The sequence below is a fragment of the Saccopteryx bilineata genome, chromosome 3, assembly GCF_036850765.1.
Source record: "Saccopteryx bilineata isolate mSacBil1 chromosome 3, mSacBil1_pri_phased_curated, whole genome shotgun sequence".
In the NCBI taxonomy this organism is placed as follows: Eukaryota; Metazoa; Chordata; class Mammalia; order Chiroptera; family Emballonuridae; genus Saccopteryx; species Saccopteryx bilineata.
The window spans coordinates 27040000-27112088 of NC_089492.1; the positions used below are offsets into that span (position 1 = coordinate 27040000).

The following is a 72089-nucleotide window of genomic DNA, read 5'->3' on the forward strand; positions in this document are numbered from 1 at the left end:
GTCCCCCGCATGCCAGGCCGACACTCTACCGCTGAGCCAACCGGCCAGGGCAAGGCATGCATTATTTACAGCGACTTGAAGAAAAAAGAACAATCAACCTCAAAAGAGGCAGCAGAAGATATGTTTAAGGCAAGTTACGGCTGGTTCGAAATTTTAAAGAGATCTGGCATCCACTCGGTGGTGAGGCAAGGTAAAGCTGCAGTGCTGACGTTAAGGCAGCTGAGGAGTACATCACACATTTTGCTGCGCTTATCGCAAAGGAAGGCTACATCCCCCAACAAGTGTTCAACTGTGACGAAACAGGATTGTTTTGGGAAAAAATGCCCCGGAGGACTTTCATCACCGCAGAGAAGCTGCCAGGCCATAAACCCATGAAGGACCGTCTGACCCTTGCTCTGTGTGCAAATACTAGTGGTGACTGTAAAGTAAAGCCACTGCTAGTGTATCATTCCGAAAATCCTTGAGCCTTTAAGACTCACAAGATTCTTAAAAACTGCAGGTTATGTGGCGTGCCAATGCTAGGGCATGGGTTATGCGGCAGTTTTTTATTGAATGGGTAAATCTCGTCTTTGGTCCTGCAGTGAAGAAGTATTTTCAAGAAAATAAACTCCCAATGAAAGCATTACTAATCCTTGAAAATGCTCCAGCCCACCTACCTGGTCTTGAAGATGACATTCTCGAGTTCAAATCGTGAGAGTCCTCTATCTCCCACCCAACATGACTTCAATCTTGCAACCTATGGATCAGCAGGTCATTTCCAACTTTAAAAAGCTTTACACAAAGCACTTGTTCCACCACTGCTTTGAGGTGACTGAGAATACAAATCTAAACCTTAGAGAGTTTTGGAAAGATCACTACATCGTGTTATGTTTAGGCATTATTGACTTGGCATGGCAAGAGCTTACAAGAACCTTGAACTCGGCATGGAAAAAGTTATGGCCTGATGTTGTTGTAGACAGGGACTTCGAAGGATTCGAACCAGAGACCGAGACCGACACCGAGATAGAAGCGTTGGAGTAGATTGTGTCCCTTGGGAAGTCAATGGGTCTGGAGGTAGATGAGGGTGACATAAATGAGCTCATTGAGGAACATGAAGAGGAACTCTCAACTGAGGAGTTGAAGGAGCTACAGATGATGCAACATACGGAGCTTCCGCAAGAGATTAGTAGTGAGGAGGAGGTAGAGTCGAAGGAAGTGATTTCTACAAGTGAAATTAAAGACGTGCTGGCAATGTGGGAGAAGCTTTCAAGTTTCACTGAAAAGAAACACCCAGAAAAAGTTTCAACTGGTCGTGCTTCAGCACTTTTTAATGATACTTGTCACATTCCTGTAACATTTTAAAAGGCAGGCAAAAGCAAACCTCTTGGGATAGATTTTTATTCAAAAGTCCTACAAGTGAAAGTGCTGAAAGTGCAGTCAAAAAGGCAAAAGCAGGTGATAATTAAATGAAAAATATGTATTAAGCTTAGGTTAAGTTTCAAGTTAAGAAAGTGCATTTTTTTTAAATTAAATTTTTGTGGTTTCATTTTAAGTAAAGTGCAGTTCTACTTTTGTTTAAAGTTAAAAAATGCAGTTTTAGTTTACATTTAGTGTTAAGTGCAGTTTTTTCTTCTACGTGTCTACAGTACCTGCATCCCTTCCTCCCTCCTTCGTCCTCCGCCATTCACCTCCGTTAGCCGCACTCGTCTGTCTCCAAGGTAAGAATACAGTATTAAAATACCGTTTTTGTTTTTTTTTTGCCTGACCTGTGGTGGCGCAGTGGATAAAGCATCGACCTGGAAATGCTGAGGTCGCTGGTTTGAAACCCTGGGCTTGCCTGGTCAAGGCACATATGGGAGTTGATGCTTCCTGCTCCTCCCCCCTTCTCTCTCTCTGTCTCTCCTCTCTCTCCCTCTCCCTCTCCTGTCTAAAATGAATAAATAAATAATTTAAAAAATTTAAATTAAAAAAACACCGTTTTTTGCCTGACCAGGCGGTGGCGCAGTGGATAGAGCGTCGGACTGGGATGTGGAAGGACCCAGGTTTGAGACCCCTAGGTCGCCAGCTTGAGCGTGGGCTCATCTGGTTTGAGCAAGGCTCGACAGCTTGAGCCCAAGGTCGCTGGCTCAAGCAAGGGGTTACTCAGTGTGCTGAAGGCCTGCAGTCAAGGCACACATGAGAAAGCAATCAATGAACAACTAAGGTGTCGCAACGTGCAAAGAAAAACTAATGATCGATGTTTCTCATCTCTCCGTTCCTGTCTGTCTGTCCCTATCTATCCCTCTCTCTGTGTCTCTGTAAAAACAAAACAAAATTTTCTTTTATTTCATATATTTTGTTATGCATTGATAAAGTATACATGTGTTTCTTAATTAAAAACATGTCTTTTTTCATAATTTAGGATGGTTTGGGGATGTTTCACAGGGCTGGAACAGATTAAATCTATTTCAGTTATTTTAAATGGGAGAAATTTGATATACAAGTTGACTGACTTACGAGCTCAGTTACAGAATGAATTAAACTCGTATCTCAAGGTACAACTGTATTTCGAAGGAATGACGATGCGGGAAGAATGCCATAGTAGAGCAATTTAAGAAATGGGAGAGGAAGAACTGATAGGAGTTTAGGCAACTAAAGATATTTGGCTGTTAGAGAGAGCAAGAGAAATGGGATAGTAGCTAGAGGGGGTTTTTGGAAATGAGAGAACAGATTTAAAAATTGTAGTGTTAATTGGAAAAGTCTAGCTGAAGTAAGACAGGAGATAATGAAGAAAAGAAACAGTTTAAGAATAAATGTAAAGAAATGAGAAGATAGGACGATTTGAGAAAGGCAGGATGCTCTGGGGTAGAAGGAAATATGGCAAATTCATGAAGCTCAAGTATATATATACAAAAAAAAATAAGGGGAGAGTGGTGGGAAATTGCTCAGAAAAGGGTGGGGCTACAAAAAAATAAGGGGAGAGTGGTGGGAAATTGCTCAGAAAAGGGTGGGGCTACTTTCCTCTACTGTAAGAGGAAAAGAGGTAAAGGGGGTACAAGAATATCTGATACTGGGTAGATGCTTATCTCGTCAATTCCCCTTCTCTGAGAAACAGTAAGAAAGCTATATAAATTACTTTGCTATGGCTGCCTTAACAAAGTACACAGAGAACTGGGTGTCTTAAACAACAGAAATTTATTTCATCACAGTTCTTGAGGCCCGAAGTCCAAATCAAGGTGTCAGCAGGGTTGGTTTCTTCTGAGGAGCTGGTCTTTGACTTGTGGATGAACATCTTCTCTTTGCCTTCTTAAAAAGATCAATCAGATTGGATTAGGGCCAAACCATATGACCTACTTTTACCTCAGTTGTCTCTTTAAAGAGTCTATCTACAAATGGAGTCACATTCTGAAGTATCCAGGGTTAGGGCTTCAACATGAATAAGGAAAACACAATTCAACCTATAACCAAGAGTAAAAAGGGAGACAGCACCCACAGAGATTCAAAGTGAAAGGTTTAAAATGGTTCTAAAGAGTCTTAAATAGTTCCAAATTAACTATAAATGAAGCAACATTTTAAATGGGCACTTAATTTCAATTTAGTTCAAAATAAAATTTTGGCTTAAAATTTCACTAAAATAAAGTTTTATAAAATATAAATTATATTCCCAGTTCTGCTAATAAGCAATGTCCCTTAAATATATGTGGCTCTATCTTTGTTATTCTAAAATGGAAACATATATCAAAGAACAGATACCGTATTTCCCCATGTATAAGATGTTCCCATGTGTAAGATGCAACTTAATTTTGGGACCCAAAATTTGAAAAAAATGTATTATATAAAGTTATTGAACTCAAGTTTTATTCATCATAAAATTGATACAAATCCTCATCACTGTTAAAACTCCCATCCATCAGCTTGTCCTCCTCTATGTCTAATGACAAATCAATGTCTTCAACAATGAGCACAAAAACAAGTGTGAAAAAGCGGGAAATGCAAGTAAAAAATTTACAACCACTATACAAAAGGCACCCAGCTTTTAGACCCCTAAAATTTTGAGGGGGAAAAGTGCATCTTACACATGGGGAAATACGGTACATACCTCAGAGTATACTAGAAAGAAAACTAACTTGAGAGCCTGACATCCTGGTCTTATTCCTTGCTCTCTCAGCTTAATTTCTCTGAAATTGAATTCCTCATCTTAAAATGGAATACAACTAAATGATCTTTTTTGTCCCTTCTAAAGTCCTATAGTTCTATGAAATGAAGTAAAATGAAGTTGCTTTGAGAATAAATGTATTGTGGCATTAGGAAAAAATACATTATTTAAAATATTTGCCAATAAAAGTTGTATGCTTCCAGCATACTAAAATATTGGTCTTCCATTTCTACTTTTTTTTCTACATCCCTCTCTACTCCCAAGTCAATATTATCCTTATGGTTAAAGCTGTTTAATATGCCCTTTTCTCACGTCTGTTGGCTTAAGTACTTGATGCTGAGTTGCAACAAGATATTACTTCTTTTGTTATATATATAATTATCTACTTAACTTTAAGTGATTATATTCTGAAATAGCTTTCCTAGTATGTCTAAAGTAAGAGTGTTCATGTTTAAAAAAGTTAAGTGGTAGACAAATTAGTCAGAAACATGTATAGTTAAAATAACAGAAATCAAGTTTATTTTTCTCATGTAGTAAGTACAGAAGTTGGCAACTGCTCATGTAGGTTCAAGTGTTCAAAAAATGCCATCAGGGGTCTGGGATCACCCTAATCTTTCTAAGGACACGTCTTTGAAATATAGCTTTTAATTCTCATATTTGCCATTTCATGGCTGTAGGTGACTATTATACCTCTAGGCATGTTGTTGGACAGAAGGAGGAGAAAGAGGCAAAAAGCTTCATCTCACAAAGCTTTGATTTCTTTAATTTGAAAGGAAGGCCCTTCCCAACATTCTTCTGTTCATTTCATTAACCTTAACTAGTTCATATGCCCACACTTCTAGATATCTCGATTGTCTAATATGGTGGCCATGAGTCACATTCAACTATTTAAATTTCAATAAAGTTAAATTAAAAATTCAATTTCTCAGTTACCCTGGCCATTTTTCAAGAGCTCAAGAGCCACACATACAGCTAATGTGCATCATTCTAGACCAGGGGTCTCAAACTCAACTCAGCATGTGGGCCGCAGAGCAAGATCACAGCCGTTCGGCAGGCCGCACTAGGTCTACAAAAGGCAACTGTTACGCAACACTTTTCTCACTGCAGTTGAAAACAAAAAAAAAATCAGTACAACAAGCACAATCGTACATGCAGTTTGCTCAGTGTCACAAAACGACCAGAAACTGTAGTTCGCATCACAACTGCTGTTAACTAAGCTAATATCTAGCTAGGATGCTAGAGAAATGAAAAATACAAGTAGGCCCCTAGGCTTACTTAATTTTATCCAAAATATTTTGAACTTCGTGGATTAGTCTGCGGGCCGCACAAAATTGTTCGGCGGGCCGCGAGTTTGAGACCCCTGTTCTAGACAGTACAAATACAGAATAGTTCCTCACCACAAGAAGTCCTGCCTCTCATATTACAGACCATAAAAAAATGAGGAACCGGGATCTCTGCTCTTATCAGAACAAAATAAGATACTATTTATAAGGAAGAAGTGGAGGTAATATTTGGGCAGGAAACTGCCACAATAGCATTGTCAGTACATTTAAATATTTATTAACTGACTGACTGAATTCTAGAGAGAGAGGAGGAGGAAGAGAGAATGAGAGAAACACTGATTTGTTGTTCAACTTAATTATGCACTCACTGATTGACTCTTGTATGTGCTCTGATCATTGATCGAACCTGCAACCTTGGTGCATTGAGACAACACTCTAACCAACTGAGCAACCCAGCCAGGACCTGATTATTAAATAGTACATTTAAATTAAAAGTCTACAAATTATTACATATTAATGATATCTTAATAAAAATTTTGGGCAAGAAGGTATTAAAATTAGAAAAAATAAAGTGAAACTAAGGCTGATAGTTATGAGGCACTATATTACACAAATATAATTGCTAAAGCAAACACTATTCTAGTGACTGATGGGAGAAGAAGGTTAAAGAGAAGAAAGGTAGTAGAATAGTATTTGGGCACTATTTTCTTTGTACCAAACAAATTTGAATTGGCTAATTATGCTGAAAATGCAGTTACTAAATTCATGGGCAAAAAGAGTACATCTGGTGATAACAAAGATTAGTTGAGAAGAATTACCTTCATATGAGTAGGTATTTAATATTTGTTCATTACTAATGGCAGAATAAAATGAAAAGGACTGCATCATGAAAGAATCAGAATATGTAGGAAGAATAACAGAATAACTCGAAAGGTTAAAATGCTGATATTGGCAGGTTTTATTCCTAAAGACCTTTAGGTTGTCAATTCCTCCGTGATCCCTATTGGCCCAAATTCAGCAGTGACTTGTGAACAGGAGTTTCTGTATAATATTAGTATAAATAAATAAGACTATGCATATATAATATGTATTATATGTAGCATATATAAATTAAAAACTAATACCATCAATGAATATTTTCTTAAATGAACAATTGTTTATCCTAAAAATTTATTTTGTCTAAACAAACTGTTTAACTATCAAAGTTCTTTCTAGTCTACTGAAACATGCAGAATACTGTTGAGAATAGTGTAATGGTAGATTATTATGAAAAGAAAAAAGGGAAGAAATTCCAATTATTATTAAGGAGGTAATAAGATATGAGGACTGTAAAAATTTTTCTTCTAAAGATAGTTTATTTATTTTTTCCTAAAGTAAAAATTACTCAGCCATGGAAATCCCTTTAATTCCTGTTCTCCAGAACTCCAAATATTCTTTTTATGTAATTTAAAGGTTAAATAAATATAACTTTCATAAAGGTTAAATTTGCATTAGCATATATGATCCTTAAAGCATTTTATAGGTAACAATCTAACCATGTTCTATGGCAAAACAAATTTTACAAAGAGATATTGCTGAATTTTAGAGAATGACATACGTTAGCATGATTTAGCAGAGTAATGTTATAGTACATAAAACCATAGCCTACTGAAACACAAAGCAAAAGCCAACCTGACACTAAAAGAGAACAAAAATAATTTGCCAGTATTTTGCTCTGTCAGTTATATATGCTATGTATTTCGATCGCAGATAGGAGTTAACTAGAAATTGAGTTCTAAAACAATATCTTCACTACTTAAGTATAACAAAAAGAATATGATCTTCATATGCAAGTTTAATAATTCATGGTTTATTTAACAAGGCTATTTCTATATCAGATGATGATTTAAAAACTGTGATATTAAGAGAATAATATACAATCAGTGAGACTCTTCTTAAATTTTCTTCCATAAACTTTCCCCATCTTTCTGCTTAACAATAAAAGACATTTTTAGGTTTATATAAACACATTCTTTACAATTGCCTTAACAGAAAATTAGTATATAAATAGCACTGGGCATTCAGTTAATAAGTCACAGGCTAATAAGTTCAATTGTGCAGTTGTGAAATGTAATGTGAAAGAGTTTTTGAAACCTTAAGACTGGGTAATCTGCAGTGTTTCCAACATGTCTTCGACTGCCTTAAGAGAGTATTTGGTTTCCTTCTTACTTCGACCTGCAAACTAATTTTTAAAAATGCAATTAGGCTCAATTTCAGTGGTAGATTCAATATCACAACCTTACCTTCACATTGCTAAGGAGTAAACATTATTTTATCACTAGCATGAAATCAAATGTTTTCAAACAAAGGTAAAATATAAATGTAAAGTACTTTCTAAAGTACTTTACATTTTAAAGTACTTTACATTTTAAAATGTACTTGTACATTTTAAAGTACAAGATACCTCTAAAATTATTTCAAGTTGATCCTATTTAAATTTTTCCAGATTTATTAGTTGACTGGGTAATATCATGCTTCTCCAGCAAAGACCTGTCAAATAAAACTTTGTTACATAGTACAATGATGTGAACATACTTTATAATATATATTTCTAGTTTAAGTTGTAATTTACTATAAATGTATATAAAAACAAACTGGAATTGGAGTTTACATTGAAAATAAAAGATAACATATTAAATACTATCTTTATATACTTAAACCAAATTCATGACAGATTAAGTTCAATATAGTGCACATAATCAGTGGGGAAACACTGTTGAATATGCCATGCTGATTTCAAAATGTTTTCTAACTATACCCACCATTTATCTGTTTAACACTCCAGATATACAAGATAAGTAAATGATCCTTATGGGGCTAGGTTTACTATATCTATATTACTTATTTTCCCCATGGTTAAAGAATTAACATTTACAACACATAGTATTTTCAATTAATATTTAAGCACTCAATACATTTTCATGTGACTGATCTTTCCTTCAAATATCAATGCTGTCTTAAGTACTTAGTACTTGATTTATGATGTGTTCCTTCTCTTTTGTAATTAACTTAATTTGGCAAACTTCTCATGACCTGTTGAGAAATATTAAGTGATCAAGCACAGGTAACATCATAGAAGCAATAGGTTTTAGGAATTGGTAACCTGCCTCTGACCTCTCTGGCTGCAGCTTAACATTATAGTTCCCTTACTTCCTAAACTATTAGCTTCTGTGGCTGAAGCTCATTTGACAGAGTAACTAAAGGGGATGTCTAGAGGAAATGCCAGGAAAACAGAAAAATCTCGTAAGAATCAAGATCCCTTTAACTTTCTTAAGACACTACTAAAGAATTCAAATGTTAAACATACAGACATACAGGTCATAATCACAAAATATGATAACAGCAATACCACATTTAAAACTTTGCTTTTTCATAATTCAATTTGGTGAATCAAGGATGTGGTGTGTGCTTATTGCTCCCATTATCCAGTTGATAAACTCACTTTCACAAGGACTCACCAAGAACAGAAAGCCTTTTCTTTTACAACTGGCTATCCAAAGTAAACAGGAATGGTCCTAATCAGACACTTAAAGGTCTTATTCTAAGGAAAAGCTTTGATGGGTTGGGGGAGGGGTACAAAACACGATATCACACAGTAACAAGTTACATAGCACAAAAAATAAAAATAAAATAAAAATTCCTGTAGTGCTGAAGTCATAACAAGTATTTTAAAATACAGCATTATTCTTGTTTTATACTTAAACAAAGTAAAATAGTAAATATGAATCTGTGATTTTCTTAAAAATTAGCTAATAAAAAATATCACCTAGGTTTGTGTATCAATACTATTGACGAGTGCTACTTAGAATGAACCAAATAAACTTATTTGTCAAAACAAATAAAAAGAAAGTTGGAAATATAAATCAATCACTTCAAATTTTTCTTGACATGCAATTATTTTGTCTATTCCAGAATTATATGGCAATTTAACTGATTAAGCCAGAATCCTATTTTTCCCCTCAAATCATGATTTAATTTTCTATTTCCCAAAAGGATAGTAACAAAATCACCTCCACAATTATAAGTAACATATGAATCACTAGCACAGATAAATTTAACAGTATACCAAAGAAGCATTTATCTGGAAAATTATTGTGTATAGGTTCACATTAAAGTTTTTCATGAGCATTAATCAAACCTGCCTTCCTCTACTGAACATGCTAAACCAATTACCTAATTGAAGAGTAAGCAGTAGCCATATTCTGTTTCATTATTAAGTAGAAACAAAGAAAGAAAAGCAGTTCTTAAAATCTCATTTTCTCTAATTTATAAATGCCTAGAAAAATATTACAATAAGGAATATTTTTCTTTATTGTTTATACGCCTAGACATGAGTCATGAAGTTCTCATGATATCAGAGATTTACTTACTAAAATGTCAATCTCTGAAAATTATACTTTTCCACATTAATCACAAAGTCAGCATTTTTGTTTTTATAGTTAGATTTTGCTTAAGTAAAATTCTTCTTTCATAATTCCCTGTTGGAATTATAGTAATAAAAATTTGATTACCAAATAATAAAAATTTTATTATAAAATTCAAAGGTCAATGATTATCCATTGGGGTAAGTCAGGCTAAAATTTACCTTTACACAACTGGTGGAAAATAACATGGGTATACAAAATAATAGGATAAATAAAATGGAACACTGGATGGATAAATCTCGGAAACATTCCACTGTGTGAAAGAAGCCAGGCACAAAAGAGTACATATCCTATGATCTCATTTATATAAAGTCCTAGAACAGGCAAAGCTAATTTATAGTGATAAAAATCAAATCAGTGCTTATCTGCAGTGTGGAGTGGGCTGACTGCAGAGTTGCAGAAGGGAGCTTTCTGGAGTGATGAAGATACATTCTGTATATCTTATATGAGGTGGTGCTGAGAGGGGAGTATATATATTTGTCTAACTTAACTGCACATCTAAAATGTGTGCATGTTATTTTATGTAAATTATACCCCAACCAAGTGGATAAAAAGGCAAAACAAACATAAGCAGAAGCATGGGGTTATGGAGTTAAACAATCGTGTAATAAATTGCCAAATATCCCACCCATCTTTTTCTTCCCATTGAGAAGTAAAGTACTGCACCCCTGATCAAGGTTGACCATGTGATTTACTTTGCTCAGTGGAGGACTAGCAACATCTGACACACACGGAAGCCTGCAAAGCCTTTGCACACTGGACTTTCCTGTTTGCTGCTCTTGGAACCTTGGGACCACCATGTGAGTAAATATAGGTTAGACTGCCTAATGAGGGGCGCAGGCCCAGCACTCCCAGCAGATAGAGCCACGTTTTAGTTTTTTAAGTGAGGCTATCAACCACTAGCATAAGGAAGAAATGTAAATAAGCCGAACTGAGACTAGCAGAATTACTCAACTGAGCCCAAGCCAAACAGCTTACCTACAGAATGATAAGCAAATTAGTCATCATTATAAACCATCAAGTTAACAGAGGGTGAAAGATACAAATATTTATGAAATCGGATTCACAGAAAGAGAACCTGAGCCTCTGTAGAAAAAAACACAGAACATGTAAGCTTCAAAAGCAACAAGAAATTTTATTTAAAACCTGTTACTGGTGTCTAGAGGCAGAAATAAATTGTGCACAATGGGTGATTCTTAGTTGAGGAGAATTGGAAGTTGTTTTATAGAAACCTGACATGACCGACTAAGTGATGTGTTAACTTCCAAGATTACAGAAACTGGCAAAAACTAATTGTACTACCCTGCTGTACAGAGTCAAGAAAAACCAAATCATACCTTCAATAAAGATGCACAAACCATCTGAGAATTACGGAATTTATACATAAACCATCTGAGAATTACAGTTTATAGTGCAAAACTCAAAGAGTGAAGAGTGTAAGTGAGGCTCTCAGAGCTCTTTCTAAAAAACACTAAGACCTTACAAAATAAGTCTGTGAAAAATATGCATCTAGTAAGATACCATACAAAATTTTCAATAAGAATGGCAGGGAGGGAAAATATAACTGAAGAGTACAGCTTAGATCTTTCAGTGGCTTGAGTTACTGAAATGATGGAGTTGTGGCTAGTGGTCAAGCGCATCTCATAAGGTAGGGAAGGGCATGCTTCCCTGCTTCTGTTACTGAAGAAACAGGAAAAATGGGGGGAAAACCCAAAATGAACAACAAAAAAAAACTATGAATTTAGTTATTATTAAGAACTTTAGGTCTGAAATGAAAAGAGGCAAGTGAGAGCAGAATATTAATTGTTTACATGAGAAAATATTAAAAAAGGAGTTAGAAACTATAGTTACTGATTTAGATACTTGATACTGGACACCTCTTTAAGAGGCAGTATACTGTGGCCATTAAGAACACCAACCAGAGTCAGATCTGCCTACATTTGAAAGCAGCTCTGTCACTTCGGGAAAGTTATTTAATCTTTCCATGTTTTACTTCCCTCATTTGTAAAACAGGAAAAGTACCTGTTTTACAACAAAGTTCCTATAAATGTTTACTACTGAAACTGTTATGGTTGTATAATACTATAAATCAATGAACATAACAGGCATAATCAAATGAACTTATAACATGTGATTAGCAAAAATAATGTAATGTGTATTATTGTGATTTGGTAAAAATTACGTATTAACTCCTTCGATCCTCTAAGACTTCTATTATACCCATCCTGAAGATGAAAAGCAAGGCCCAGAGACGATATATAATTAATCCAAGGTTGCGTAGCTAATAAATGTCGGAGCCAAACTCTGAAGCAAACAACAGGGATCTATAAGCTCTGTTCTTCTCTAAACTACTACATGGTATGGGCTTCCATGGAACAGGACCCATGACAGAATGAGGAGATGGACAGAAATACTCTGGGTAGCTCAAAGGGGGGAGACTGTCTCCTATTTCTCATCACACATATAAGTATCAGTTCCAAATAGTGTCTGGATCTAAATGTGAAAAGCAGAAGGAAAAAAAGACTCTAAAGATATAACAATGAGTAATAAAAAATTTCTTAAACAGAACATAAAATGCATAAACCATAAGGAAAGATAAGTTTAAACATATTTAACCTCAGAACTTCTGTTCATCAAAGTCAATTGCAAGTAAAAGCAAATAAGGAGTTGAAGAAATTTGCTACACATATAATAAAGCTATGCATAATCAGAAAACTAAAAAACAAAAAAAAGTCATAAACCAATGAAAAAGATAAGGCTTCAAATGGTCAAAACACATGAAATAACTGTTGAACCTTACTAGTTGCCAAGCAGATGTAAAATAAAACCACAAGATACCACACACACACAACAAAAGTGCTATAATTACAAAAATTGACAGAATCAAGTGTTAGTAAAGGTGTGGAACTGTAAGAACTCTCTAATACTGCTGGTGAGAGTATAAATAACTGATTTGGAAAACAAGCTTATCTAGTAAAGTTAAATATACAGATGTCCCATTATCTAGTATTTCCACTCAAAACTATACCATCAGAAATATGTGTATGTACACCAAAAGACCTGTGAAACAATATTCACTCTGTTATCAGAAAGCCCGAAACAGAAAATAATCCAAATGCTTATCAACTGACTAAATAAACGTATGTTCATATAGACTATCGTACAATGAAAATGAATAAACTACAGACATAAAGGATAAATCTGTTAAACATAATAGTGATGATGGCTAGGCAAATAAAAATATACTGTGTAATTCCATAAAGTTCCAAAAGGCCAAAAGCTATGGGACTACTAATCAGTACTCTTGAGGGGGGCAGGAGTAGAAAATAAGAGGCACCATGAGAGCTTTGGAGTACTGTAATGTTTCCACTTACTGATCTGGATACATTATCTTGTACAGTTCATTGAAAAGTACTTTTTGATGGGTTTCTCTTTACTATTATGTTATAATTTAATAAAAATTGATTTTAAAAATACAGTCATCCCATGTCAAAAACACACTCTCTAAGGAACTAGTTGCTTCTCAAAAATGTCTTAAAAACAATGTAGTCTGCATACCATTCAAGACACCAGTCTTATCTTTAAGCTCTCTCTAAGCCTACTCTGTATGAATCCATTAGAGATTTGAGCTATTTCAAATTGCATTTGAAGAAGCACAATGTACCTAATATTTATAAGTATTAAGATTTATATGTCAACAAAACTAACATTCTCTATTATATACATATAATGAAAATACACAAAGTTACCTGAAATGATATGATCATGGGGGCACTGAGTCTCTTAACCTTCCCAACCTCCTCCAAAGGGGAGTGCAAAAACAAACAGCACCAAAACCAAAATTAAAATAACAGAAAACAAAACCAAAGACAACTTCTAAAAAACTACACTGCAGGTAATCTTCCAAAACCCTAGAACGTGGTTGTATCAACAATAGCAGGATCTACAAAAAATCACCAGCTGTGTGGTTGGAGCAACAGGAATTAAAAGAGGACCATCTAGGACTCTACAAGCCACAAAAAGAAACTCAAGTGTACACTGATGAATCTGCGAATGACCTGCAAAACCAGGACAGTCTCAAAGGCTCTAAATCAAAGAGATGTGCAAAACCTGCATTCAAACATAACATTAAACAAGTCTAACCTTCACCAACTGCAAAATATCTGAAGTATCTAGCAAATACCCCCTTCCAAAAGGAACCAAAGCAAACAAACAAACAAAATACAAAAACAAAACAAAAAAAACCCCTCACACTGAACAAAACTACAGGAAACGGAAACCACATGAGGAGGATGGAAACCTGGGGGTAGCAGGAGAGATGACTCAGATAAGGGAGGGGAAGGAAGGTAGTGATACCCAGAGGGAGCAACTCCCAGAAGAAAACACAACAAAACAAATAACAAAACTCAACAGTTAAAGCTGAGAGCAACAGCTCCAAACTCAAGATCTATGTAGAACTCTAGCAGTTGAACAGACAACTGAAGCCTGTAAATCTTTCTGAACCAGACCTAGTTCTAACAGACAATATACAGAGAGGTCATATTTGAGTTACATTAACAAAGAGGAAGCTACAGGGAAGTCAAGTTGGACAAGTTATGTGGTTCTATCTCTGATTCCCTTACTCCAAAAAAACCTTCTCCTAATAGCCCAAGAAAATTATCTCAGTGAAACATGGGAAACAAGAAAAATAATATGAACTAACTCCATAAAAATTAACAGAAGAAAAAAAAAAAAATGGCAGATAAAAAATTTAAAGAAAATGAATGATGAAGTGAGAAAGGAAAGGTAATAAACTTATCATTGGAAACCTGAAAAAGAAAACTTAAGCAATCAAACAAAAAGGTATAATATTTAAAAGTATAATTTTAAAAGCAAATTTCTCAAATTAAAAGAGAGCTGACTCCACATAGCCGATAGTATATTTGAGAAAATTAGCCTCAAAAGTAATCAGCAAAACATACTATAGTATTTTTAAAATAAATTAATATTCCTTAGGACAACCATACAAAAAGTCCCAGTCACTTATAAGGGGAATAAAATCAGGATGGCATCAAACTTCTTGACAGCAATATTTTATCCTAAAAAACAACGGAACAATGTTTAAGAGACTTAGTAATGTAAGCCAAAGATTTTATAAAAAGCCAAATCATCCTTCAAATATAGAATATGGACAGATAAGTTAAAAACATGCAAGATATAAGATGTTTTTCCACGAGGCCTTCCTGAAGACTCCCTTAGGGACAAGCTTCAAATCAGAACATGCAAGCAGAGCACATAAACTCTGTTACAGTCTGCTTAGCTTACTTTGAGGCTTTTCTTCTTCCTTTTTCATTATTTGAGATCCCTGGTTAGTAATACACTCACATACCCAATTTATTCCAAAATGCATCCTGCAATTTGTTTATCCTTTCTGGATTTTCAGAATTACCTTTTAGTTCCCAAATGCAGAGCTACTGAGATTTCTAGATTGTAAGGCTAATTATGGGATCATAATAGTAACAGACTCCTCTTGACAAAAAGAAAAGTGATCCAAGTTAATTCTACACAGTTAAAACACATTTGATAAAGGCCCAAAGGCATAATAATCCAAAGACAGGCATATGGCTTTGTAGTCTGTAGAAACAGAAACAGTAACTAAGAAATACAATACATGACCAGGTCTAGATTATAACATAAAATGATCAGTACTAACCTGATAAGCTCTGTTTATTTGGCTAGCTGCCCAACTAGCATATTTCATGTTGTCCTTTTTTGTTTTAGCACTCGCTTTTGGATTAGAAGCAATATGACTTGCTGACTAAAAACAAAAAGAGAAACATCAAAAACAAAATGCCTTTTTTCTAGCAAGATAATTAAAAATGTAAGGTCACAGTTGCTTGAAATAACTTTTTTAAAAATTGTACCAAAACAATTTCTAAAATAAAAATAAAGTGAACAAAATTATGTTTAAAAATCACAACATATATTAAAATACTGAATATTGAATATTAAAATAAGTAATGGAAAAAGAAAGGATATCTTAAATAATATCTAAAATTATTTATTGTCTACTATAGTTCTTAAAAGTAAAATTCATTTCTTTCCGGAAAATTATGTCATTCGTTTCTTCCTGCCTTCATCTCTGCAATTACTTCTTTTCACTGAGCCCCAAAGTCTTTGAAAGACTTTCATCCAAAGTCCATGAAAAGACTAGGATAAATTCAAGTTTCAAGGAACTGGTCTATTACTAAAAAGTATATTTTTAAGGATTCTGAGTGTTGAGAGGGGTTCATTTTATATATATATATATTAAAGCTCAGCAAATTCTTCCTACCCCAAAGCTCTTGTTAATTCACTTTTCTAAGCCTTTTATTTGGAATACAGAAATAGGAATTTTTAATTACACGCTCCCCACAACTTCCAAACTGTTTTTTCTATACCATAAAAATGTTTTAATTTGACATTAGAGACTTTATTTCTAATGCATCTTTTACTGCCATAGTTTAAAAATATACAATTTTAATTTAAGGTAAGAAATATAACAATTGTGGGCAAAATCCCAAGAATGTCAAAATAATTAAGAAACAGATAGTATGGAAAAAAAAAAGAAATAGTACATATCTTTGTTACTATTTCATTTTATAAGGGAAGATTTTATTTCTAATACAATAAAAAACATTTTACAATGAAATTTCAAATAGATAGGATGTATGACCATTCCAAAATAAAATAGCCTTATAGCCTATTACTCATAATTAACTAAAATTCATATGCTTATAAAAAAAAAGGAGAAACTATTGGACAGGATAGTTAATGGATTTTAAATGACAGATTTGGTAAAATAACATTAAACATGCATCTTAACTCACCATGTAAAGTCCAAACAAAGCTCTCATATTTCTGTTGTTCAGTTTCAATGCCTGTGCAAAATACTTTCTTGAAAGTTCAAGGTTTTCAAGTCCACCTTGGGTATATTTAACCTGTAAAAATTGTAGCATGCTGAAACTTGTTTATTTTACTGCTTTGAAATATAGCATGTTTCATCATACCATAGGCATTAGTAACTGAAACTGCTGTTCTGTAAACAAATGCAAGATATTTAAAAGATTTCACTTTAAATTTGTTTAAGGTAATCTAAATTTTAAAGCATAACCTCCACCCAAAAACTATTCTATTATCAATCCTTTAAAATAAAGTCCTCCCATGTTTTCTTTGAATATATGTACCCTGATTTATTGATATCACCCCATTAACATTAATAAAAATTTATTTAAAATAAATGAAGTCCTTCTAACTTTATAGGATTAAATTAGACTGGAATCCTTAATAGTTAGCAAATAAGATAAATACTTACTACTTTCCAAAATACTAACCTTGATATGAATTTGCTACAATATAAATTTAAAAATCATAACCACTATAAATGTCTTAGAAACCATTAAGTGGTGACAACTGTGGCATAATTCATAATTAGAAAAGAAGATAGCATACAAATAAAAAATACAAGAATTTCACTGTTTTAAATAGTGCTTTTAACTGAGAAATCAGTATTTCCATTATAGTATTAAAAATTTAAACTTTTACTCCCACATGTCAATTTTCATCAGATGTTTTAAATATTTATATACTTGCCTAACATTAAGGACATAATCTTAGTTCCAGAGTAATACCCAAACCAACAAAAATAAAATCACAATTGTTGGTTTTGAAAACACTTACTTCAGCATACTGCTGACAGTATAAGTGGTTGTGTGGATTAGTCATCATGAGCTCCTCTAAACAAAAGGCTGCTTTAGCGTAGCTGAAAAATACCAAGAGGAGAAATTAATTTTAAGTTATAAATTTTATATTAGTTATGTTTTAAAATAATTCTAAAACAATTTTAGTGATGTTAGACATTTTATACCCTAATAGCTTAATTAATAAATGACTTATCCTCAATTCATAAATACAAATATTTAGTTTTTTAATGAAATAAATAAACAGAGGCTTAAGTCCTAAAGCAGTCCATGAACAATCAATATATTGTATATATTATACTTTTTAAAACTGGGTCACTGCAATGATATCCAAACATTATTAACAATGTAAGCTTCAAGATCTTGAATCAGGTTAGATATAAAATAACTTCTAGAATTCTACAAATCATTTAATAAAATAATCAACTAGCTAAAGTATAAGAAAATAAACATTTTATTAAATACTCTCTATTCACTAAAAATACTTTACAAACATAAATTTACCAACATATTCTATTACAAAGACTTTTCATGACTTAAGTTTATCATCAAGTACAAAATCATAATAAAGTTGTAAATTTCTAAACCCATGAAAAGTAGATCAAGTTAATGGCACTGATATACACTCTACTGTTATTTAATCATGTGGAAGAAACAAAAATCTTGCTGAAAACCTAAGAAAAGAACCGCTGCAAAGGGCTCTGGAAAAACTGTTTTAGACCATGTGACTATAATACCCATTAATATATTTTATATGTTTAAAGTCATATGAATATCCTCACTTTTTACAGGAAGTCATAAAGAATATGGGTGTCCTCAGATTTCTTCCCAGTGAGAAGATGAGAACAGCCATCAGAAAAAGGCTTCCTACAGTCAGTTTTGGCATTTGTTACCTATATACAAAGGAAAGGTATCTACCTGTCTTTATACTAATGTCAATATACTTACTTTTCAAAATAAATATGTTGCAATTTAACACGTGACTGGTAAGTTTTTATCACATGCTCATTATGTATTATTTAAAGTAGACGCAGACAGTAAATTGAAACAGGGTGTGCCACTCCAGTCTATGCTCTTAACCACTATGCAAACTGTCTATAAGCACTACACACCACAATGAAAAATTGTGGTGGTGATGAAGGTTTCAATGGTAACATAAAAACCAGTACGACAATCAAATCCAAAGGGACTGAGGAACCAAAACACCCTGCAGCTTACACCCAAATCACAGTATTTTAGATTTATGAAGGTTCCTATAGATAGACTCTTATCAAAGATCATGCAGCTAATTTAGCCTTTTCATTTCTTTATCCAAAACCTGGTTCTTGACATATGATTGGTATATAACAAATGACAGAATAAATGTCTAGAACAAAATTACTGACATAGTATTTATTTATCTAGCTGATATTTACTTATCATTCTGTAAGACAAGAAGAAAGTGGACTCTAAACATGTAACGTCACCAAAAAGATAGTTGTCCCCTTCTAAATGTTTCCTTTACTCAATAAAGTTTTTGAAGTTCTTCTGTTCCTCATAAAAATGAATGTATTTGTCCCTAGAATGCTTTATCAACATTTGATTTTTCCTTATAACATTTTAATAATTCCATTTGTTATAAAATTTCACAGTAAGGCTGGACCTACAAAAAGAAACTGTCATAATTAACTTATATATACTACAAGCTGGTGCTTACTGATAAAAGATCTAGTTTTAACTACAAATCAAGTAAAAAACTTAAGTGATTTTGTTTTTAAAATGTATTTTTGTTTATAATATATATTGATAATGCTAACATAAATTATAACTGTTTTATATTTAAAACAAGTATCTCAATATGGTCAATTGGTTTAACACATACCATGTGAACAACTAAATAATAAATCAGGAGCAAACTTAAAGGTAATTTAAAGATATAAAAAAATACAGGGCAGAATTCTATATGCTCTTTTCTCTCTATAAAAGCACTGAATAGACTTATATGAACATTTTACTGTGGAAATTTAGAGTAGAATTTTCTATATCTAGACTAGCAATGATACCTGTGACCCTATAATATTTAAAATAGCTTATAAACTATTCATATGCAGAAATGTCAAAATGTTAAATACATCTAGCAATTCCTAAAATGCTACATTTTTGCCACTGTCTCTTTAAAAATGTGCTAAGCTACATTCCACAATAATTTACCACTTCTACAAAAAAAAAAAAACAACAACTCCTACCTGCTACAAAGACTTGCCCAAACAAGTAAAAATAAATTAAGTGAACAGATTCTGGCCTTCATTTCAAAAAATCTAAAAGATATTTATTTCTACATCCTCTAAATCTGAATATTCTTTCTAAGTGTTCAATTGAAAATAATAAATGGTCATTTTGTAAATGATCAGCTTTATTTAAGACCAAAAAGTTTTATGATACAAGATAAAAAAGAAATTCAAACACAATTATCATTTCTTCTAAAAAGAAATTTTTCAGGTGCTTTTCTGTCTTTGTGTATTTTAATTTCTTAGAATTTTTTCAGTTTATTTCTCTTAAGTGTACATTAACTCTCAATAACTTTAGAGAATCAAAACAAAGCAAAACTGAATACAACCATTATAAAGAGAAACAAATAATAAATTTAATGATAGCTTAAAAATAAAGTATAACCTCTTTAAGAACTAAATAAAAAAATATTATAAACACTCAGAACTAGGTGATACATTTATATATAGTTCTTAGAGGACAGAAAACATGAAAGCAATATAAATGGAAATATCTGACCATCTAAAAATAAAATGTGTCTGTATGTTTAAAAAATGACTATGAAAAGACATATAACAAGGATATACTTCTAAAAGAACAAAGGTTCCAATAACTTATATAAAGAACTCTTCAAGAATTTTTTAAAACGTGTAACCAATTTTCACCTACTAAAATTTGCAAAGATTAAAAAGAATGATAGCACCTGTGTCGTTAAAGGGACACTAATTATTGCTCTTGTGAGAGTGAACATTAGGAATGATTTATCAAAATCCCTAAAAATGTGCATATCACTTCATCAAGTAGTTCTACTTCTAAAATTTAGTCCAAAGAAATAATTAAAATAATAAGTACAGCATTATAGTGAGAATAAAAAACAACCTTTATATTCCCCTAGAATATAAATTAAGAAAACTAGGTTACATTAATAAGATGAAATAATATAAAGCCATGGAAATCACACTGTGAATAATTTATTGTGATAAAAATTTTTGACAAAATATAACTAAATGAAAAGCATTAGGCTACAAAAGATAATTCTATTTTAGGTTTTAGTTTGTGTCAAGAGGCATTAAAAGTAAAATATAAACTACAGTTAACTTAGGATGATGCAATTACACATACATTTTGTCTTCATCTTTATTCTTTCTGGGGTTTTCCAAATTTTCTGTATTAGGTATTTAATTTAAAAAAATTTCCTTGATGATATGAAATATTTTTAAATGGTTTTAATCACAGATCTTCAAAAAGCATAAAAACATTTTAAATAACTGTCATCTGTTTTACAGACAAAATAAAACTTGTTTTTGCATTCTAAAAATTCAGTACATGTTATTTAAATTATATACTGCATATTTTATAAATATTGACTTATAAACTATGAAAATGACATTATCACCATTTAATAAAAATATACTACCACTCTTACATACATAAAAGAATCCTGAGTATGTTTACACACATGAACACATAGCTTACACGTATCTTACTGAATATGATTTGGGAAATAATTTCATACAGGAAAACAAAGAGAATCTGATAGTCAAATGTGGTAGAGAACTGAAGACTGCTTCCCAGAATATAGTACATATTCATTATAAATGATGGCTATAATTTTAATTTTAGCTCTCACTTGTATTAGAACTGTGCAGTTAACTATCTTAATTCTCCATTTCACATTACATATATAGCTCTGGGCAAAGACAAGAGACAAGTGTCTTCATTCTATTTTATTTCCTGTGTCAGCTACTTGTAGTACGAGAATGAGATTATTCATGTATAGCAAGAATATGTGCATGAGAATGTGATTCTATTCTCTCTATACGATGGAAAGAAACAATGTGATATACTTCAGATTTAGAAGAACTAAAAGAAAAAAAAAGTCCTACTTCTAGATGGAGGTTAGCGTTAATGCTGTGATATTAGAAAACTTGCACTAAGACTGGGCTAATCCGCTCACACTGGGATTTCCTCCTGTCACTGCAGCAATAAAAAAGCTAACAAAAACATTAAATATCCAATAAGCCAGTTCCTACAGCATTCAACATTCTTGATTATTCTTGTTTTTTACCCAGGCAACAGAATGCTTCTACTTTGGAAAAGCTGATTCTCTTAGTACTAAGACTAATAAATGCATACAATTGACAGAATTTTTAAACGGCAGGGAGTATAATACTCTTTGTATTCAAAGAACAATTTAAAATCTAAAAATTCACAATTTTGACTCACTAAAAATAACCTTAGCTCAGCAAATACTGGCCTTTCTAATTCCAAAAAATGCCTTATGTATTTGAAAAAAAAACAAAACTTATTTCCCAAACAAAAATAATTTAGTAAAACATATACGACCTATTAAAGCAATTGACATATTATAACCAAACACATCGTTGATATGTTATTTTTTTCATTTAATTATTTTGTTCATTTAAAATGACATGACTCATACCTTCTCACCTTTTTGCCAATCCTTCGGAAACCACTAAACCTTCTCAACTTACATTAGTGATGAAAACTGTGCTCCTAACAAAATTTTATATGTGCTTAACAACTTACTCATGTTCATTGATATAAAGTTCTGCAAGTTCATGCCAGGCTTCTTGGTCTCCAACAAATCTGGTGAGAGATAAAGGGAAAAAAAGTAAGTGTGTAGAAATGTGGTAAATAAACAGCATGGAGGCAAAAAGGAAAATCAAATGCAAATTCCATTTTAATTAAAAAAGATTTATCGGAATAACAAAACACAATCCTCTTGTAAGACACTCACTGTTCCAGATATTCATTCAGTTCCCGAATGGCCTCCACATTTTTTCCCTGGGCTTTTCGAATGGCAATCTTACGCTTTCTTGCAGCCTATGGGTTGACATTAATAAAGGATTAGGCACTCATGATTCTCGGGGTTTTTGTAAAGAAGGTAATTTGACTGTGCAAATTATTATCTCAATGCCAGTGAAACTCCATTGTAGAACTTCTGCTTAGTGGGAGTTTATAAACATACCCCATGACATCCCACCAGGGAATTCAAACATTCCTCTAACAATCACATACGCTTTACTTTTGATGTACACAATGTATGCATCATTTCATTCAAATAAATAACCATCCAGATTCTGATAATTACAAGCCAGCAGGGAATCCTAATCTTTATCCAGCCTAAAATCCTTTACTCTCGTCTCATTCACAAGATCTGTATCTTAAGAGACAGAGGGATAGTGGAGATTAGAAAATAAATCTCACCATGGCCATTTGAATGTCATCATACAAATATGGTTTCTGACAACTTTTTCCACAATTTTAAGACAACAATCTGCCTAGGAGTTGTTCAAATGATCAATATAGGTCCTATAAGACATATTTTAAAATTAACAAAACATTTAAACTTGCATTTAAATTTTTTTAAATAAATGTAAAAATCAATGACATTTATAAATTCATCAAATATGCCAAAATAATGAAAATATGAGAAAGATACATCAAATTTAAAAAAATAAAGATATCAAGGGAACTGTGGCAACATGGAATAGATCGTAACATAGGCTGTAGCAGAGTGGAAGAGGTGGAAAATCAAAGCAGAGGGTCCCAGAGGTGATACCTACACTGAAATAGGGCCAGTAGACATTAAGAAAACAGAGAAAATTGTGTTGAGGACACTGCTTATTGGGAGGAAGACTGAAGCAAGATATCTTTCAAATAATGTCACTATGTAAAACAATGAAAGTACCATAATATATGTAAAATTTAGAAAGTCTCAAGAATTCATAAGGAAAGTAGAATAAAAGTTCCAAAAGTAACTCAATTCTAAAGTCTTTAGGAAAAATATTAGATTTCAAATGAAAACCTTATTCGAAGTTTTTCTAAAAACAGGTGAGAAATAAATTAACATGTAATTATAAAACTGTTATTTTCTGGACATATAACAACTAATTTCACCAACATCATTTGAAACATATTTAATTGTTTATTCCTTTCATTTTTCATGACACGACTTCTTCTAAAGACAGTATGGTAGAGCACAGGGTCTGGGTTTCAAAAGAAACCCTGAATTCCAAGTATGACCACTTACCAGCTCTCTAACCAAGGGCAAAATATTTAACGCCCACAAGCCTCAGGAAAACCACCAATCTTCTAGGTATCAATATAAAGCAACTACATAATATTCAGAATATAATGGTATTAAATGAATTCTATCTTCCTTCTTTTTACCTGTGTGTTTAATAATTGTGTTTTAAGCCTTGACAAAAGCTCTCCCTATGAAATCTTTAAGGCACAGGCTTGGTTAGTTTGATATTGATGTCTTGCCCCAAACCTTACAGGGTTTGCACTAGCTGAGATGAGATAGAGAAACTTGTTAAAAATATGCATTTAAGTATCAAAAATCAGACAAAAAAATCAAAGTATAAACATGAATAGCAACGATACTTCTATAATCATAGTAAGAGTAGGGTATGAACACTGCAGTGGTCACCATTATGCACAATATAAGGTTTGTGAAGAAGGGTGTACTAAAACACCTAATGTTGTTTACCTCATTTTCTCAATGATTTGACAACAGAACCATTCCTCTAATGCTGAACACACAACAATAGGTTTAGGTCAGCAGCATTCTGCAGAATACAGTTTATATAGTACTACCATCAGGGTTCAAAGAAACTTAATACTTTAATGCCTTTTTAAAAACAATTCTTTTATAAATGATGGAAAATAGAAATTTAAACTTAAATGCATCAAAAGGTAACACTAAAAGTAAGATCTAAAATTTGATTCCCATCTTAGATCCTCCTATAAAACTTATTGAAAAAAACTGAAAATTGCAAATTAAATAATGTTTCTATTATTTTGAATTATGTATATCTGTAGATAGAATGTCATAATTTTTAATGCAAAACAAATTCAGTATTAAATTTGCAATAGCCTATTTGAAAAATGTTTTCCACTTAACAAACACTTCACTGAAGTATAAGAAAAGATTTTAAATACAAGATTCTAATATTCAAACTGGGAAACATGCCCCAAAGTTTCTACTATCTGAGTAGCACAGTGCTTAGTCATGGAAAACCTGGCCTTCAGCAGTACGTCTCCTAAGATTTGGAAGATCAAAACAAACTTCTAAGTCATAATTAAAGTCAGACTTCCTAATGAAACTACAGGGCAGCGTAAAAAACACCTACATGGCAATTACTACCACACAGGCAATAATAATATATTAAGTCACATACTACCCAGCCCTTTCCAGGTTTTGAGAAAAATAATTCCATGTTCTGACACAAGAACCAATCTCTATTTAGCATGATCATTTAAATGAACATTAAACGGGAATTCCATTTCTGGTAGAGATGAACAGGGACCAGATTTACCCTCTTGCCTAAAACAACCTAAGAGCTGGACTAAATATAAAAAACCATTTTTAAACTACACGGTAACAGATAGGACAAGATAGATTCCTGAGAGGCAGGAAACAAATGAGGTGAGTCCTCTTTTTATGGCCATGGCTTGCTGCCTTGAGAGTTTCAAGGGTGCTTGCTGTGCAGAGAGAAGAGAAAACTAGGTTGAGCCCAACAGATAAGTTCAGGAGAAAAGCTGAGCGTCTGGAAAGATAAGAGGCTGGCGTTCATAGGACAGAGCAATGGAGGGAAAATACAGAATAAGGACTCTGGAGGTTCCCCTTGAGGAGTACTCAGCTTTGTATTGATCAGTGCATGTGTATGGGGAAGCTACCCAAGCTAAAGAAAGAACCGGTAGAAAGGTTTAGGAGGAAAAGTGCTCAGAGCTCACACAGGCTGGATACAGTGCCCTTTTCTAACAGTCAAATTGGAAAGTGCTATGATTCCTGGGGTACTAAAGAGAGTACCCAGAGGATGCAATGGGGATTAGTATAAACACTGATTTGTTACAGTCTAGCGAAGGCACCAAAGGATCAAAGTGTTGGCAAGTAACTTAACTGTATCCCACAAGAAAGCTCAATAATATTTTTTTTAATTTATTTTTATTCATTCATTTAGAGAGGAGAGAAAGAGAAAGAGAGAGAGGAGAGACAGAGAGAGAAGGGGGGAGGAGCTGGAAGCATCAACTCCCATATGTGCCTTGACCAGGCAAGCCCAGGGTTTCGAACCGGCGACCTCAGCATTTCCAGGTTGACGCTTTATCCACTGCGCCACCACAGGTCAGGCAGAAAGCTCAATAATATTTATAGGAAACAAAATGAAAAGAGGCAAAGGAATGACGGTTTTGTTCACTCTCTTGATTGTGGTAACTGTTTCTCAGGTGTATTACAAATGTCTAAACTTTTCAAATTGTATACCAAGTATGTGCAGTCACTTCTACATCATTTACATGGCAAACGGTTTAAAAATAGCATTAATTCGACTAAATGTTAAGTAGAGTTTTAAACACCAATTTTCAACTGTATTTCTTTGTAACACTATTTTTTTCTTGTAAAATATGTCCCTGTTCTGAATTTTTCTAAACTTCTAGTTTGAATCTATCTTTGCAAAAGTCAGTTTACATCTTAAAAATGAAAAACGTTATACATTTTTAAGTGATTTTAACAATGGAGTTAGAATTTTTATTATAAAAATATAAAACTTCAAAAAGTATTTATGGCCATGAATAAATCTTAATCAAATCTGCTACTTGCCTTGTGTAACATTATATACAAGGGGGCTAACTAGCAATTTTTTCCTGAAAGGCAAGTCACATCTTAAAAAAAATAGGTCACCTTAGCAGAGACACTAGCTTAAAAAGGATTAAAGGAGCCTGACCAGCCTGACCGGGCCATGGTGCAGTGGATAGAACATCGGACTGGGATGCGGAGGACCAGGTTCGAGACCCCGAGGTCACTAGCTTGAGCGCGGGCTCATCTGGTTTGAGTAAAGCTCACCAGCTTGGACCCTGCTGGCTCGAGCAAGGGGTTACTTGGTCTCCACGGTCAAGGCACATATGAAAAAGCAATCAATGACCAACTAAGGTGTCGCAACGAAAAACTGATGACCGATGCTTCTCATCTCTCTCCATTCCTGTCTGTCTGTCCTTATCTGTCCCTCTCTCTGACTCACTCTGTTTAAATAAATAAATAAATAATAAAAAAAAGAAAAAGGAGCCTGACCGGGCAGTGGTGCAGTGGATAGAGTGACAGACTGGGATGTGGAGGACTCAGGTTCAAGACCCCGAGGTCGCCAGCTTGAGCACAGGCTCATCTGGTTTGAGCAAGGATCACCAGCCTGAGCCCAAGGTTACTGGCTCAAGCAAGGGGTCACTTGGTCTGCTGTAGCCCCCCACCCTCATCAAGGCACATGACAAATCAATCAATGAACAACTAAGGAACTGCAACGAAGAATTGATGTTTCTCATCTCTCTCCCTTCCTGTCTGTCTGTCCCTATCTGTCCCTCTCTCTGACTCTGTCTCCCCCACAAGAAGAAAAAAAGGATTAAAGGATTAAGGCCTTCCAGCAAAATACAGTCTAGAACTCCTGCTGCTCCAGATGTTGGAACCCAAAGGCCAACAGAGGGAAAGCAGATTTCGGGTTCTCCTTAGACTAATAATGCCCATAACCCTGGGAAATGTGGCATTCTAAAAGCATCTTCGTCCTTGACATAAAGGTAATTACATCCAATTCCAAAAACAAGATTTTAAATATTTGATATAGCAAAACAGACTTCACAATTCAAAGCAAAAACCTCACCTTTCTGAAAAATAAAATTCACCTAAAGAGATAATTATTATATTTTCTTTTTGAAAGGCATTCATTCAATAGGTATTCATTGAAGGCCTACCATGTGCTACAGGCATTGTTCCATTCAATGAACATAATTTTTTCTCTCAAGGAGCTTTCAAAGGATAAAAACTCTACCGTTATTTTAAAAGCAAGTTAACAAAAAACTGACTGCTATTTGGGTAATCTAAGAGAAAAAAAGCTCACAGTGAGCCCAGTTCAATATTCAACTTTGACAGGCAGGTGAGAAAAATTTTCACACTTGAGAGTTACTCTTCTAAAATAACATTCACATCTAAGTTTTAATTATGTGTATACTTTTATTAGAAAATATACTTCATCCATTCCCGTCCCCTCCAGTTCCACTTGTCCTAGGTTTGGATCCCTAAAACCTCTGGTCTGAGACAGAACAACCTCCAAATTACTTATTTCACCTTCTTCAAACCATCTCCTACAGAACTGACAAAGTTCTATCTAAAACTACCTGCAGGCATTTATTTCCCTAATCAAAATTTGACTTTACATTTTCCATTTTCTAATAATAAAAAGTAAAATTCTGAAGTGTAATAATATACCAGGTTGTTCACAAATGTAGACCTTCTTGTTGCATCTCTAGTTACTCTATAAAATAAACCAACTCAGAGGTATAAACTATTGTTACTTTTTAAAAATGTTTTTATTTTATTGATTTCAGTGAGAGAGAGAAAGAGAGAGACAGGAACATCAAGCTGTTCGTGTGTGTGCCCTGACTGGGAATCAACCAGCAACCTCAGAGCTTCAGGACGAACCACTAAGCAACTGAGCTACCCGGCCAGGACTAAAATATTGGTCTTCAGACGTAAATGAGTGAGGCAGACAGGGAGGTTAACCAGACAGAACGCCAGAACCATGCCCTTTCTTCAACCAGAACAGAAAAACGTTTTTTCATTTGAAACAGGTGTTAAAGGAGACAGTTCAGAAAAAAAGAAAAGTAAATGTCTTTTTAACCATATTGAAAGACATTCAACATCATTCACAATGCAAATTATAACAAGACAACATTTTAACCAATCAAACCAGGAAAGATTAAAAACAAAAATACGCTACGTGGGAGGATACAGGGAAAGCAGTACTTTCATATACAACAGAAAAGAGCATAGGCAACTAAAATAACCTTTGTGGTGGGAAATTCGGTAACATCTATGAAAACTTAAAATGTATGGAACCTCCTGACTCAGCTATTTCATTCTAGGAACATACCCTACAAATGACAACTACTGCAACACTACTTCTGGGAGGAAGATACCAGAATCAACCTAAGGGATCACCAAAGGGGACTTAAACTGTTTTTCATCAAGAGACTATACAACAATGCAATGTAATACTATGCAGCGACTCAAAGGATGATGTAAAAGTTGTGCTGACATGGCATGATCTTTAAAATATACTGCTAGATGAAGTATGTCACCATTTGCATTTTTAACAATTCTCCCTGTCCAAAGGGATATACACATGTACATGCATATTAGTACGTGTATGAGAAGAAGAAAAAACTCTGGAAAAATGCATAAGAAATTATGAACAATTTTAAATAAGTGAAAGAAGACTTGAGATCAAGAATGGAAGGGAAGACTTACCAGTTTTCACTATACAATGTTTTGCATTGTTTCTAATTTTTAACATGGGGGAATTACTTTTTCAAAAGAATATTTCAAAACTTTTTAATAGATGGGAGAAAGGTATTCCACTCTTCAGCATTCTCACAAAGGAAAAATTTTTTAATTTCCATTCCAATCACTTTATTCTTTCTTTCCTAAGTAGTCCTTATGCTTTAATAATGTTAAAACTTATTCATGTCACTCATGAGATACTATAGCTTTGTCTCAAGCCACACATATTTCAAGGACTACAAGGCTCGAAAATCATGCAGCTAGTCTTCAAACAATCAGGATTTACTATTTCAAAGTCCATAAACCCATTCATTATATCATGCTACCTCCCTAAAAGTAAAGACAAGGATGGTGTCTAATTCATCCTTCTATTCCCAACACAAAGCACAATGCAAGCACTCAACAAATGTTTTTTAAAAGAATAATGAATGCAGATGAAAGGATGGAGAGCTCTTGAAAGCTTGAATGAACAGCCTCATTTCTATACTGGATATATAGGAACATAGGTGCATAACACCAGTAAAAGAACCATATAACCACTTAGTGCAAAAACTATAGTGTAAGAGCTTGAATTTTAACTATAGATGAAAACAAAACCGGACTTTCTCACCTCTGAGATAACAGGGTTGCTTTGGAAAAAGAAACTGTGATGTCTTCTAAATAATTATTCAACTATTTAATATAAGTAAAGTCTTTCCCTACTATATTTTATTAGTTCTAGGCCTTATATGGTTTACCTCCCTCAATGTCTACCTCAGTACTTTTGCAGTTAATAGAAACAGTGTCTTTAATCTTAGTAACCCCACCACTATGGGGGCTCATGAAACATACTCAATAAACATTTACAGCAGGAGAGAAAAACAGGGGATATTAGATAAATATAATGCTCACAAAAACTAGGGGATATTTCAAAATGAAGATGAAGCTATAAAATATCCCCTAAATTTTGTGAGCAGTATATTTTATAAAAGCAAAATACATTTACCAGAGCTGAATTTAGCCACCTTGCTCTTAAACGTTTACCTAACAACTGAGGGGTTTAGTTACTACCACTTCATATGTAGTCTACAAGGGGTGCCATTTGGATTTCCCTTTTGGCCAGTCTTAAAGTCGTAAAACATAGAAAGCACCACAAAGACAAAACAATGTGTAGCTATATATTATTTTAGATCTTAAAAAGTTTATTAAAAATATGATCAACTTAAACTGACAAAAGTAAAATGTTTGACTTTTAATTCCAAGAAAATAAATTACAAGCTATTAATTTTTAACTTAGTACGAGAAAAATATATGAAACTCATACTTTTCTCAGACATCTGATTTCATTTTTTCAATATATAGGGTGGGTTTGCAGTTGTGAATATATGAAACAGATTATTCTAATATTATTTATTAATTATTGCATTATGTATTAGTATTACAACTACTTTTGCCCTACCCTGTATGGTTGGGTAAAAAAATACCTTCAAAACTGTGGTAGTCTTTCTTATATTTGAAATAAGTACATTACAAAATCTTAAAAAAAAACAAGACCAGTGTTTTATAAAAAGAATTTTTATTTCTTTATTACTGATTTGAGAGAAAGGAGAGAGAGAGAGAAAGAGGGGAAGGTACAGAAAGCATCAACTCGTGGTCCTGGCCAGTTGGCTCAGCGGTAAAGCATCGGCCCAGCGTGTGGAAGTCCGGGTTCGATTCCCAGCCAGGGCACACAGGAGAAATATCGTCCATCTGCTTCTCCACCCCTCCCCCTCTCCTTCCTCTCTATCTCTCTCTTCCCCTCCCGCAGCCAAGGCTCCACTGGAGCAAAGTTAGCCTGGGTGCTGAGGATGGCTCCATGGTCTCTGCCTCAGGTGCTAGAATGGCTCCAATTGCAATGGAGCAATGCCCCAGATGGGCAGAGCATCACCCCCTAGTGGGCATGCCAGGTGGATCCTGGTCAGCGCATGAAGAAGTCTGTCTGTCTGCTGCTCCCTCGCTTCTCATTTCAGAAAAATACAAAAAAAAAAAAAAAGAAAGCATCAACTTGTAGTAGTTGCTTCCTGTATGTGCCTTGACCCTGCAGACCCAAGGTTTTGAACCGGGGACCTTAGCATTCCAGGTTGACACTATCCACTGTGCCACCACAGGTCAGGCTATAAAAAATTATTTTACTAAGACAGATGGCAAGCTACTAGGATAGTTAAGAAAGAATCTTCACAAAATAATAAATCCTTGCCATTCAAATATCTACTAAAAAATAAAATCTGGAAAGTTTCCCTGGAGTGGAATAATATTAAAAACATAAAAATACAAAACATTTCAAAATATATACTGTGTCAAATCACCACATGTGTACCTTAAACTTACATAATGTTACTAGTCAATTATATCTGAAAAAAACTCTACCTTTTAAGCAATATACGAAACTACTACTATACAGTATCAAAAGGGGCAAGCAGAGATCAGAGATTTATGACCGATGAATGCCTGGTTAATGCTATCTAGAAACTGCACACTTCAATATTAAATCATTTCCCAACATAGCATAAATAATTTATTTAAAATGAATCAAATTACTGATATTTAATTATTAAACATTTCTGCATCTTATAATCTATAATTATATATTATGACATTTTTAAATATGCATTTTTAATGAAATACTGCTAAGAGAAAACCATGTCTTTGCATTATGTGTTAATGTAAGAATTTTTCCTTTTATAAAAGGACAATCCAAATTCAAACTGGTTTTTGTTTAAAAATTCTAAGAAGATTTTTCTTTTAGCAGGTATATGTATACATGGACATAATAACATAAAACATTTAAAATGCTTGATATGCTATCTAAAGTCTCTCTTTAATTTTTAATTTAATAAAAGGTAAATCTGAGGGAAGCCATTATATCAATAGTAAACTATCAATAAAATGTTCTCAACAGTAAAGTAATTATTTTTCACTGGAGTATTTTTAAAACAAATGATATCTGGAAAAAATATTCTGTCCAATAAAGTGATACAAAATTTGTTCAAAATCAGAATAAATTATATTTATGTTTCTTTCAATATATTTATAAATGATATATTCATTCTTATGCAAGTATAAGGCAGAAAAATGAAATCCAAAACAAAACACCTTTATTAATTCCATATACTAATTACTGAGATTGAGATGACTTCTTTCATTTTTCATAGACATAAATATTTTATAAACTTGAACAAAATATTACAAAAACACTGAGCTCTGCTGGGCTTTTATGCAAGTACATACAATTATTTCTTCCTAAATTTCAACTATATAGTTTCTTTCTACTAAGAAAGCTGCTCATTAAGTCAAATTTTTCTAAAGATTTTTAAACCTATGTTTTTAAAATGGTTCATCATAAACTATTTAAAATACAAAGATAAAACAACATGGTTCAACATATTTTCATATTTTTCCATTATTTCCAAAATGAATTAAATTTGCCTTTTGAAATAAACAAGGTGATCTTCAAAATAATCAGCTAACTTACAGTGTTAGTTGGATCTTCATGTAGAATTCGATCATATAGCTGTATTGCATCATCATATCTATTTAAAAAGGAAAAGCAAATAAAAAATCATGACCTTAAAATTTAGTGTCAAATAGTAAATATGAAAAACGATTAAACTGCCAGCACTTTGAATGTATTTACAACTGCTATCCAAAGGACTTCCAATATTCATATAACAGGAAAAGTTTGTTAACAGTGTCATTTTTATTTTTTATAGAAAAAAGGTAACATAAAATATATATAGAAAAACTTACTTCAAAAACACACAGAAACATTTTGGCCTAAATACAAAGATAAAAAACTAGCCTCACAAAGAGATACCTCTGTGGTCTAGTTATATCTAGGAATCACAGCCAATAAAAAGAAAAAGTTTCATTTTAACAAATACATTTACAAAGAAATGATCTATGTATTAATTCTCCTTTAATGAACATTTATAATAGCTTTTCTTAGTTGAGCTGATTCAGCTCATTAAGCGCCTATTAAGTACGCATACAATAATACTCTTTGCTGGGTTACAACTCAAGGGAAACAGCAAATTTATCAAACAAAAGGTAATCAAATATGACAGCACATTAACTAAGAAGCCAAAATTAACATTATAGAAAACCAAAGTAGGGATACATTAGAAATCACGTAAAGAACTTAACTATAGCCTGACCTGTGATAGTGCAGCGGATAAACGACCACCTGGAATTCTGAAGGTGCCACTTGGAAGCCCCCAGTTTGCCCAGTCGAGGCAGTTCAAGAAGCAACTACAAGTTGATGCCTCCCCCGTGTCCCCAACCCCCACCACCCACCATCTTTCTCTCTCTCCTATGTCTAAAATCAATAAATAAAATCTTTAAAAAAAAGATTAAAAAAAGAACTTAACTATATATCTTATATATAATAATCTTGACTGGGATGCAAGGAAATAGCTGAGTAATTCTGAAATTCCTTCTAACAATATGCAGAACCCCCAACTCCCTTCCAATCAGTCTCTCCACTTATGAATACAGATATTTAGAACAATGTTTAAAAACTTTTACCGCAGTGTTGCTAAAACCAGGAATAACAGATACAGTCTTAGGATCTCTTCAAAGTTGCCTACAAGACATTTTTCATTTTATATGTTTCTCTTAATGATATTCCTTTAAAGTTATCTCTTAATGACAGATAAGAATACTCAATATCATCATGTAACCCATCTTTTGACTATACACTAACCCCCAAATTTTAATACCCAAGCCTGTGTTTGTAATTATGATCACACCAATAGGTAAGAGTACTTCAACTATAGCAGACACTAAAATAAATAATAAAATGAGACAATTTATAAATGTGTACATACCATGTGAAGGGCAAACCACATCCTTCCACACTGAGTCAATCAAGACTCAGCAGTACTTCAAATAAAAAAGTTAGTTTGGATATCAAATACATGATAACATGACAGGTATGCTAGCCTCATAAGAGAATCTACAACTGAATGAGGAAACAAGATAAAATAATTAAATAATAATACGAAAAAAGTATACAAAGAAGAGCAAAATTAATGCTACAGAGCAGAATTCTCACAGGACAGTACATGAGAATCACCTGGGAATCTTTTCCAACTATAATACCTCTGGAAAGATATTAAAAAATGATACAAAGAAAGATACGAAACCATACATAGTTTTTTGCATTAATTTTGATTTCGAAAAAGAGCTTTGCATTTAAATATGATCTATTTTGATTACTGTATTTTCTTGTGCCCCTTATAAGTGCCTCCCTTTCCTCTCCCCAGGCCTGCCTGACCTGCAATGCAGTGTGTCTTAGGGAACGGGAGGGTTGGCGAGCCTGGGAAATCCGTGACACACGAGGGGATGAGAAGCTGACCTGTGATGTCAGCTCCTTTCTCTATGAGGCAGGAGGTAAATGCATCAGCTAAGGGTGGGGAGGACAGGTCTCCGGAGGGGGAAGACAGCATGGCTGGTGAAGAGACTGGGGAGGGAGAAGGTCCAGGACAAATGAAGGACAGTCACAGCATGGAGTGCCCTGCCCACAGCGAGATACTGCCGTGCGCAGTGTGCTGCCTGCCCGGTGTGTCACTCGCTCCTGCAGCAGCCTGGCAGGAGCTGTAGGGGCAGAGAAGACAGGAGGGACTGAGGGAGGGGCTACTGGGAGGGAAGGACAGGACCCGAGGAGGGCAAGGGTCCAGATGATTCCTCCCGAGACAGGGAGAGGGTCGGAAGAAAGGTTGGGTAGGATGAGAGGGTAGGGGGCGGGCAGGGTGGGCGGAGGAGTCTAGAAACATATACAGAGCTTGTGGTTGAAGAATGAGCCATATGTTGTTTTTATACTTGTACAAAAACTATACACATAAAACACTAATACCTAGTTTGTATTTGAACATATTTAAGTTAAACTATACCATAATTTAAAAAATCATTTATGTAAAACAAAAAGGAAAAGAAAAAATAATTTATGTAAAAAGTGAATATTGTGTGTCAACTTGACTGGCCGCTGCGTACCCAGATTAAACCTTATTTCTGGGCATGTCTGAAGGTGTTTCAGGATGAGGTTAGCATTTGAATCCATAACTCAGTAAAACAGACTGTCCAACGTGGGTGGGCACCATCTGATCCCTTAAGGGCCTGATTAGAACAAAAGTGGAGAAAGGAAGAAGTCAACCCATTTTACTGCCTCACTTCTGAGCTGGGGCTTCTCACTTCTGAGCTGGGGCTTCTCATCTCATCTTCCCCTATCCTCAGACTGAGATGTATACCACTGGCTCCCTCGGTTCTCAGTCTGCAGACTGGGACTCAGACTGAATTACAGCACAAGCTTAACTGTGTCTCTAGCTTGCAGACAGCAGATCCTGGAACTTCAAAGCCTCTAAAATTGTAAGCCAATTCCTCACAATAAATATTCATTTTCATTTGTGTGTGTGAAAATATATATATATATATATATATATATATATATATATAATATATGGTCTGTGTGTGTGCATAAGTACATATATGTCAGTATGTGTGTGCACAGGTATGTGTGTGTGTGTATATATATATTTGATTCTTTATATTTGATTCTTTATCAAATATACTTGATTCTTTATCTCTAGAGAATCCTAATACATTGAAGGTCCACAAAAATTTACCTTTAGTCAATAGTGTTCTCATACCTACCTCTCTTTTTATCTGCAGAGACTTTTTCCCCCCAAGTGAGAAGCTGCGGGGAGGCAGAGAGACAGACTCCCGCATGCGCCTGACCAGGATCCACCCAGCATGCCCACTGGGGGTGATGCTCGGCCCCTCTGGGGCATTGCTCCGCTGCAACTGGAGCCATTCTAGTGCCTGAGGTAGAGGCCATGGAGCCATCCTCAGTGCCTGGGCCTACTTTGCTCCAATGAAGCCTTGGCTGCGGGAGGGGAAGAGAGAGATAGAGAGGAAGGAGAGGGGGAAGGGTGGAAAGGCAGATGGGTGCTTCTCCTGTGTGACCTGGCTGGGAACTGAACCCTGGACTTCCACAAGCCGAGCGATGCTCTACCACTGAGCCAACAGGCCAGGGCCTATCTGCAGAGATTTTTAAAGAAAAACCTGTATTACACCACCCCAACAGACTGATTTCAGTAAAGTGGAAACCAAGCAACTACATATTTTTTTAAATTGCACAGATTCTAATTTACACAATCATGACTGAGTATCTATGATTAGTGATCCTATTTGATGAAGACAACATATACAGTATAATAGCCACTCCTTTAGATAAAAATATTAAAACTTTACTAAATAAAATGGTGATTTAAGTTCCAAAGAATAAGGCTTAATAAAAATTAAACTTTCGCCTGACCAGGTGGTGATGCAGTGGATAGAGCATCGGACAGGGACACATAGAACCAAGGTTTGAAATCCCAAGGTAGCCCGTTTGAGTACAGGCTCATCCGGCTTGAGCACAGGCTCATCTGGCTTGAGTGTGGGCTCACCAGCTTGAATTCAGGGTTGTTAGTTTGAGCATGTGACCACAGACATGACCCGATGGTCGCTGGCTTGAGCCCAAGGTCGCTGGCTTGAACAAGGAGTCACTTGCTCTGCTGTAGTCCCCCAGTCAAGGCACATATGAGAAAGCAATCAATGAACAACTAAAATGCCACAGCAAAGAACTGATGGTTCTTATCTCTTTCCCTCCTGTCTGTCCCTATCTAGCCTCTGTCTCTCTACAAAAAAAGTTTAAAAAAGAAAAAAATTAAACTTTACTGGGTATCTTAAATTAATACTTGAATTAATACTTAAAAATAAATTATTGCTACTATATCAATATTTTGTATGGTTGGAAAAGGGTAGAGGAATTGTATATATCAAAATGTATGCTTTCGAAACTAGCACCTCTCAAATCCTTACAACATAATTTTAAAAATCATTTCCCTTGAACTGTGGAATGTGGTTTGCTATTCATGTATTTTAGGAATGATCTAGAAATTCATACTACTTGAAATAAAACAAAAAGTAATATAGAGTAGAACACAGATTCAGGAGCAATCCTTTCAGATTTTATCTACTCCGTCCTCTGATTCAAAATTAGTTTCTGCTAACCTAAATTATCTATGCTCTTTGCTTACTTGCAGAGAGGATCCAAAGAGATTAAAATGTACACACACACAAACATATAAGCCCAGGAGTGAAGAGTTTGAGAAAAAGTATATCAATAAATCTGGTTTAAAAAAGCTACTACAATTGAAGTACAATTTAACTGTCTTAACCTGAACCACCAAGCTAAAAAGGTGAGAAGTAATAAACTAATTCCAAAGTTCTTATGTAAATTCAAAGAACTCAGAATAGACAAAATAATCTTGGGGAAAAAAAGAAAAAAGATCAAGGACTTACAATGCCCAATTTCAGAACTTAGTACAAAGCCATAACAACAATACAGTGTAGAATCAATATGGTGTAGCATATGATAAACTATATAGATTAATGAAATAGAATGAAAAGCCTGGAAATCAACCCTCATATTTTCACTTAATTGATTTGCAACAAGGGTGCCTAGACAAATTGTGCTGAGACAATTGAATATTCACATGAAGAAGAATGATGATAGGTACTTACCCCATACCATAAAAAATATTAAATCAAAATGGGTCAAAGACATAAATATATAAACTAAAACTACAAAATTCTTAGAAGAAAAATTAGGTATCATCTTTGTGACCTTGGATTAGACAATGGTTTCTAGATATGACACCAACAGCAAAAGAAAGAAAAAGAAAACAAACAGGACTTCATAAAATATCAAAACATTTGTAATCAAGGACATCATTAAGCCAGTGATTTTCAAATGGTGTGTCACAAGAATTTTTCAAACATGCAATACCTGACTAGTTAGTGGCACTGACCTCTTTTCCTTTAGGTTGTCAAAAAATGTCAACAGTCAATACAACAATATTTGTCTGGTGTGAATAATCAAAATTATACCTATATTTTTGCCAGTGCCCCTGACTAGTCAGATATTGCAGGTTTCAAAAATTCTTGTGACACACCAGTTGAAAAGCACTGCATTACACTAATAATGATTTATCAGAAAGAGAAATCAAGAGAACAACCCTAGTTACAACTTCATCAAAAAGAATAAAATATTTAAGAATAAATTTAACCAAAGAGGAAAAAGCCGTGCACACTGAAAACTATGACATTGATGAATAAAAACATTGAAGACACAAATAAATTAAAAGACTTCTGTGCTCATGAATTGAAAGAACTAGTGTTAGTACAAATGCTGATACTACCCAAAGCAATTTACAGTCAGTGCAAACCTAATAAAAGTTCCATTGGTACTTTTAACAGAAATAGAACAAATTCCAAACTATGTGTGGAAGCACACAACCCTGAACAGCCAAAGCAATCTCAAGAAAAAAGGACAAAGCTGGAGGTATCTCATTCTTCCTAATTAGCAAACTATGATATGTTATGAAGTCATAGTAATAAAAACAGTACAATACTGGCATAAAGAGACACAAAGATCAATGTAACAGAATAGAGACTTCAGAAATAAACCCACACATGTATGGTTAATTAATTTACAACAAATGCACTAAGAGTATACAATGGAGGAAAAATACTCTCTTTAAGAAAGTGTTAAAAACTGGACAGCCACATGTAAATGAAACTGGACCACTACCTTACACCATACACAAAAATCAACTCAAAATGGATTCAAGACCTGAATATAACACCTGAAACCATAAAAATTCCTAGAAAAAAACATAGGGGGTAAACTGATATTGGTCTTAGTGGTGATTTTTTGTATTTGACACCAACAGCAAAGGTAGCATAAGAAAAACTAAACAAGTGAAAGTATATCACACAAAAAAACTGCTGTACAGCAAAGGAAACATCAACAAAATAAAGAGGCAACCTATGGAACAGAATAAAATAGAAATCATATACCTAAACAGGGGTTAATCTCCAAAAGATATAAAGAATTCATATAAATCAATAGTAAAAAAAAAGAACAATACAAGTATAAAATGGGCAGAGACTCTGATAAATATCTTTTCAAGACATACAAATGGTCAACAGGTTCATGAGAAGATACTCAACATCATTGATCATTAGAAAAATGTAAATCAGAACCACAATCAATGAGATATCAGCTCACACCTGTTAGAATGGCAAGTACCAAAAAGACAAGGCATAAGTGTTGGCAAGAACGTGAAGAAAAGAAAACACTTGTTCACTGTTCATGGCATATAAGTTGGTATAATGACTATGAAAAATCAATATGGAGTTTCCTTAAAAAGTTAAAAACAGAACCACCATTTAATCTCACAGTTCCACTTCTGGGTATGTACCTGAAGGAAATAAAAGCACTATCTTAAAAAGATATATGCACCCTAACATTCATGAAATTTATAACAGCCAAGACAAAGAACAACCTAAGTGTCCATCAAATGATGAATGAGGTTGTGACACATATACAATGTAATATTATTCACCAATAAAAATGACGGAAATTCTGCCATTCGTGACAACCTGAATGGACCTTGAAGAGATTATGCTAATTATAGTAAGTCAGACAGAAAGACAAGTACCGTATGATTTCACTTATATGTGGAATCGAAAAGACCCTAAACTCATAGATACAGAAAACTGAGGTGGTTGCCCAAATGGGCATAAGAAATCGGTGAAGATGTTCAAAGGTACTAACTTTCAGTTACAAAATACATAAGTAAGTCCTGGCGCTGTAATGTACAGCACAGTTACTATAGTTAACAAAACTGCGTGGTGCATATAAAGTTCCTAAGAGAATAGATCTTAAAAGTTCTCATCACAAGAAAAATTTATGACAATGGGTGGTAACAGATGTTAACTAAGTTACTATAATCATTTCATGATACATATATCACATCATTATGTTGTACACCTGAAACTAATATAATACATTGTTATGTGTCAATTATACCTCAATAAAATAGTAATAATAAATAACCTTTAGTGTCTATGAAGGTCCTACATATATATCATTACTAATTGCCAAAACAATCCTGAGAAGGTAATATTCTTGCTTTACAGAGGAATAAGGCTGAAAACCCTAAGGTTAAGTAATTTGCTTGGTAAATGGCTAATAATTCTTGGAACCAGGACTTTGAAATCAATTCTTATTCTAAAGTATAATCTCATTTCATCAGACCAGAGATGGTAAGTGGATTACAATTTTATGTCAAATCCTATTTACTGAGAAGTAAAGGCCAGGATTTATGCTGAAAAGTACCTTGACATTACTCTGAATCTCAGGAGCAAGAAATCTTACACAATCAATGATGATGCCATAAGTATAGAACAGAAAGGTAGGCCCATGCTTGACATTTTAAAACAGGATCACATGGCTTACAAGATTCAGTTACCTTTCCATAGCTTCAAATCTCATGCCCGTTAGTCGCTTGACTCTGTGACTGCCAGGGAACTGTCTTCTCAACTCCTGTAGACAAAACTAAAAACAAACTGGTAAAGAAGACTTGTAGTAATTATATTACCTAACTAAACAGGCTACAAGAAACAGCCTACATAAGTCTTCAATGTATCTTCCTAAATCATTTCATTAGTGTGATCTAATGACATGAAGTGAAATTAATCTAATGAATAATGGGTTAAAGGAGAACCCTGAAATTACAGTCAGAGAAACAATCAGTTCTCAGACATGAGTCACACTAGTAACTGAAAAACTGAGCAGAACGTGTGCCAACTAATAACTGTTCAACTACTACCATGTTACTCCTCCTTAAAAATGGCTTAAAAATGTGTCAGACCCCACTTAAATGCCTACAACAGTTTCCTGGTATCTTCTAACTATTCATAGGCTTTCTTTAGATAAAAATTAAGTTCTTTGGTAGTACTCTCAAGTCCCTAGCAACTACTACTAACACGTTGCTTGATTTTTCATAGTTGAAGTCATTACTAATCTTGTCAGTAGACACTTCCTGATTTGGGGTCATAAAATACAGACACCAAATCTATGAAATATCAATCTCCTTTAGGCAGATATCTAGAATTCACCAATTGACAAATTTAAAAAGTTAAATATTTATTGAGTACCTACTCTGTTCTCTGCAACATGAGAGATTATAAATCTTGGATGTGCTAGAAATGGTAAGGATTATAAAATGGTCTATTCTAGTGCTCCAAAGCATAAGTAACCAAATAAGTTTTAATATGATCTGGAGGTATAGCTTCAAAGTGTGTAGCTAAAATTTGCCCTGCTAAGAAAAATATTCAAGTTAGTCAAAACTGAAAATGATGTTCATTTATGTCTTTGACATAAAGCAAAATTCATAATACAAGGTCAATCAAACTGACTAGTAGACATTCTGAAACATTAAAAAATAAATAACGTTAGCCCTGGCCGGTTGGCTCAGTGGTAGAGCGTTGGCCCGGCGTGCAGGAGTCCCGAGTTCAATTCCCAGCCAGGGCACACAGGAGAGGCGCCCATCTGCTTCTCCACCCCTCCCCCTCTCCTTCCTCTCTGTCTCTCTCTTCCCCTCCCGCAGCCAAGGCTCCATTGGAGCAATGTTGGCCCGGGCACTGAGGATGGCTCCATGGCCTCTGCCTCAGCTCTAGAATGGTCCTAGTTGCAACAAAGCAATGGCCCAGATGGCAGAGCATCGCCCCCTGGTGGGTATGCGGGTGGATCCTGGTCGGGTGCCTGCGGGAGTCTGTCTGACTGCCCTCCCCATTTCCAACTTCAGAAAAATACAATAAATAAATAAATAAATGTTACCCAAAAATGCTATCTAATTTGATCTCCTGCTTTATCTGTATTATCTAATTTGACCTTCTAATTTATCAAATGGTTTTGGCTATTTAAAAAGTAAAACTTAAAATTTTCCCTCAAGAAATATGCAAAAAAGCTATGTGTCATAGGTTCTAAAGGTAATACAAAAAGATTGTATTTTCACCACTGGCAGCTCCACTAGAATTCCAACCTAATGTAAATTACCTTGGAAAGAATAATGCTAATTCAGATATGCATATGTTCCCCTGGTATTTCTATTTTCTGTTTCTGTATAATACTTACTGGCTTACATGATGAAGGAGTATGAAGTAGACTTAAGAATTCAGAATTATAGAAACAAAAGAACAGAGAGCTCTGTTTCCTGATTTACAAAATGAATATGATGATAATATTAAACACAAATCAAGAAATAATTGTGAAAATCAAATAAAGTATGATACAAAGCATTTAGCATTATACCTAGCAAATGAGTGTTCAAAATATAGCTATTATCATTCTTCCATTTTAAAAGCAGTATTAGTAATTTAAGTCATGCTCTGTACATGTTAGGACTTTCTAATACTTTAAGGTATGTAATTACAATACTGCAAAACAGTATATAACAACATATACTATGGAAGTCATTCAACAACCTAAAAGATAAAGTTGTTTTAAACTACCTGCTTCTTATAAAAAAACTCTATAATACAGCATAATTGACCCAGTAAGTGGATAACCTTTACCAATCAATTTACCCTCTTCAGTAAAAATGGGATACTAAGTGTCTATGTCTCAGGAGTATTTAAAAGATTTAAGAATATTACTGTGTTTCAAGTACCTAGTTAGTCCTACCTACTCATAAGAGTAGCTTTGACAACCAGCTATAGAAAACATTCTATATAAGCCATATACTAAGTCTTAACTGCTTATATATAGATATAATGCATGAAGTATATAAATGTAAAATAAAATATAATTTAAATACCTACCAATGCCAAGTCATCTCGACCATAGTCTAGGGCTGCAATCATCACCTGTTCATATATGATCCAAACTAGATACATATAGAGAGAAAAAAACTAAGTTTACTATAAAAATCTCCCAACAGAAATTAGATAATAAATTATTCTCATTTGATAATATAGAAAATAGTACTTTTAACTGAAAACTGATTTACTGTATTATATCAGCAATTAAAGAAAGCATCCTTATATGTTTCAGTATTGTAAAATATTTTAATATATAATCAAGTAAAAAAAATTCCAGTTATCTAATACCTTCACTGTTCTAAAGGGTTCTTGATGAAATACATTTTCACCAGACCAGGACTGAAGCCCTGTGGGATTTAAAACAAAAACGCCTATTTTTATAGCTTCAGTACTAACAAAAATTAGAAAGCCTTCTCAAAGTATCAGTCTTCCCGAGAATATTTTTAAAGTGACAAATCACAGTCAGACTGATTTAAACACCAGAAAAAATAACAAAAAAAAATTTTTTTAACTAAGAGCAGTAAACGAGTATGTGCTGAGCATAAGTATAAAAAATTTAAAAACTTACTGTCATCTCCAAGCTTCGAAGCATATTCATTAATTAATTCCTCTCCAACTTCCACAATTTGCTCACTATTTCTTGAGTTTTCTTCTCTCCATTTTCTCATTTTATCTCGCATTTCTGAAAACCAAAAGACTTATTATATATATTTGATCAATGTCAAAAAAATTCACAAAATGAAGTAAACTTTTTTGATACAGAAAATAAACTCACACTAACATAAAAGTTCATGTATGTCAAAATTCATAAACCAGAATATCAATTTAATAAGAAAAACAGATACTTTGGAAGACTGCAAATGCATTAAAACTACTTTTAAAAGAAATGAATGGCATAGATCCACTACAAAGATCCTCTATTCCTTTAAGCAACTGCATATCTTAACACTTTTTCAGGTTACCATTTTTTCAATGTTCAGAATTTGATAAAAGCGAGGAATTATTTTCTCAGACAAATTCACAAAAACAATATAAAGAAATCTCAAAATTTCAAAGTGCACCAGAAGTTGACCCACTGACTCAAGAATATAAAGTTTTCATAATCAGGGTATCATAATAGGCTATCAGCACAAAAAGGATATTCAAAAGGATATAACATCACATAAATGTATAAAGACATACAACTATGCCAAAAAACAAAGAGCAAAAAATCAGAACAAAGGACATCTTTTGATTATATGTACAGTAAGAAATAAAATGAATAATTTAAGGGCAAAAACACTAGCAAACAACACAGCCAAGAGAACAACTTTGCATACTGTAATACAATAGAAAACTCAAGTTTTAAAGAACATTTTGATAATAATAGAATGGGTTGGGGGAGAGTACCTAATCCAGTAAACAAAAGATCCCTCTTTTATAGTTAAGGCAGAATTAAATGTCCAATTCGCCAATCATATACATGCTTTCTTACTCCTATCTCTGAAAATCTTACATATTCATCTGAAGTACCACCTTCTTCTATAGACATAACTGTTGAACAGATGAATTAAATAAACAATACATTAGGCCCTTAGAGAATAAATATAAGAGAAGCACGTGGGATTTTCATTACTTTTGTATGCACTGAGTCCCTATAGTTCAAAGTCTAAAAAAGAAAACAGAAAATCATGCAAAGATCAAGAGACCCTAACTAAATTTATAAAAATGGTATTAGAAAATCATTACAATTAATCCCTTCTACCAAAACCCAGAAATCAGATTGACTCTCAATCTGCAGATGATATGATATAATCCTGAACTGAATGTTAAAGGTTGAAGAGGAATTCAGCAGATAAACAAAAATGCTCGTAGTTAGAATTAAAGAAACAGACTGGGATTAGGAGATGAGTAGGTAAAAAGTAAGATTAAGTTTCTAAAAGGCCTTGTATGTCATACCAAAGAAGGGGCTGCCTTTTGAAGATAATGATGAACTAAAAAAGGAAAGCAACATGACCAACTCTGCATGTCAGAAAATGGCCCAAGTTCTTCAACAGATACATTTTAAGGAAAACAAAGAGACAGAATGGGAACTTAAAGGTCAAGAGACTTTTAAGATATATCAAACTTCATAAAAATCGGCAAGACTAAAGTATAATATTTATAGATACGCGAGGAGGTATTTACTAGAAGTCAGGCTAATGGCTATGATGAGGGAAGAGGGCCTTGCTGGGATGGGGCACACAAAGAACTTCTGGGAGGGCTAGCAAAGGTCTGTTTCTTCACCTGGGTAGTGGTATTGAGGGTGTTCATTTTGTAATAGTAAATTTGTTTTGTATAATTCTTTCTGTTTATTTTACAATAAAAAGATATTTAGAGCGAAAGAGGAAAGGGCAGAGAAGGGGGAGAACAGAAGGCAAAAGAGTGAGGGCGGCAGGAGGGAGATGGAGAGAGAAAGAAGGCCATTAAGCCCTTTAAAATACAGACGGAAGAAAATCGTTTGTCATTTACCAAATTAAATACTGGGAGGTTCAAAAAATAAGTTGAGTAGCAATATAATTTCATTGAAACTCTGACACAGAAGTTTATTAACTTAACAGTTTAAAAATACAGAGCTTATTATTTGCTGGAAATGATCTCAAATCTCTCATAAAACTACTACAGTATAATATTTTGTACTCTGAAAATCAACCAAAATCATCAGGGAGATATATTTCCTGTGCCTGCTTAAAAACACATGATTGTTGACATGAAGATCCCAAGGAATCAAGTTAGACTGCAAAAGTATTAGTAAATACAAATGCTTTTCAGACCATGACAGCTTAACACACACACACACACACACACACACACACACACACAAAACATTCATCTACAAGCTTTATCCCATTAAGTAACTCATCAAATTATGTAGCATGCATAAAGTTTTTACTAAAAGAATGCAATGGCAACATTTACTCTTAATCACTGATATAAAACTAATATTGGAAAAAAACAAAGTCTACTTAGGAAACAGAAATCGAAAACAGTGCTATTGTATTTAAATCCAATAATCAAATATGACTAAAAATATTCCTTTAAACATAAAGTTAACAAGCCTGGCCAGGCAGTAGTGCAGTAGATAGTAGTGGCCTGGGATGCAGAAGACCTAGATTTGAAACCCTGAGGTCCCTAGCCTGAGTGCGGGCTCACCAACTTGAGCTCAGAATCTCAGACAGGACCCTATGGCCACTGGCTTGAGTCTAAGGTCGCTGGCTCAGCTAGAACCCCCGCCCCCCCCCCTCCACCGCCCGTCAAGGCACATATGACAAAACGTCAAAGAGCAACTAAGGTGCCGCCATAAAGAATCAATGCTTCTCATCTCTCTCCCCTCCTTTCTGTCTGTCCCTCCCTCCCTCTCTCTCTCTCTAAAGCTATTGTCTTTATCTAATCCATATCTCATACACAGTTAAGGTTACTACCCACAGAATACTTCTGACACCAAATGTATTAGGGGGTGTTTTCCCCACACCGACCAATTCTACAACTCTATAAACACCAACTTGTTGTCCATTAATTCGATTCAATTTCGGCACCAACTACAGGGAGTTAGCATAAAACCCCATAGGTAAAGGGCTCAGTCCCACCAGACTGTCCATACTTTACAAATTTATCACAAATTAGGGCCATCTCTACTTCTAACCAATTGACTATAAAGTCCAGGTTCCTACAACCTCCTTATCAGGTTCTACATCTGCTAGAACGGCTCACAGAACTCCGGAAAGGGATTTCCTTACTCCTGTTTATTATAAAGGATACAACTTAGAAACAGCCCAATGGCAGTGGGGAGCAGAGGCACTTCCATGCCTTCTTTGAGCATGTCACTCTCCCAGCACCTTGATGTGTTCACCAACCTGGAAGCTCTCCAACTCCTAGAGTTTGGATTTTATAAGGGTTTCTTTCTGTAGGAATGAGTGAATCACTGTTGATTAACCCTATCTTCAGACCCTCTCCACTCCCAAGAGGTCAAAAGCAGGCTGAAAGTTCAAACCCTTCATCAGGTGTTGGTCTTTCTGGTGACCCACCACCATCTTAAAGCTAGACAGCCACCAGTGATCTCCATAGTGTACAAAAAGACACAGTTATCACTTTAGAAATTCTAATGGTCTTAGAGACTCTTGTATCAGGAACCCAGAACTGAGATAAAATATTGCCACAAAAAATATTCCTATCAACCTTACCACTCAGGAAATTACAAGGATTTAGGAGCTCTGTACCAGGAACCGGGGATGAACACCAACTAGATATTCTTTATTATATCACAACACAACATATAGTTATCTTTGGATCTACATCTTTGGTTTTTCAGAATTTTTTCAAACCATATCCCCATACCATGGGTCCACATTCTCTTTCAACCTGGCAGATTATTTCAAAAGGGAAAGAAGAGCCTCGGGAATATAAATTACTGTGTTGCAGATCCGTTCAATACTCTCTCTCTTGCCCATATCCTGACACCCAAACTAAGGAAAGCTAGCCCACATGAATTAATAAAATGTACCATTTGACTTCAAGAATTATCATTTAATCTTTTAAATGGGAATTCTCTGCAATGCTCGTTAAGCAGAATTCTTGCCTATAAACTAGAAAATAAAAAAGAAAAACTGATTCTCATTTTTTACAAAATATCTCATTTATCAACAGTCTTCAATTTTCCATCAGTCTTATTCTATTTATTCATAATCGAAGTACTGTACTGAAATAACTTGCTAGGCCCAAGATAGAGCCACTCAGCCCAAGGTGCCATGTCAGCAATCTGAAATTTAGTTTTTATGTCTCTATAAATGCTCCACTTGACAGAAATGCAGTATATCCATATAACCAATTCTCCAAAACCAAGCCAACCCTGGGCCTTCTTCCTACTCCCATAAAGGTTGACAATGTGGCCCAGCCAATCAGATATTTTTTCTATTTGTATCCTCTTTGTTCTTTATTCTTTTATTTTTTTAATTTTTATTTATTTTAATGAGAAAGGAAGGAAGAGAGAGAAAGAGAGACAGGTACATTGATCAGTTCCTATATGTGCCCTGATCGAGGGTCGAACCTGCAATGCCTGTGCTTTGGAACAACACTCTAACTAACTGAGCTATCTGGCAAGGGCTCTTTATTCTATAAAAGCTTCTTGGCCCTGGCTGATCATCTCAGGAGTTAGAGCGCCATCCCAAATTAACAAAGTTGCTGGTTCGATCTGGTCAGGGCACACACAGGAAGCAACCAGTGCAAGACTGAGTGAAGCAACAAATAAATGCTTCTTGCTTCCTTCCTCTCTCTGTCTCTCTAGAAATCAATCAGTAAATAAAAAAGTAAGCCCTGGCTAGATAGCTTGGTTGGTTGAAACGTCATCCTGACGCACAGAGGTTGCCGGTTCAATCCCCGGTCAGGGCATATACAGGAATAAATAGCTCGATGTTCCTGTCTGTCTCTCTCTCTCCCCGACTCTCTAAATAAAAATAATTAATTAAAAAAATGAAAAAGCTTACTGCCTCCTACCCCATTTTGAAGTTCTCTTAAAGGAGACTACCTCATCAAGTATTAAATAAAGTTTGTATCACCTCTATTGTCTTCTTTAATCATGTTTTAACACTGTATTACTTAAGAACCTCTGATTTGTAAAACATTTCCCTTTCATCTATTGATACATCCACTTCTATTTAGTCATTCAAAAATGTAATGACAGATTATTTCTAAAACATATGCTAGAAATATAAAGATGAAAAAAGAATTATCCCTTGTGCCTGAGAATCTGACAAACTAACAGAAAAACTGTAAACAAATGCAAAATAATGTAATAAAAGTTAAGACAGTAGTATGCTCAGAGCACAGAAATAAAGGTGAAAAAAAGATTAATTTCACCTGGAAGGGAAAAGGGGTTAAAGAAGACATCTGTGATAATGAATTAAGCCCTCAGGGTCAAAGGGGATTTGTTAAATGAAGTTTAAAGCAAAGGCACATAAGGCATGGGAAGGATTAAAATATCTAATGTGCTCAGGAATTGGGAAATTGTCCGACCCACCTAGATTAGGGGGAGGGGGAAAAGGCTGGCAAATCAGCTCCTGCAGGCCATTGCCAAATGGAGGTAAGGTAAACTCTTCACTGATGTTACCCCAAAAAAGGGTGGGGGAAACACAACTCTCTGTCCAAGGCACTCCCAGGGACCTTAATAAAAACATGAAGAAGCACCCATAAGAAAAGGGGAAAATTAGAAAAGTACCAATATTTTTTTAAAGACTAAATGGGGAAACACCCAAATATTTCTCTATTTTTGATAAATGCTCTAAATTTTAAAAACAAAATGAAATGGAGAATATATGTATTTCAAGGTATTTTTAAAATAAGGCATAAAATAAAAATATCTATATTTTTATCTTTCAAAAATATTTTTAAAGTGCCACATACACTTCAATTTTGCCTTACAATCCCTTTCCTTACCAAATAGTTTTCCTTTGTTTCAAATCCTAAGTTTTACATTTTTATCTTCTTTCTTCAGTTTTCTCTTCTATCCATCTAATGCAGTAGTATGCAGTCAAGAGGAGAGATGCAAAACTCAAACCTCGAGTTCAAATTCAAGCTCTGCCACTCTCCAGTTGTGTGGTTAGGTGAGTTCATCACAGCGCACTTGAATGTTCTCATATAAAAGTGGAAGTGAAAAGAACACCTATGTCACACTGTTGTGCGATGAGCACTGAGTTAATTTATGTGTGCAGAACGGTGCCTGATACAGTACGTGCTCAAAAGTCTTAGCTGTTGTTAATAATCTACCTTCTACTTCCTTCTCTATTCTCATACCCTGTGTTAATTCTCTGGTTTCTGAACCAAGAGGGTTTGACGCTTCTACCCAAGCCAATGAATGGTACATCCTATAACACCAATCACTATTTATCTTTCCTTAATCCCTCCAGCTCTGGCTTTGCTTTTCATATTTCATTGAGGGAAAGGTATAAGAAGCATGGGACAATAAACTACAGCCCCAGGGCCAAATTTTGCAGCCTCCTCTTTTGTACATAAAAGTTTTATCAAAACACCAGTATCCTGCCTGACCTGTGGTGGCGCAGTGGGATAAAGCATCGACCTGGAACACTGAGGTTGCCGGTTCGAAACCTTGGGTTTGCAAGGTCAAGGCACATATGGGAGTTGATGCTTCCTGCTCCTCCCTTTTCTCACTTTCTCTCTCTTCTCCCCCTCTCTAAAAATCAATAAATAAAAAATAAATAAAAAAATAGAAAAATACCCCTCCCAAAAAAACACCAGTATCCTAAAAAACAAAAATTAAAAAAGCAAACAAAAGCCACAGGTACCCTTATTCATTTAGCTATAATCTATGGCTGTTTTTGTGATACAATGGCAGAGCTGAATAGTTAAGACAAACTATGTCAAAAAAGCCAAAAATACTTTCTGGACCTTTAAAGAAAAATTTGCCAATTTCTGAATTAGAGCATGAGGTGGCATAAAGGACATAGGTTTAAATTCTAATGTTGCCACTTACCAGTACGGTGATCTTGGACCCAACACTTAACATTTATAACCTCAGCTAGACAATATAAAAGATCACAGCCTACTAGATCTGTGATGAAAGTTTGGATATAATGCAAAACCTAGACGCTAGGGTGTTGTTTGGCCAGTACATGTATTTTGTTTTTACTTTTCTTCTTTTGGGGGGCAGGGGATGGGAGGGAGTAGCTACTTTTAATCTGATTGATTATTTTTAGGTAGAGCATGGACTCAAATGTTATTCATAAGCATCACTATCACCTTGACCCAATTTCACACATTACCCCCATCTGCTTGGCACATGAATTTAGGACTCCTACTAATTTATGTTAAAGCACTTTGTAAAATGTGCTACAAAAATTTTAATTATCAGCCCTGGCCAGCTGGTTCAATGGTAGAACACCGGCCCAGTGTATACCATAGATGTCCCAGGTTTGATTCCCAGGAAGGGCAAACAGGAGAAGCGACCCTCTGCTTCTCTACCCGCCCCCTCCTCTCTCCTCCTCTCCTGCAGCCATGGCTTGATTGGTTTGAGCGTATCAGCCGCAAGCACTGAGAATGGCTCCAAGGAGCATCCACTCAGGTGCTAAAAATAGCTCGGTTGTGAGAATCGGTCCCAGACAGGGGTTGCTGAGTGAATCCTGGTTGGGGTGCATGTGGGACTCTCTATCTCCCCTCTTCTTACTTGAAAAAGAAAAAATTTTTTTTTAATTATCTTCAAGAAAAATTTCTGATAATTGCTTCTGCCTCTGATAATAAAGGCTCTTCCCTCACTCTTTCCTCAAAGGTGGCTTAAAACTTTTTGTTTTACTCTAAACCAGGGGTCTCAAACTCAACTCAGCATGTGGGCCGCAGAGCAAGATCACAGCCGTTTGTTCGGCGGGCCGCACTAGGTCTACAAAAGGCAACTGTTACGCAACACTTTTCTCACTGCAGTTGAAAAAAAAAAAATCAGTACAACAAGCACAATCGTACATGCAGTTTACTCAGTGTCACAAAACGACCAGAAACTATAGTTCACATCACAACTGCTGTTAACTAAGCTAATATCTAGCTAGGATGCTAGAGAAATGAAAAATACAAGTAGGCCCCTAGGCTTACTTTATTTTATCCAAAATATTTTGAACTTCGTGGATTAGTCTGCAGGCCGTACAAAATTGTTCGGCGGGCCGCATGCGGCCCGTGGGCCGCGAGTTTGAGACCCCTGCTCTAAACCCTCCAAAAAAAAGCATTAGTGTCAAAGCCAACGGCATGTTTGTATTATATACTGTGTATGTAAGCAGCTCATTATTTGCTTACATATTTTATTAACAACTACACAAGCTTTTGGGAATGAACTAAAGGTCAAAGGTAAACAGATTAGCTATGATTACAGGGGGTCCTTGGGTTACAAACAATCTCCACATAATGATGTTTCGAGTTTATGACACTCACTCCCATAAAAGCTTAAAACACTTGAGACGTGTTTCAACTGTTATGGATGCCTTGCAATGCTATAGGCAGATTTTGGGAGAGAAGTCGTCAACCGTCCAGACTAACTTGGAACAATTCTTTAAGAAGATTGAGGCCAGCAACAGATCCTGTCCCCTCTACATCAGCTGCTTCTCGAGATGAAACACCTGTAGTACAGGTAGAATCATCTCCAGCATCTCCTGCATGTTCCTTAGGCAATCCTGATTCACCTGACCCAGTATCTCCAGCACCTTCTGCAGGTTCTCCTGTCTCTCCAGCTTCCTCCTCCGAGTAGGTCACTCTCTCCCACCTTGCAATGCCCCTTCCAGTGTGCAAGCCAACCACAGGGATAAAGGTAAGGATTTTTTTACACTTATACTTTGTCATTTTTTCTGTTACTAGAGTACACTGTACAGTACAGTATATTTATGTCCTTTTACTTTTTATGTGGCTTAGTTGTATTTTTATGTTCTAGTCTAGATTATGATTTTACAACTGTGTTCGGACAGGCAAGTGACTTAGGCTAAGGTGTGTTTCACTTTATACCAAAATTCGGGTTACATCATTGCTGCAGGAATGGAGCTGAACTGTAACCCAAGGACCCCCTGTATTCTGATTATTCCTTTCATGAGGCATTGTGGTGAGACCGAGGCCACTAAAAGTTGAAAAACATGTCTGCTGCTTACTTGATTTCTTCACTCCAGAACTCCTTTCTCAAATCCTATACTTTCCCCACTTCACTTTATTCTATCAATATATACTGAAATACCATTTCAAGATTTGTTTACAGGAAATTTTAAAAGATGAGATAAAAGATAAATTTTAAATTATTCATAGTCCCACAAATTTATTTAGTTGACTTCTTGACTTCAGGATATTGAAAATAGCCATTCTGAAAGAAAAGGCCATTTGATTTGAAAAAAGGATTAATTTATTTTAATGCACATTTGCAAACTGTGCATTGCAAACCATTAGTGAGGTTTAAAATCAATTTAGTGGTCTTCTTCCAGCATTTTGAGGGGAAAAAATTAAACAATAAAAAGAATGCATTACTCATACTAAGAATAAGTATTTTCTAAATGAAACTTTGGTTTCAGTTTACCCACACTAAAACATTTATATGGATATAACAAACTATAGAAATGATCCCTGAAAGTATAGTCTTTTTATATGGATATATATGAGTAAACCTAATTAAAAATGAATTAATCTGCAAAGGGTACTTCTTAGTGTTGATTGGGGAAAACAACTGCTTTAGGAAAGATACATACTTTTTAAAGGCCTTACTGCTAAGAATGTCCTTAACACACAGTCACAAACATTATTATATAAAAATACAACAGCTGGCCCTGGCCGGTTGGCTCAGTGGTAGAGCATCATCCTGGCATGCAGGAGTCCTGGGTTCGATTCCCAGCTGGGCACACAGGAGAAGCGCCCATCTGTTTCTCCACCCCTCCCCCTCTCCTTCCTCTCTGTCTCTCTCTTCCCCTCCTGCAGCCAAGGCTCCATTGGAGCAAAGTTGGCCCGGGCACTGAGGATGGCTCCATGGCTTCTGCCTCAGGCGCTAGAATGGCTCTGGTTGTAACAGAGCAACGGCCCAGATGGGCAGAGCATCGCCCCCTGGTGGGCGTGCCGGGTGGATCCCAGTCGGGCACATGCGGGAATCTGTCTGATTGCCTCCCCGTTTCCAACTTCAGAAAAATACAAAAAAAAAAACAAAACAAAATACAACAGCTGAACACAAAACAATAAACATGGTTTATGTATGAAAATACAGCTTTTGCAAACTAAGCAGCATTTCATCTGTAACACTTATATAGTAGGTTCTGTCACACTCCAGATATTCCTAGAAATACAATGTAAAATTATTTGTCACATATAGGGTTGGATAAAAGTAGGTTCACAGTTTGTACTGAAAATAATACAGTAATAATACAAGAATAAACTCTGTGTTCATGTACTCAAACCACCCTGTATCAATCGGTTCAGAAATGCCTTAAATATATTCATCTAAAAATTAATAAAGCTAAAAGTATTTCTTGAAGAAAACATATTTCACCTTTGATAAACTATTACCTCAAACGTACATCAGAAAACCAATCACCTTTTCCTGGCAACTGTGGCTTCCCTTCCCAGGGCTTACATTTCTGTTAATGCCACTTTAGTACTGTTTCTGATTCCCCCTTCAGTATCTAACTCCCATGATTCTTTGTACTATCTTTATTTTTATTTTTTTTTGTATTTTTCTGAAGCTGGAAACGGGGAGAGACAGTCAGACAGACTCCCGCATGCGCCCGATGGGGATCCACCCGGCACGCCACCAGGGGCGACTGCTCTGCCCCTCTGGGGCGTCGCTCTGCCGCGACCAGAGCCACTCTAGCGCCTGGGGCAGAGGCCAAGGAGCCATCCCCAGCGCCCGGGCCATCTCTGCTCCAATGGAGCCTTGGCTGCGGGAGGGGAAGAGAGATACAGAGAGGAAGGAGGGGGTGGGGGTGGAGAAGCAAATGGGCGCTTCTCCTGTGTGCCCTGGCCGGGAATCAAACCGGGGTCCCCCACACGCCAGGCCAACGCTCTACCACTGAGCCAACCGGCCAGGGCTCCCGTGATTCTTTGAAATATTTCTAAGGTTAATACCTCCTACTCTACTTCCATTGCTACTGCTCAAGCCCAGACTTATCATCTCAGGCTAAAATGGCTAAGATAACTTCCAAACTAGTCTCTCTCTCTACCTAAACTGAATCTGCAGATCACTACCAGATACTGTACATATTTTAGAAAAATTTACTTCATTAAGCAATTCAAGTTTTTAAGAAACCCAATGGTCCTGTTAACTTTCGTGCTGTACAGTGTGATGACTGACCAGACCCTGTGGAGTTACTCATCACTGAACTAATACTTACGAATTGCCTGCCACGTGCCAAGCCTGATCTGGGCATTGGGGATAAAGTAAGAAACAAAGTTCTGGTACTCACAGTGTTTACATTCTAGTAGGACAGAAAGATGACAAACCACATAATATTCAATAGTGATAATTACTATGAAGGAAATGGAAAGGTTATGTGATAATATCAGGGGGTGGGAGAAGGAAGACCCTTTGGAAAGCATGGTTAGAGAAGGCCTCTCTGAGGAAGTACTTTTTAAGCTGAGGGAAAAATACAAGGAGTCAGCCATAAATAGAGAATGTAAGTTCTTGAGACAGAAAAAGGTTGGCATGTTCCAAGAATAACAGAATGGCAGCCTGGGTAGACAAACTTAACTAGTTAATAAATGCGTCAAGGAAAGCAGAAGAGCCGCTCCAATCACGGCACTCCCTATTAGTGAGTTGTGGGATCTTGGACAAGCTGCTTCACTTCTCTGGTCTGCTTCTTCATCTATAAATTGGGAATAAACTCAATCTCACAGGATGTGTCAGAATTAAATGAGATTATACAAAATATACAGTAAGCCATTTTCATCATTATTAGTGCTATTACTACAGATAGTATTGATTGGATCAAAGTTCATAAATATACTAGCGTTCATTTAATGAGCAAACAGGCCTTTACTGAGAGCTCGTTTTCTGACTCTAAACACTATGCTGGTCAATGGAAGGACTGAGAAGATCTGTGTGTGTAAAGAATGTAAATAAGTACTATAATTAAAATATGATGGGTGAGATTCATAAGATTCGATAAAAACTCTCACCATCCTCCAGTTAGAATCAAAGAATTTCATTCTGTAAAATATACTAATGATGCTCACAGCGTCTTAGAAGTTCTTGACTAAAAAGCCTCACCACCTGGCCTCTGGTTGTTTCCATCAGTTGTTATACATATTAAAAAACTCAGCTGTGTTGGTAGGCAAACAAGTTCATGCCAGTTTAACAATGTAATTATGTAGTGTAATTTATTATTACTTAGGCCAAAGAAAACTTGAATGCAAAAAGGCAGACTTATTTCTATGAAGCAAAGCTAGATGCTCTGAAAAGATTCCATTAGGGTAAATGGCTTGGAAAAACTTGCTATCATATTAGGTAAGGTGACTTACTTTAAAATATAATGAGGAACATAATAAATTTCTAAAAGACAAAAGTCTTTATGATTTTGTTCTATAGTAAAGAAAGCAAAACAAAATGTTTTATTAAAGATAACAAGGAATTTCATAAGAGATTCCCTATCAAAGAAATGGCCGTGCCCACCTTACATCAACATGAATACTTAAAATTTTAAGTTTAATAAAAGTAGTTATTAATTATATTTTTTAATAGGAAAGTGGCTCCCAACTATCTACAAAATAAAGTCCAATTGCCTTACGCTAGCATTCAGGGCACCAACCTACCTTTCTAGCTTTTATCTTGTAAAAATGACCTTCACAAATCCTATCTTTAGTAGTGAAATCTCAAGGGATGTTTGTTCTATGAGAGCTGGGACCCTGCATGTAACCTCAGAAACCAGAACAGTGCCCTGCAAAGTAGTCAAATATATATTTAATTGACATGTTATTTAGCGTATAGGCTAAATCAAGCTAGGCAGCATTGAGATTGCCCAAGGAAGACATTTACTTTTAGATCTCTTTTAAAGTTAATGAGACCTTTGAGTCATCTTTTCCCAAAAATAAGTACCTGTTTATACATACATTCAATTTTGCATCTAATTTCAGGGAATTCACAAACCACTAACATCTATGCCGACATCAGTAAGGAGCCTATTTATCTCAAATTTAGTAACCCCCAATAATAAATTAAGAAGGGAGCTAAAGAGAGCAGCACTGGAGACAACAGACATTAAAAAGCAAATAGATGTAGAGAACTAAGAAAAGAGAAGGTCTGAGAAGATGGGAACCTAAATGTTACTAAGAAAGCAAGGAGAGAATCTTTCAGAGGGATGATCTGCAACAACACATGTGGTACAGATGTTCGAGACACAAGCGTATATTAGACCTGCATCAGGTCTCCCTAGAAACCTTACTGGAGTGATAAAGCACAAAAACCAATGTGGTAGTATGAAGGACTGAATAAAAATAGAGGAAGTTGAGAGAGCATGAACAACTAAAATCCCTTAATTTTTAGTTTTTTCCACAAATACTCATTTAGTGCCTACTATATGCCAGGCATTGTGCTAGGCATCCTACTCATATTCTGCCCAAATACTCTAAAGAAACCTGACTATACCCTCCTTGTAACTCTCTCTCACCTCCAAATCCCTAAGTAATAATTCTTCAAATAAAACTCAGTAACTTTCAACTGTTTGAATAAATGAACCATATGTTCTACTTTTTTCTGTGGAACAGAATAGAGACTAAGAAAATGTTAAACATACTATATAGGTCTTTTGTAATCCTATCACAAGAATTACAATACTCTCTGAACTAACCATTTCTACGACTTGAATTCATGACACTATTCAATGGAATTCTTAAGGAAACAGGTTCAACTGACACTTCATCCTAAAAATTTAATATAAACAAAAAGCTATCCCTCAAAGTCCTCCCATCACCCTTTTACATTTTAAAAATCTATTACTGTTATGTTTCTGAAAGAAAAATCTAAACTACCCTTTCTTAAAAGCCCCCTACAATAGAATCTGGAAAGGTCTAAACCCTAAACAGTCTATCTAAGATACTAAATAAATTATTCCAACACCAGAAAAATTAGTGTTTTTTTGTAACAGTTGTTAACATTTATTATTAATCCAATTAATAATTCATTTAGTCAATAAATAATTACCAATATTCTCTCATATGTCAGGCTCTAGGAAAAGAAGCCTGGTCCCTCCCTTCATTCAGTTAAATTTTACACTATCTCAGAGTAAATGTATTATTGTGTTTCATTTTGCAAATCACAACTGGGTGCGTGCCTCACCAGTATGAAAACATGCAGTTAAAGGAGCAGGGGTAGGTTGTGCTGCTTGTTTTTCTTTAACTTTTTAAAATCTTGGTAAGAGGAATGGGGAAGGGCTGTGGGATAGTCAAGGAAAGCTCTCTGCAATACATAACCCTTGAGGGGGATTTTGAGAAATGATAATGTATAATGGGGGCAAGAGCAGGGCAATGACAGAACACCACTCTTGATGGAAAGGACAGCAGGTGCCCAGCCCTCACACAAGAGGAGCATGGCACATTTAGGGAATTCAACAAAAGCCAACACCGCCACCGCAGACTCAGAGGGAGAACAGCTTCCGACAAAGCTAGAGACAGGTAGGAGCCAGATCATCTTTTTATAGTTTAAAAGCACTCAAACAGGTTTTCTCTTTTGTTCCTCAACAACCTTGTGAAGTACTTATTATTTATCATTCTAAACCGAATTAAATCAACCCCTTTTAGAATGCCCATAGGGTACTCCAAATTATTACTTAGAGTTATATCACCTTGTCTGGTAGTACACACCTACTCATTCCTTAAGATTATGTACCTGACATTATCACCTAAGAAATCTATACTTAACATATCTTCCAATTAGCACTTTCTTAAAATAAAAAGCATGATATATTAAAAACATATTTTAAAAGCATTAAAAATAACAGCCATATATATCCACCATCCAGCTTAAGAAATATATCCTACAAACTTTTCAAAACTACGTATTGACCGGTTTGTCTTCCCCATTAGACTGTGAACCTCATGAAAGTAGGGACTGTGTGGTACTTAACTTCATACATCAAAGATCTAGCACTCAACACTTATTACTTTTGTTTAATATAATGGAATTCTCCAATACAGGTAGAAACAATGAGGTTCACAGTGTTAATAAACGTTAATAATAAACCATTGAATTTAAGTATAGAGAAATTTTACCTTTTCCCATATATGTCTGCATCTTTGTGATACTGGATTTACTCATCATGAGTCAATGTAACTTTAAGTACACATGTTATTAGGCCATTGTTTAACCATTGGAAGAAGACATTCCTTGAACACATAAGGTACTGAAGTGTAATGTTAAATACTGAGAAGTTAAATTTCAATCACAGAAATTTCACGCGTGAGAGAAACTCAAGGCTCTTCTCTCAAGCATGTCTTCTGCTCAAGTTCTTGAAAAGGAAAAAAATCTAAAAATAAAAATAAAAAAGGAAAAAATCTGTTGCAGGAATGGTCCAAGTTTGACAGCTTCCAGATTTTGATTGTGTAAGGAACACAATCCGCCTTACATTAAACTAGGATGGGGGAAGAAGTCCATCACACTGGAGCACATGCCCAAGACGAGTTCGTTCCCCCTTCAGAAAAGGAATTCCGGGTAGATAGTAAAAAAGGAAGTTGCGTTGTGTGTGTAAATGTGTTTTGAGATAGGGGACGAGGAGTCATTAAAAAGGAAGAAATCAGAAACAGCTCTCATGAGGGAACGAAACGCGGTAGGCAGAATACGATTTGTTCATGGATCTGGGGCCAGAATTATAACCCTTACAACACAGCACTTAATAAAAAGGCCTTCCAGGGCCGCTGCAAAGAAGCGTCAGCAGGACCCTATCCCGCCTCCTCCGCGATGCCCAGCAGCCCCAGGTCCCTCCCGCCTCATGATGGAAGCTGCTCAGGGCCCCTGGATCGGCGCGGAGGTAGGGCCGTCTATCCACGACCACAAGCGGCAGGTAACGCCGCAGACCCGGGTGGGTGGCCGCGCTAAGGAATAGCACAGCCTCCACCTCCACGTCAACTCAACCATTCCGTGTTAGCGCCAGGGCGGAAGAGAGACCGGACAACCCAGCTTTCCGAGGGAAGGGGGTGTCCCTCACCGCTTCCCAAAACTTTTGGTCTTTCTGCGCCCGCCCCGTCCGCAGTTACCTTCCCAAGTGACATCGTAAAGCTCTGAGACCTTCGCCATCTTCTGAGAACCTAGAGGCAGCTGGGTGAGAGGGCGGGGAGACACAGTCACGTGACCTGGGACCCGGCGGTAGCAAATTACGACATCGCTTCTCATTGGTAGAGAGAGCGGAGGAGGCGGGACCCGCCGCGCACGTGCGTGTGGCTTTGCGGAGGGGCTCTCGGACCAGGGGGCGGAGCGAGCTGAGCGGCGCGGGGCGTGCCGGGACGCGGAGGTGGCCTGGGCTGTGCGACTGGGATAGAACTTGCTTGGGTTGAGGTGTTTGTATTACCGTGGAGTTTTAACAAATCTGGGGTTTTAATGAGTACGCTCTCGGTTTTTTCCTTTTCTCTACGTAAGTGCATTCGTTCTCTTTCCACTCCCTGGTAAGGTCCTTGTTCTCGTCATGGCCTGCTGCAGCGAATGTTCCGCTGGAATCCCACATTTGTCCCCAACTTTCCTCCTTCCTCAGTGGTATTCGCTCTCCGTTTCCTTTCTAATGCTCGAGTAAACTGATATACTCCAAATTTTTCGTTAAGTCTCTGAGGCACTAAGCGAGATTCAGCCTTGGCGCATTATGTACCTGTGGCCGAGGGATTCTTTTTTTCCCCCCTTAAGTGGGAAGCGGGGAGGCAGATAGACTCCCTCATGCGCCTGGACTGGACCAGGAGCATCCTATGGGGCGATGCTGTGCCCATCTGGGCTCTGGGCTACTGGCTATTTTAGCGCCTGAGGCGAGGCCCAGGAGCCATCCTCAGCACCCTGGGTGGAGTTGCTCCAACAGAGCCTTGGCTGTGGGGGGGGGGGCACGGAGAAGCAGATGGTCGTTTCTCCTGTCTTCCCTGACCAGAATCAAACCCAAGACATCTACAGATCCGAAGATGGTCTACCACGGAACCGACTGGCCAGGGCCCAAGGGATTCTTTATGTCACATTCATGTCTTTGCACCAACCCATGCCCTTAGTTAAGGCTCCCCAGGATTAAGTCTGCCTGCCACTAGATTTGAAACTCCGTAAGAACAACAAAGACAGCAGTGCCTATAAACAAATGAATAAAAGAAGTACTACGTAAATATACAAATGAGGCCATCACAGCCCCTACACTTCCTTCCTCCTTCCTCAGAACCTCACCAGGGAGCCTCCTTCCCCACCCTTTCCCACCTGGCTAATTGTTGTCAGGACTAGGAGAAATGTCTAAAGTGGAATCCAAAAATTGGAAGGTCATAGCATATATTTAGTATTTGAAGTAATGCGAACATGAAATTATAAAAAGGGGAATGTGTAAAATGAGTAAAGAAGACTAAAAATTCCTCTGTAACAGTCATAGTTAAGAGTTACTGAAAAGAGGCAATCAACATAAGAGAAAGAAGAAAAATTCTTTCCACAAGCTGTCATGGCACCAGCCACAGAGGAGATGGAGATACATAAGGATATGAAAGAATCGTGAATTTATGAACTCAGATTTGATTCTGAATGAATGTCATTCTCTCCAGACTAAGCAGACATTTGAAAAAAAAATTTTTAATTAAAAATAGTCAACTCGCCTGACTAGGCGGTGGCACAGTGGATAGAGCGTCGGACTGGGTGGAATGCGGAGGACCCAGGTTCGAGACCCCGAGGTCACCAGTTTGAGTGCAGGCTCATCTGGTTTGAGCAAAAGCTCACCAGCATTGACCCAAGGTCGCTGGCTCGAGCAAGGGGTCACTTGGTCTGCTGAAGGCCCACGGTCAAGACACATATGAGAAAGCAATCAATGAACAACTAAGGTGTCACAACGAAAAACTGATGATTGATGCTTCTCATCTCTCTCTGTTCCTGTCTGTCCCTATCTATCCCTCTCTCTGACTCTGTCTCTGTAAAAAAAAAAAAATTATTAAAAATAGTCTATTCAAATTCACATATTTGAATGCTTTAATAAAACAACCTGGTATGAAGGAAAGATTAAGAACTCAACAGAATGCATGTTCCACCGTTTTTAGTAGCTGGTTGACTTTTAGTATGTTGAACTCAGCATCAAGGATGCTTACATACAGAATAAAAAGAAGCTAGTATAGCTATATACAGAGAAAATATTTACTTTGAGTTGTTATTAAGATTAAAAGAGACACTGCAGGACACTCTCATGGAGGGGCCAGTTCTGTGACTATAAATATTATTTATATGTTGACGACTCCCATAAAGCCAGTAGCCACGGCCACCATCACGGCCGCCTGACCCATGCAGGTTCGCATTTGATTCAGACAGATGGTAATGTAACAATGGACCCAAGAACTGGTGGGCCATTAGCTTTAATCCTAGCTTGCACCCAGCGAGCAAGAAATACACACAGTGGGAAAACACTTCCCTTTCCATTCAGGGCTCCCAAAGCTACTGACTTATCTGAGTTTCCTAGAATCAAAAGTTTATACCTCACCAGCCTTATTCGCCTCTGTTCCCCATCTCCTTCTCTCTGCACAAACTGGCTTCTCCTTCAGTACTCCACCAGCTTGGCTGCTTCTCTTCTCCTCCATGTGGACTTTCTCTGCTCTCCTCCAGCCAGAGGTCCTCTGCCCCATTTTATAGTGTAGAAATCAAAACCTTGAATCCAATATACAAACAAGGAAGTCTCTGATACAAAGTCACTTATCTGAGGCATGATGGGATTCCTCATTAGAGTGTACCACCCCACATCATGCAACAGTCAAGGGTGTGGGAAAAAGCTTAGTTTGAAAAGATCTTAGTATTAAAAGTATGGGAAAGGCTTAGTCTTAAAACTAAGCCTTAGGTTATAAAGATCCTGCCTGCTTACAGCCTGTCCCCCATACTCAATGCAAACTATAAGCGAGCAAACATATATATCATATTTACAAACTTATTTGACCAACAACTCCCAATTTCATAAATCCAGTAGTCATTATTTCTTCCCTGAAACTCAGTTCTACTATTTTGAAATATTCATTTAGATGACTAAAATGTATCTCAAAGTTAACATATCCTAAATGGAACTCTGGATTCCTGCCACCAGTCCTCCTGAACTTGCTCTTCTTTATCATAGTTGATGAAACCATCTTCCTAGATGCACAAACTAAAATTCTGGGAAGTGTCCTTGATTCTTTTTTTTACATACCATACTACATATGTATGTCCAGTCCGTTGGCAAGTTCTACATTATACTTTCAAAACGTTCCTAGAATCCATCTATTTCCTTTTAACTCCATTACTACTACCTTAATCTAAGCCACAATTATCTCTTGCCTGAATACCTCAATAGCCTCCTAAACTTCTTAGTTTCATTCTTGCTGTATAAAGCTAATTTTCTATACAGCAGCCTTACAAGTCTTAAAAAAATATGTCAAACTACAAAATTTCTTTGCTTACAGCTTTCAAATGGCTCACCCTGGTGATAAAAATGTACTCTAAACACTTGACCATGGTTTACACAGTTTTCTTCAGTCTAGCTTCTACATCTTTTATGTCATCACCTGCCCTTCCCTCTTTACCCTGTAGCTATTCTTACCCATTTCCTATTCCTCAAACATGCCAAACTTCTGTGTGCCTTGGATCTGACATTTACCCAGCTATTCCTTTTTACTGCAGTATTCCTCTCCAGTCTTCTTTGTGTCATTGTATCTCAGATTTAAATGATTTATTATGCTAAGTGAAATAATCCAGGCAGAGAAAGACAAATATCATATGATCTCACTTATATACAGAATCTATGAACACAAACTGAGGAACAAAATAGAAACAGAGGCAGAGTCACAGGGAACAGAAGGATAGCTGTCAGAGGGAAGGGGGGTGAGGGGAGGGGATTGTAGTAAGGTACCAAAGAATTGCAAAAATTAATATTAATATTTTAGGAGGAAAAGTCAGGCTTCTTGCCCATCCTTTCTCTAAAGAAAGGAGGGAGAAGAATGCAGAAGCTTTCTGACTTGCAAGGACAATTGGGTCATTTAGTTTTAACTATAGAATAAAGGTTATCTGAGGAACTTCCTTTCCCTTTCAATAAGAGACAAAATTTACATACCCTACACTGATTTTAACTCTTCCTCCCTTCCTGGAATCCTAAGAGTAACATATACCTTTAGACAAAGGAATGGGAGGTAGACACTAGAAGATTTGTGAATTATTTGATATGTAAAGCGACATCACTATTGTATTACCTTATAGGTTTTAATATGTAGGAATTTTTTAAAAATCCTATAGACAAATGTTATAAGCTTGTTAATGAATTGATTATTGTGTCATGTTCCCCTTCCTTTACCCTTCCCCCAAACCTGTATGTTATCAAGTCTATATAACGAGCTGCAAGGCTATTTCATGATGCGCACAATTTGGGTCAGCTATACCCCATATTATGTGTGTCTCTGTGGGCTGTGGGCAGGCAGGATCCTTGTAGCCTGGGGCTTGGTTTTAGGACTAAGCCTTTCCCACCCTTTTTGATATGGGGTGGTGCAACCCCATCATGCCCCAGATAAGTGATTTTGTATTAGAGACTTCCCTATTTTGTATATTGGATTAAAGGTTTTGATTTCTACACTATAAAATGGGGTCAGAACGGGAGCTTGCTCTCTTAGTTCCTGAAATTAGCATTAGACAGGAGAGAGCAGAGAGAAGAGCAGGGAAAGGCCATGTGGAGGAGGCCAGGAGAAGCAGCCAAGATGGCGGAGTGTTGAGTGAGAAGCCAGTTTGTGCAGAGTTTGTGCAGGGAGAAGGAAAGAGATGGGGAACAGAGGTGAATAAAGTCTGGTGAGCTAGAAACCTTTGATTCTAGGAAACTCGGATAAGTCAGTAGCTTTGTGAGCACTGAATGATAGTGGGTTTTGGAGCCCAGTGTGTGTTTTTACTTGCCCGCCGGGTGCAAGCTAGGATTAAAGATGATAGCCCACCAGTTTTTGGCTCCGTTGTTTCTTTACCGACTGTCCGAATCCAATGCGAACCTGCATGGGCCAGGCGGCTGCTACGATGGTGGCCCTGGCCACTGGCTTTACAAAGGTGAAGGGATTAGCCAAATTATGTATATATAATGTATACAGACAGATAACAGGGCAGCAAGTCACAGAGGAAAAGGGGGGATAGAGGTAGGGGGTGAAAGGTAAAGGGGTGAAAGGGAAATGGAGACTTTGCATGGGGCGTGGGGGGCATGGTGCACAGGATTGAGGGTGTTATATTGAGTGGGACACCTGAAACCATGTTAAATTAAAAAGTAAAAAGATTTTTTTAAAAGTATTCACAATAAATTGCATTATGGTTAAGCTCATGCAAAAATATACTGAATATCAACTTAAATATTTTTCATCATTACAACTTAATCTGTTACAGATGTAATTTTCATTTTTTACAGTCTCTCTCTTTGATAGTTTGAGAGCATCTCTCTAGCCACAAGTGAATAAGTTATTCATTCAGACCTATAGTTCTGAGGTATCTTACCCTTGTCATCAGGCCACAGATCACTTACTTTACTGGTCATCTTTTCTTCTCTATGATCATACTGACTACTCTTGGCCAAAAGTATCTTAAAGGTAGACACATTGGGTACTAACTGGCCATCTTATCTTTCAGATAATAAATCATGTACTTTTAGAACATAGGAGGACTTATCTACACCTATGTTTTCTGGCAGGATGTCTGTAAAAAGTTGCCTATGCCCTAACCCAGGGCTTGAGAAACTTTTTGGCTGGAAGAGCCATGAACACCACATATTTTAAAATGTAATTCCATGAGAGCAATACAACAACCCGTGTACGTTACACATTATCCAATAAAAATTTGGTGTTGTCTCGGAGGACAGCTGTGATTGGCTCCAGCCACCCACAACCATGAACATGAGAGGTAGGAAATGAATGGATTGTAATGCATGAGAATGTTTTATATTTTTTTTTATTAATTTTAATGGGGTGACATTGATAAACCAGGGTACATATGCTCAGAGAAAACAGCTCTAGGTTACTTTGCCATTTGCTTATGCTGCATTCCCATCACCCAAAGTCCAATTGTCTTTCGTCACCTTCTAACTGGTTTTCTTTGTGCCCCTCCCCTCCCCCATCCCCCTCCCTCTCCTCCCCCCCACCTCGTAACCCCCACACTCTTGTCCATGTCTCTGAGTCTCATTTTTATGTCCCACCTATGTATGGAATCATATAGATCTTAGTTTTTTCTGATTTACTTATTTCGCTCAGTATAATGTTATCAAGGTTCATCCATGTAGTTGTAAATGATCCGATGTCATCATTTCTTATGGCTGAGTAGTATTCCATAGTATATATGTACCAAAGCTTTTTAATCTACTCGTCCTCTGACGGACACTTGGGCTGTTTCCAGATCTTCTCTATTGTAAACAATGCTGCCATAAACATGGGGGTGTGTTTCCTCTTTGCATACAGTGCTATGCTGATCTTGGGGTATATTCCTAACAGTGGGATAGCTGGGTCAAAAGGCAGTTTGATTTTTAATTTTTTAAGGAATCTCCATACTGTTTTTCCACAGTGGCTGCACCAGGCTGCATTCCCACCAGCATTGCAGAAGGGTTCCCTTTTCTCCACATCCTCGCCAGCACTTATTCTGTTTTGTTGATGAGTGCCATTCTGACTGGTGTGAGGTGATATCTCATTGTGGTTTTAATTTGCATGTCTCTAATGATTAGTGATGTTGAGCATTTTTTTCATATGCCTATTGGCCATCTGTATGTCCTCTTTGGAGAAGTGTCTATTCATTTCTTTTGCCCATTTTTGGATTGGATTGTTTGTGTTCCTGGTATTAAGTTTTACAAGTTCTTTATAAATTTTGGTTATTAACCCCTGATCAGACGCATTGTCAAATATATTCTCCCATTGTGTAGTTTGTCTTTTTATTCTGTTCTTATTGTCTTTAGCTGTGCAGAAGCTTTTTAGTTTGATATAGTCTCATTTGTTTATCCTGTCTTTTATTTCACTTGCCTGTGGAGAAAAATCGGCAAATATATTGCTGCGAGAAATGTCAGAGAGCTTACTGCCTATGTTTTCTTCTAAGATGCTTATGGTTTCACGGCTTACATTTAAGTCTTTTATCCATTTTGTGTTGATTTTTGTGAATGGTGTAATTTCGTGGTCTAGTTTCATTTTTTTGCAGGTAACTTTCCAATTTTCCCAACACCATTTGTTGAAGAGGCTGTCTTTACTCCATTGTATGCTCTTACCTCCTTTGTCAAATATCAGTTGTCCATAGAACTGTGGGTTTATTTCTGGGTTCTCTGTTCTGTTCCATTGATCTATGTGCCTGTTCTTATGCCAGTACCAAGCTGCTTTGAGTATAATGGCCTTGTAGTATAACTTGATATCAGGAAGTGTAATACCTCTCACTTTATTCTTCCTTTTCAAGATTGCTGAGGCTATTCGTGTTCTTTTTTGGTTCCATATAAATTTTTGGAATATGTGTTCTATATCTTTGAAGTATGTCATTAGTATTTTAATTGAATTTATAAATTGCTTTGGGTAATATAGACGTTCTAATAATGTTTATTCTTCCTAACCATGAGCATGGTATATGCTTCCACTTGTTTGTATCTTTCTTGATTTATTTTATCAATGTTTTATAATTTTCCGAGTACAAATCTTTAATCTCCTTAGTTAAATTTACTCCTAGGTACTTTAATTTTTGGTTGCAGTAGTGAAGGGGATTGTATCCTTAATTTCTCTTTCTGACAGTTTATTGTAAGTTATAAAAATGACTCTCATTTCTGAGTATTAATTTTATATCCTACCACCTTGCTGAATTCATTTGTCAAGTCCAGTAGTTTTTTGACTGAGACTTTAGGGTTTTCTATATACAATATTATATCATCTGCAAATAATGATAGTTTAACTTCTTCTTTTCCAATTTGGATGCCTTTTATTTCTTCTTGTTGTCTGATTGCTGTGGCTAGGACTTCCAGAACTGTGTTGAATAAGAGTGGTGAAAGGGGCACCCCTGGCTTGTTCCTGATCTTAAGGGGATTGCTTTTAATTTTTGCTCATTGAGTATGATGTTGGCTGTGGGTTTGTCATAGATGGCCTTTATCATGCTGAGGTATGTTCCCTGTATTCCCACGTTGCTGAGAGTTTTGATCATGAATGGGTGCTGGATTTTATCAAATGCTTTTTCTGCATCTATTGAAGTTATCATGTGGTTTTTTTCCTTTCTTTTGTTTATGTGATGAATCACATTGATTGATTTGCGAATATTGTACCAGCCTTGCCTCCCAGGAATAAATCCCACTTGATCCTGGTGTACGATTTTTTCCATATATTGCTGGATCCGGTTTGCTAATATTTTGTTGAGGATTTTAGCATCTAAATTCATCAGGGATATTGGCCTCTAATTTTCTTTTTTTGTATTGTCTTTGCCTGGTTTTGGAATCAGAATCATGTTCGCCTCTTAAAAGGAGCTTGGAAGTCTTCTTTCCTCTTGAATTTTTTGAAATAGCTTGAGAAGGATAGGAGTTAGTTCTTCTTTGAATATTTGGTAGAATTCACCTGTGAAGCCATCCGGCCCAGGACTTTTCTTTCTTGGGAGCTTTTTGATAACTGTTTCAATCTCATTTGTTGTAATTGGTCTGTTTAGGTTTTCTGATTCTTCCAGATTAATTTTTGGAAGATTATATGTTTCAAGGAATTTGTCCATTTTATCTAGGTTGTCTAGTTTTTTGGCATACAGTTCTTCATAGTATTTTCTTACAATATTTTGTATTTCTGTTGTGTCAGTTGTTATTTCTCCATTCTTGTTTCAAATTTTATTTACTTGAGTCCTCTGTCTTTTTTTCTTGATAAGTCTGGTTAAAGGTTCATCAATCTTGTTTACCTTTCAAAGAACCAGCTCCTGGTTTCATTGATCCTCTGTATTGTTTCTTTAGCCTGTATGTCATTTATTTCTGCTCTGATCTTTATTATTTTCTTCCTTCTACTAGCTCTGGGCTTTACTTGCTGTTCTTTTTCTAGTTCTTTTAGATGTAGGGTCAAGTTGTTTATTTGAGCTCTTTCTAGCTTCTTGGGGTATGCCTGTAATGCTATGAACTTCCCTCTCAAGACTGCTTTTGCTGTGTCCCATAAATTTTAAGTTAATGTATGCTCATTATCGTTCGTTTCTAGGAATTTTTAAATTTCTTCTTTGATCTCATTGTTTACCCATTCATTATTTAATAACGTGCTATTTAGTTTCCAAGTTTTTGAGTATTTTTCAGTTTTTCTGTTGTGGTTTATTTCTAGTTTTATGCCATTGTGATCAGAGAAAGTGCTCGATATGATTTCAATCTTCTTAAATTTGTTGAGACCGCTTTTGTGTCCTAACATGTGGTCTATTCTAGAGAATGTACCATGAGCACTTGAAAGAATGTATATTCTGCTGCTTTAGGGTGAAAGGTTCTGAAGATATCTATTAAATTGAGTTGATCTAGTATGTCCTTTAAGTCTGCTGTTTCTTTGTTAATTTTCTTTCTTGAGGATCTATCTAGTGATGTTAGTGGGGTATTGAAATCCCCTTCTATTATAGTATTGCTGTTGATCTTGCCATCTAAATCCATCAAAGTCTGCTTTATATATTTAGGTACTCCTATATTAGGTGCATAGATATTTATAATGGTTATATCTTCCTGTTGGATTGTTCCCTTTATCATTATGTAGTGACCTTCTTTATCTCTTACTATAGTCTTTGTTTTAAAGTCTATTTTGTCTGATACAAGTATTGCTACCCCAGCTTTTTTTTCATTTCCATTTGCGTGAAATATTTTTTTCCATCCATTTATCTTCAGTCTATGTGCATCTTTTTTTTAAAGGTGTGTCTCTTGTAGACAGCATATGTATGGGTCCTGTTTTCTTATCCATGCAGCTACCCTATGTCTTTTGATCGGATCATTTAATCTATTTACATTTAATGTTATTATTGATATGTAATTGTTTATTGCCATTTTATTCTTTAAAATTGTATTCCTCTTTTGCTATGTTCTTTTTCTCTTTTTTTCTGTTTACAACAGGCCCCTTAGCATTTCTTGCAGCCTTGGTTTGGTTGTAGTGAATTCCTTGAAATTTTTTTTTTGGTCTGGAAAGCTTGGTATTTCTCCTTCAACTTTAAATGATAGCCTTGCTGGATAAAGTAGTCTTGGTTGTAGACTCTTGTTCTGCATTACTTTGAATATTTCTTGCCATTCCCTTCTGGCCTCAAGTGTTTCTGTTGAGAAGTCAGAAGTCATCCTTATGGGGGCTCCTTTGTAGGTGATAGTCTTTTTTTCTCTAGCAGCTTTTAATATTTTCTCTTTATCACTTAGTTTTGGTATTTTAATTATGATGTGTCTTGGTGTTAATTTCTCTGGGTTTCTCTTTAATGGAGTTCTCTGTGCTTCCTGAACATGTGAGATGTTTTTCTGCCTTAATTGAGGGAATTTTTCAGCTATGATATGCTTGAACAAAGTCTCTATCCCTTGTTCTTTTTCTTCTTCTTCAGGAACCCCTATGATGTGAATGTTATTTCTCTTCATGTTGTCACAGAGCTCTCTTAGAGTTTCCTCAGACTTTTTGAGTCTCTTTTCTTTTTTCTGCTCTGCTTCCATGCCTTTATTTATCGATTTATCGTGTCCTCTAGCTGATTCGATTCTCAGCTTCATCCATCCTGCTTTTAATTCCTTCCATTGTGTTCTTCATTTCTGATATTGTATTTGTCATATCTGACTGATTCTTTTATATTATTTCAATGTCCATTTTTATATCTGCTATCTCTTTATTTAGGTGTTCGTAATGACCATCTATTGTTGTTCTAATATCTTTGAGCATCCTAATAATCATTATTTTAAACTCTGCATCTGGTAATTTGGTTATATCTGTTTCATTCAGGTACTTTTCTGGGGATTTCTCTTGACTCATTTGTGTTGCATTTCTCTGCCTTCTCATCTTCTCTGTGTAAAAGAAGGTCTTGGCCACTGGGTCCACTGTGTGTGGCCTCTGTTCCCTAGGTATCGTCTGTCTTTAGGCCCACCACCCCCTCTGCTGTTGCTGCGTAGGGCGTTTGGGTATGGGCATTGCCGGTGCCTTCCCACTGGGGCTGTTGCTGTGGTTTCTGCCTTTCCTACACAGGGTGGCTGTGACCACTTGCTCAGGTGTACAAGCCTTGGTGGCCTTGACCTTCGCCCCGCCCTCGTGGGTGGCGTTATGCTCGGCTCTGTGGTCTGAGGTCAGTGGCAACACCTTTGCTCAGCTGCGGGTCTCCGCCTGATTCCGGGCTTTCACCCCGCCCTTGCAAGAGGAGCCCGCTCGTGGGAGGGCTGCAAGCCTTGGCTCCACAGGCCAGGCAGGACTGTGTGCCCACACTCAGTAGCGGGTCTCCGCCTGTTCTGGCCTTTTGGCTCACCCCTGTGGAGGAGCCAGCTCCCAAGTCAGGCCACAAGCCTTGGTTTCGCAAGCGGGGCAAGGCTGTGCTCCTGTGCCCTTGCTCAAGGGCCGGTCTCCACCCCTTCTGGGGTTCCCGCCCTTCTCCCGCAGGCTGGATTGCAGGCGGTCCGCAGCTGGGCTCGACCACTTTCACATGTCCCCTCCTCCCCAGCTGGGCAAGACTGAGCTCACACCTGGGCCTCAGTGGTGGCCAGCCAGTTTCCACCCTTGCCGACAAAACTGCGCTTCCCAGTCCCGCTGCCGCCCGCCCTCCGGTGAGCCCTCAGCCGTGTGGGTGGGGGTGCTGCAGCTCAGACCCTAACACTCACTACTATAGCCCCAAAAGCTCCCTCTCCTAAGCGACTGCTCTGACTGCCGTGGGAGAGCTTGTTTGGCTGGTGTCCTGCTTCCCTTTGCTGGTATTGCTGTTTCCAGGGGAAATATTCACTTCAGATTTGGGGAGTGAATCATCCCAGGGGTTAGGGTGGCTGTCTCCCAAAATGTTTCTCCCTTTGCCTCCTAAATTACACTCTCTTCCTGCTTCTCTGGTCCTCTCCTCTCTCCCCGTTCCCCGGAGCCCCGGGTGAGTGGTTGTGAGAGAAGTTTTCTACATGGTCCCTTTAAGAAGAATCCTGGGTCTGAAAAATCAGTCAGTCTCTTTCTCACAAACAGTATCCTGTCTTGTTTCCAGCTAAACACTGTCCATACGCCTCTTCTAGGCTCTGGGGCTGCAGGCTGTGGCTTTGTTCCTGGGACTCAAGACCCTCCCCTCTCTGCTAAACTCACTTCCCTCCATGCGAGTCTCTCCCGGCTGCCATTTGCTCCAGGGAGCTGGGCAGCCCACTCCAGCTGCCAGTCTCAGTGTGGCTTCTTCAGTGTTCCTTGGTTGAAGAGTCCTCTTAGTTTAGTCCAAAATTGGTTTTTCCAGATGATAGTTCTTAAAATTAGTTTGTAATCCACTTTGGTTCTGGGAGGTGGGAGTTGGTACGTCCGCTATCCAGCGCCATCTTGTCTTCAGAATGTTTTATATTTTTAAAGTTATTATTATTTTTATTAAAGATTTGTCTGTGAGCCAAATGCAGCCATCAAAAGAGCCATATCTGG

The 72089-nt window shown here is 36.3% G+C and overlaps 1 protein-coding gene and 1 pseudogene across 2 annotated transcripts; both read right to left on the reverse strand.

Moving 5' to 3' along the window:
- Positions 1-3134: 3134 nt before the first annotated feature.
- EMC2 (ER membrane protein complex subunit 2) lies at positions 3135-59703 on the reverse strand. Of its 2 annotated transcripts, none has more exons than XM_066265816.1 (12): positions 59619-59703; positions 43477-43590; positions 42909-42973; positions 40556-40641; positions 32668-32725; positions 22587-22672; positions 22376-22435; positions 17559-17640; positions 16709-16819; positions 15553-15657; positions 7531-7618; positions 3135-3261 (listed from the first exon to the last, which is right to left on the reverse strand). In XM_066265816.1, exons 1-11 carry the CDS (start codon positions 59656-59658, stop codon positions 7532-7534), a joined length of 894 nt encoding a protein of 297 aa, XP_066121913.1. In that variant the 5' UTR covers positions 59659-59703; the 3' UTR covers positions 3135-3261; position 7531. The 2 variants fall into 2 exon arrangements, with proteins under 2 accessions (XP_066121913.1, XP_066121912.1); XM_066265815.1 differs by having other exon boundaries at positions 3135-3264.
- LOC136332587 (small nucleolar RNA U3) lies at positions 52951-53031 on the reverse strand (annotated as a pseudogene).
- Positions 59704-72089: the final 12386 nt, after the last annotated feature.

Excerpts from the sequence above, each read along its gene's own strand:
- EMC2 (XM_066265816.1), bottom strand. The coding sequence starts at position 59,658 with ATGGCGAAGGTCTCAGAGCTTTACGATGTCACTTGGGAAG. Across the intron at positions 32,726-40,555 it reads AGATTTGAAGCTATGGAAAG|ATATGATGATGCAATACAGC; the intron begins GTAACTGAATCT and ends CTTTTTAAATAG. Across the intron at positions 15,658-16,708 it reads CTTTGTTTGGACTTTACATG|TCAGCAAGTCATATTGCTTC; the intron begins GTGAGTTAAGAT and ends TTTTGTTTTTAG.